Source organism: Anastrepha obliqua, chromosome 5 (assembly GCF_027943255.1).
Source record: "Anastrepha obliqua isolate idAnaObli1 chromosome 5, idAnaObli1_1.0, whole genome shotgun sequence".
NCBI lineage: Eukaryota > Metazoa > Arthropoda > Insecta > Diptera > Tephritidae > Anastrepha > Anastrepha obliqua.
Genome location: NC_072896.1, coordinates 82,671,204 through 82,735,013, shown reverse-complemented (window position 1 = coordinate 82,735,013; position 63,810 = coordinate 82,671,204). Strand labels below are relative to the sequence as shown.

Genomic DNA, 63,810 nt, shown 5'->3' with positions numbered 1-63,810 from the left:
CATTGACGTTTTTATTTTTCCCAGCTAAAATTGCTCTTTCGCTGAGTCAATCATGGTTTTTGTAATGTTGAACTATGTTTGGAAATACACTCTGTATCAATGCCTCTTTAGACTGTGCAAAAGTGCAGAAATTGTTAGGCAATGTTATCATTCCTGTTGTTTTTGAAAAAAGGTTTATTTTTTTTGGTTAAAAAGTGTTTTTGAAGTTTTGAAAAACACTTCGCTCTAACAAATTTCTTCTCAGTTAATTGCTGAAAATTAAATATTTTGAAAAAACTATTATATTTTTTTTTAATTTAACGTTTTTGAAAAAATGTCATACTTTTGTAAAAGTTTAAATTGATTTGTTAAAAAAGATTTTTTTCCGCTTTGAAAAACACCCCCTCGAAAAAATGTATTCTCTATTAATAGTGGAATATGAAATGCTTTGAAAACACCATTTTTTTTTAATTTTGTTTGGTTTTCAGAAAATTTTGTTTTGAAAAATTTTCATACCCTTGAAAAAGTTTTATTTTATTTTATTTGTTTAAAATTTTTGAAATTTTTTTTTTGTAATTTAAGAAAAACACCTCTTCGAAGAAATTTCTTTTATCTTTTTGAGGAAAATTTGGTTTTGAAAAAATTTCGTGCTTTCGAAATTTTTTTATTTTACTTTATTTCTTCAAAATTTTTGAAAACAATTTTTTTTATAATTTTCGAAAAACACCCCTTTGAAAAAATGTTTTCTATGTGTCATAGTGGTATTCCATTAACTTTTAGGATTATAGTCAAATACTTACAAATATCCACGCTTTCACAAATAGCAACAATAAACAAATTTCCTCAAAACCAAAAAATTTACTTTTTTTCTAAAAAAATTCTAAACAAACAACGTAATAAATTTAGAATTTTGTGTTCACGAAAAAATAGTATTGTTTTTATTGTATTAACTGAAAACCAAAATGTTGCAAAAAATCAAAACAAAACTAAATTATTTTTTTGTGTTCATTTGGTCCATATGTTCCATAAAAAGTTGATATGGTAAATAATATGCAGGGTCTGATACACGCAAATTTCCATTGACCATCACCAATTCCAACAGGATTTCAAAATCAGAGTTGGAATGAGTTGTTGTGTGGTGTACTTCTGAAAAAATGAGAAATAAACAAAATACATCTAAAAATTCGAATTCTAACTTTATCTTGTGTATGTTCTTATTACCTTTGAATTTTTCCAATGAAGCACCATTCATTTTAAATTTTCCAAGAATTTTTTTTATCATTTCGCGTTTCTTTCCTTTTTCATTCGATTCCAACATTTGTTCATAGCCGAAAACATCGTTTGCAAACGCATTCATTTCCATATAGAATTGGTCAAAGAAAGCATTGCTCAATTGAATTGAAACGTTATTTTCATAAATACTTAGGACCTTAACTAATGCACCTTGGTACATACCTAACGCAGATATTCATCGCGACCTTGACATCGATACTATTGATGAAACAATACAAAGCGCTAGCAGAAGACACATAAATAGACTGTTAAGGCATACAAATCCTATGATGAGAAGACTACCAAATAAAGAAAAATCTACCCAAAGTCGGCTTAACCGTCAAACACCAACAGATCTTGCAAAATCCTTGTAATCAATTGTCAACTAATCGTATATGTCATTGTTTGTTAACCACTTGTTTTTAAATAATATGTATATATTTCTTCTAAATGAGCTTGGGGGCATTGGCCCTTCAATATCACTCTCATTCCATCTTTTTGTAAATCAAATTACTTATTGTCTAACGACAGGTGTAATATTTTATGGAAGAAATAAAAAAAAAAAAAATTTTCATTCGAATCATTTGAAATTTCTGTATACAATAACGAAAAATTCAAAAAAAGTTGTACACATAAAATGAATGTCGATTCGAAACTTACTTTAATCTAAGAATCGAGCAAGTTTTGTTTTGTACAATATTTTGATTTTTTCTTTTTTTATATGCAGAAAATATTTAAAAGAAATTTTTTTTTGCTAAAAACCTTCCCCTAGTGGATCCCTATACAATGAAAAAAGAACGAATAAAATTGGCCTCGTATCGGCCCAAAAAAATGCGTACAAACGAACATCATTTCATTTTTATATATATAGATATAGCATACGTGATATGCATATATTTCAAGATTATTAGGTAATCCATATTAACTCAAATGCAATGTGTTTTATCTTTGCGATAAGCATTGCAAATTGAGTACCTGCAAAAGCTAATAAATTTTTAAAATGGTATGCAAGTTCACGCATAAGTATGTATATACTTATGTTAATATTCATACTTCAATAACAACGATTAGTTATGAGCCCCCCGTCAAAAACACTCAGATTCATATAATTATTGGGCATATGCATATGTATGCATGTATGTAAGCACGTACTCAAGTGCAAGTGACTCTTCTACGTAACAATAAAGAATTTTATTTATTCTATATTTACGATAGGTTGGAATGACCAATAAAATAATTATTTGGATGTCTTGACGTGGCTGCATTTACTAGATTTGTCTTTTGAAATAACGACTTCCATACACTTGTTTTACGTTTGTTGAAGCCATAAATTAATCTTTGGCAACGTGGAAGAAGATGCAGGAAAATGCCAATAAAATTTTTTACGAGTTTGAATTTAATTCAATCAATAAAAATTATTTGTATTTTAATTTCTAAAATCCGTGAATTTTAACGGTATGAAAAATATCTTTGCACTCACTTAATAATAAATTTTAGTAAAACTTTTTAGAGCTCTTTATTGCTGGATTTCTGGGAACGCTTCCAATTGGCAATCAGTTCAAATTTAATGAATTTAACTTAATTTCATAACCATCTTTATTACACTAACAAAATATTTAGTTGTATAAGGTCAAATGAGAAATGTGGAACAACATCAAGACGCACACCACAAATAGGAGGAGGAGCTCGGCCAAACATCCAAAAAGGGTGTACGCGCCAATTATAGTAATAATAATAATAAGCCCAAATGCTTATAAATTTTGTCCTTACATATAACGAATTTCAAAAAATAATTACATACATGAATATCTTTATTTGACAATTATCTTGATTTAAAATTTCTTATTACTTTATATGAAGCACCTGTGACTGTTAATATGTACAGATGTATGTATACAAATAATGTAAACAAATAACGTTTTTGCATTACGTTCGCGGTTTTAGGAAACTACCAAAGGCATAACAAATTACCGTTACTTAACTCTATCTTCCTACTAGAGAATTCCTACTTCCAGAGAACATTAACGTTCCTGCTACTTCTCTCATACCTGTAGTTAGCTGTTGCTGCAATTTGGTTAATAAAGACAACAAGGCAAATAGAGACAACAAGTAAGGAAGGCTAAATTCGGGCCGGACCGAATTAAATTACCTGTGCACATTTGATTAAATTTTTATTTAGGTTGTCTGTTAATTTTTGGAATCAAACAAATTCATTGGCAATGAGAGTAATGGCTCGTAACATCAGAGCTACGAACGGAAATATTTTGTTTTAACACATAAAAAGCGTAAAATATTTAAATTATAAAATATTTATGTATGTCGCAAGTTTGGTTAAGTCGTTTTCTAGATACTCGTACACGAATTCACCTAAAAGTGGGTGTGGCTTATCTCATTTTCCAAAATTTTCTTCCGTCGTACAATTTTTCCTTTGGTTTATTCCTTGCACCAAATTTAAGAAATTTTGCTTCACTAATACCCTCGTTTTCGCTTTTGAAACTACCGTCAGATGAGAGATGGATGTGGGTGGTTGTTGGCCGATTTCGTCCATTTTTAAGGCTAAACTACCGTGAATAAGGAGTAATTGGAATATTTTATTTTTTGCTCAAGTAATCGCCTCAGCAGACAAGCGGACATGGCCAAATCGACTCCTCCCATCATTTCGAGAATTTTGGTATATATGTATGTATAAATACAAGGTCCGGCACTCGAAGTGTAACCAACTTCAGGCCGCTCGCGCAGCTATTGCACGGGCATCAATAGACTGTTAGTTGGCGGTTTATACATATATGGTTTACAAGCGCGAGTTATGAGTTATGTTATTGTATTAATTATGGAGCTGGTCATCAAAAGAGTGCAACGTCACGTGAAATGGTTCAAAGAGAGAAGAAGCGACTTGAGCGCGAAATCCCCGACGATGTGCCAATCAAATGACGAAAAAACTGAAAATATCTGACCGTAGCATCCGCCGCATACTGAAAAATGATCTCAAAGTCAAGCCTTACAAGAACCAAAAGGCGCATGATTTCACACCAAAGCAGCAACAAGTCAGACTTGAGCGAGCGAAGGAGTTGGTTCGCTTGGCCGAAAGCGGTCAATTTCCGAACATTGGGTTTTCTAACGAGAAAATTCTTCAAATTGAGCAATTCGTAAATTCCCAAAACGATAGAGTTTATTTGACCAACCGTTCATACGAGAATTCGATTCATTGATTGGCCACTAGGAGACAGCACCCGCCACAGATAATGGTTTGGGCCGCTGTAACCGCAGATGGGCGCTCTCCAATTATTTTCATCGAGCCTGGTGTCAAAGTTAATGCGAAATATTATCAGGAAAGTATTCTGGAGGTTGCTTCGAAATCGTGGGCAGACAAATATTTCGATGGCAGATCATGGACATTTCAACAGGACTCGCCACCATCTCACAAAGCTCGAGTGAACCAGGAATGGCTAAAAAACAGCGTTCCGAACTTCATAACGTCCATACGATGGCTCTAAAATGTATCAGAGGCAAACCCGATGTATTATTCTCTTTGGGCTATTTTGGAGAGCAAGTTCCGAACTAAAAGATTCACCCGTCTCGACTTGCAAGACACATTCGGTCAGCTTGCGATTCGTTTCTGGACCATCTCAAGGCCTTAGTCAAGGCAAAAGGTGGGCATATCGAGCAAAAGTGAATTGATTCTTAATTTTGTATTATTTTCACACATTTTTTACTTTGAATTGAATAAAAGTAATTTTCCAAACTAAATGTATGGCCTTGTTAAATGGTTACACTTCGAATGCCGGATCCTGTACTAGTCCAGCCAAAACCAAATAATTTGCATTTGTTTACAAATTTCCAAAACATGGTAATTTATTCAAAAAAACTTATGAGGTTAGCACTAATTTAGATTTCCTTTTTTAATGTCTTGCACCCTCAGACGTACTTCTGCGTTCGCTCACCGGAACCATATAACTTATATTCAGTGTCTTTGGGTGATGGAGTTACAGGATCGTGCGTCAAACGATTGTGTATGTGCGCCGTGTTGAAGTCTATGGCACGTTTAATGGGCTCTATAAAGTTGGCACGCACTTCGGTTGTCATACCGGAGTTAGGCACGCGCTTTACTAAGCTCGGAAATTCACAATGCCGCTTCGGGCATTCAGTGGCCGGCTTCTCATTGCACATAGTATCGTCGCGATCGAGAAAGACCCGCTTGGTGGGAGCTCTTTTGTCACTCCAATTCCAGAATGTTATGTTGTCATTTCGTGCCACACTATTCTTCAAATCATCGGGTGTGTAATGGACAAAGGCCAGACGTGAAGTTGTCGCTGCTGGGTCGAGCAATTTCGCACAACCCGGTTTGGCACGATTGATGACTGTACGTGAAACGGCGACGGCAGCAGGTAGGGGTATGGGGGTTGGTGGATCCACAGCTGATTGAGGTTTCCAAAGGAAGTCCTGTTGCATCACGCTACTGGCTGGACGCATTGGACGACTTATGAAACGTAAACGGCGATCTTCAAAGTTTTTCATCAATTGCACTTTTGGGCCAAGTGAAGGATTTATTTTTTTATTCGGGTCATCGTACTGTGAATTAACAAGTTTATGTGCCATATTGAAATGTATAAATAAAAGGAGCACATAAATAAAGGAATAGACATATGAATTAGGTACTTACTTTCCATGTGTAGTTGGCCTTGTAATCGCTGGTGCGCAGTTTCTCTAGAGTTGGATCAACTCTATAGGCTTTCGATTCCTTGAATTTCGCATGCATATCTTTGCCCATCATTGTGTCAGTCATGTAAACGTGACTCCTATAGGTTGAGGTGCGCATATCGTCTTTGCACTCATCACTTGGCTTTTTATAATCGATGAATCCGAAGGCATTCATATTCAAAACGTTTCAGTTCCTTGTTCTTGCACAGTTACACAAATAACAAAAATTATACGAAATAGAATTAAAAACAAAAACAAATTTTGTGTTTTTTCCTGTCTGGTGATGGCAAATAGAAATTAAATATTTCACTTCGCATGCATACAGTGCCTCACAAAAGTATGCGGAAATATAATTTTCCTAATAGAAAACCCAAAAAATTTGTTTAACTCGGCTTCACATTCAAAAACAAATTTTTTAATACAGATAAACAATTTAGCTTTCTCTTGAAAGAAATAATTCAGCACTTAAGGGGTTAGGGGTAGTCAGAATTTTCAAAAAATCGATTTTTTTTTTTGCATTTTCTTAAAGTATAATGTTTTAAAAATATTGTGTAAAAATTTGAAGTGAATCCGACAAATACTTTTCAAGTTATTCAACAATTAACAAAGGGCGCTCGGCCGCTCCGGAGCCGATAGCAAAACTTTAAATGCGTTTTTCTCAAAACTATGTTTTTCAAACTGGTGAACACTGTAACTTAAAAACCGCTACGTAGATTTCAATAAAATTTATACAGCTTTTGAAAAACATAAAAAACTTGTGCCTGATCGAAGGATTTTTTTTTTTCAAAAATTTCGATTTTTTTTAACAATTAACTGTTGGTTTTTTTTCTAAAATCTGGAAAAAATTTTCTGAGGTCGCCATTTTGTTCATTTTGAAAAAAAAAAAAGCTTCGATCAGGCACAAGATTATCTATTAATAAAACTAATTTTTCTTGTCCGATTGGTTTTAGATGAATCTGCAAGGACTTGTGATGTTCACCGCAAGGGACTTCTGGAGAAACGGGCTTCACACAAACAGCGATAACTTTTGCAATTATTAATTTTTTTTTTTGAAATTTTGGTGAAGTCAAGTTAAAACATGATGTTTTTATGCTATGTTTTTATTTTTGTTAAATAAATTAATTAAGTAGCAAAAAAAATTCGTGAAAATCATCATTTTTTCGGGCCTCTGACTACCCCTAACCCCTTAAAAAATTATAAGTGTAAACCTTGTAAGCTTCTTGCTATGGACGTACTAATCAATTCTGTAAAGCAAAAATGGATTAGTTACCTGTGAAATTGCTAGGCAAACATGACCAAGGCTAAATTTACGTCTATCCAAGAATATTTAAAATTTAGTAGACTTCAAATTAGGACCTTAGTAGGGGCTCTCACAGGACATTGTCCCACAGGAAATCACGCAAGAAGATTAGGCGTTGACATGCATGATTTCTGTTGTAGCTGTAGGGAGGAGTTGGAAACAATTCAGCACCTTTTACAACATGCCTAGTCAGAAGCAGGAACATACGAATATTTAAGATCCTACTTCTTAATGAATATAAATAGTCTACACACTTTAGGTGTCCACAAACCTTTACGCTTTGTCCAAAGCTCAAGAAGATTCAATCTGGAATGGGGAATGTAGCCCAGCCCTTGTGGCTCACAACGGAACCATTTCGAGGTCTAAGTAGCATCGCTGTTCCTATGTGCAATGCGGCTGCCAAACCTTACCTAACCTAAACCGCTGTAAACATCAACTGACTTGGATACACATCGCATAACTATTCGAAATTTTATCTCGTAATAGGATTTGTAAAGGCACATTTAAAATAATCATTTCACTGCGCGATTAGGAAGGCCTGAAGTTGAAGTTCCGCAATAAGCCAGTTATTCTTAGAGAAATCAAGTCACTTCTGTCTCAAAAATTAGTAGGCATCGCGCTGAGATTAGCAGCATAAACGTTACTAATGAAACTGTGCGAATAATTCTTAGAGCAGCTGGGAGCTGCGGGATATAATGGGCGAACTCCACGCACTAAGCCGCTTAGAAGTGGAAGAAATCGAAAAAAGTGTTTAAAATTCCCAAAAAAGTGCATCAGCGAGACAAAGGTAATATTTACTGATGAGACTCAATTTAACATTTTTGGGCCAGATTGTGGTTTTTGTTGTAGCATACATACATATACGGAGAATGCGGCTGGAGTGACAGTCCTTGGCCGGATATAAATCCGGGTTGTTCCGGTTACGTACAAGCGACTGTCGTGGGAACGTCCAGATTGATTGTGGTAATAAAGTTTGGCGAAAAGTGAATTTCGAAAGGCACTGTAACAATGCTATTTGTCGGTTAAGCACGGTTGTGGGAATGTAATGGTGGGGGGATCCAATTTATTACTGATAAAACAGACCATCTGACCATTCCCCCGGACATGATTTTCAGCTTTCTAAGGGGATTTCTGTCAACTCCTTCTTGAACGGCTTTTATGGCTGTACTGGTTCGAACCTCGCGAGGACGACCACTTCTTTACTTACAGCGACCGTCGTCTACTACATCGTGTGCTGTGGCCACTAAAACGATCCCTCCTCTCCTTCTGGGGAGGCCCCCTTCTCGGAACTGCTTTCTATATTACTTCGGAACCAATTCTATTCACCCACATCTGGGTCCACCATATTTGTAGTCAGTTTCCATGCTACAGGCTCGTCTTTTTGTGTCTCTATCTGTGCGGCTTCGCTTTGTTGTACTGTGTCGAGGTCAATCTTTTTTATTCCGTAGTAATTTCTCGATGTATTTCTTAACCGCGTTTCAGCTGTCCTCGGGTTTGAGGATTTTGCTGATTATGTTGCTCGGTGCGATGTCGCTAATCTGCTCCTTCAGAGCACTTCTTTCCGCGAGCCATCTGTCACAACTAAAAAACGTGTGTTCAGCGTCATCGCTCAGGTTGGCTATAATATAAATAAGTTAAATTCGCGTCCAAAGTCGAAAAAGCCAGCCTGGTCAGACTCGCATGCCCAACGGTGGGTTAAATAAATGCTTAGACCACAATGAAATGACTGAATCACTTTTTTTTATCAATAAATAAAAAGTGAAAGCAGTTTCTGATATTTTATTACCGAGAAAAAATATTGTCGAATACTCTTGTAAGGCACTGTATGTATGTACATTTATTGATGAAAGTTGCTAAGGTAGCGAGAGTATTATCGTAGGTATGGACATAAATAAATAATTGGCTCGTACACTTCTCTTTGTTGTTTGACCGAGCTCCTCCTCCTTTTTGTGGCGGGCGTCTTGTATTTGGGATGTTGTTCCACAAATGGAGGGACCTACAGTTTCAAGCCGACTCCGAACAGTGGATGGGTTTTTATGAGGAGCTTTTTCATGCCAGAAATACACTCGGAGGTTTGCCATTACTTGCCGAGGGGACATACCAAAGCAAAGATAGCAAAGTTAACTAGTAATACAACAACAACAATCGACATACCATGTGTACTTAGCGCTGCCATAAGTTCTGTTATTTTATTATTCTATTATATTATTCTTTTTTAATGAAGTTAATTTTGTTTAATTATGTGAATATAAAAAAAAATTTAATTTTCATTCGAAATAGTCACCATTTGCTTTTACAGCCTTCAGACGTTTAGGCCATTCAGCTATTGCAGGACGCAGGGTTTCCATGGATATTGACGTCGCTGCTCGAACCAAAGATTGTTTGAGACTCCCCAAATTTCTGTGAGGTCTTCGACAGGCCGTGTTCTCCAATTCTGACCACAAACTGTAGTCCAATGGATTCAGATCTGGACTTCTAAACGGCCAATCTGCTGCGGCTATGAACCCAGGATTATTGTTTTTTAGCCACTGCTGAGTGATTTATGCTTTATGGGTTGAAGAGAATCCTGCTGGAAGATCCAACGCTCTCCATTGAAGAGAGCACTGCTCAGCTGATTCCCCACGCCTTCTAAGACATCGTCCTGGTACACTTTTGTCCCGGTCTTAATCACTTTTTCGCAGAAATGAAGAGATGTAACACCTTCCCCATTTCATCAAACGATTACGGAGGCTGGATGGTGGCCACGCTGAACCCTTGGAACAAAATTTTTTCCGTCTTAAGAAGATTTAGCATAGATTTTGTTGTTTTGCTTATTAAAAACTTTATCAACAGTGAAAATTTTCTCTTCTGCGAAAGGAATACTTTCATGGCCGTAGACCGCGTGCCACCGAAGAAGCTGCTTGTATCTGTCGAGTCTAATTTCCTTCAAGCGCTTTGTCAAAAGATGACCAGTTGAGTGACGGAAAGCTTTCCTGTAGACATCATCCCTAATTAGTCTTGATATGGATCTGGTCGATACATTCATTTCCCTGGACATGATTTTCTGCTTTCTAAGGGGATTTCTGTCAATTCTTTTTTAAACAGCTTTTATTGCTGCACTGGTTCGAACCACGGGAGGACGACCACTTCTTTTTCTGTCTGTCACTTCAGACGTTTGGAAAAAACGATTGATCGTGCGGTAAACAAACATTCTCGTAATATTAAGTTTCCAGCAATTCTTAGTTCTCACTTGCACTTTTACCCCACTTACGTAATGCAATCACTGTAATGCGTTTTTTCTTAGCTCCCCACTTCATTGTTGACAAGCGAAATTTACCACGAAACAAAGTATAATTTATGAGTAGAACAAAAGCAAACCTAACGGAACCTTTTTCTGCGAATTTGTTCTCGCCGTATGCATTGTAAAATTTGTTATAGAATTTATGGGAAGACTAAGTATATTCCATGGTGAAAAGTATCTTAGATGTGTATCCCCTAGCAGACCGTTATTCCGCTCACTAAGCTAAAGCTAAATTTTGTGAAACATAAAACGAATGACGTAGAATTCAAAGTTTCTCGGAAATTTTTTTTTTTCACCATACCTAACGAGCAAACCTAACATAGCATTGACATTCCCATGGCAGCCGGTTCTACGTTACCGGAATGACTCGGGTTTATCCCGACCAAGGGCTGCCGCCCCAGTAAACTAGCCCTGTCTAGTGTACCGCATCCCAGCAAACCTAACCCGTTTCCACGACAGTCGGTTCTACGTTACCGAAATGACTCGGATTTATATCCGGCCAAGGACTGTTACTCCAGCAGCATTCTGGTATGTTTATGCTGCTACAACAACAACAACAACAACAACAGCAAACCTGGTACTATCATCCTTAAGTATAATCTTGGGCTTTAAATGCTACTTGTGTGGAGTATGAATACTGCAATTTCTTCAAATTTATATCTAACGGATTCAAAAAAGCTATTTCCTAGTCAGCATTGAATTTATGATACGACAAACGCCCAAATTCACAATAAGGTAAATACTTTTATTTGAAATTAAATAAGCTAATCAGTTTGGAATGCTCCTCGATTACAATATAATAAATTTTGAAATTTTGTGAATAGTTGCATCTTAAGATTGTTTTTTCACGTTGCGTCGTTGTATAAAATCAATATGGATTTTATGCTTAGAGCTCATAAATACATTTTTTAGAAATACTTTAACTGTATACATAATTTATGTGTTCATATTGTATATATGTAATATTGATATTAGTGTGGCATTAATATATATTGAATATATGTATGTACGTAAAAATGAACGTAGATGTTGAGAAGATTGTAGCAATTACAAATCAGTAGTTCAGGCTATTTCTTTTAATGCCAAGAGCGATTGGCGAAGGTATTCATATTGAGTGCGTGCATGCTTGATTTCCAGCTCAGCAAGCTCGACCAACCTTTTAGAAAAAAATGTAAATTTTTGTATTGGACTTACACACATGTACATATATATATTTTACCCCTTCTTAAAGGCTGCTACACGGCGATTGCGAAATCCAACCAACTCCTCTTTTCCACATGCGGACATTGATTCGAATTTCTCACATGCTTCTGCTTGCGCTGTTTCAGCCTAATTTTTGACAGCATTGAAAAAGAAAAATGTTTAAATTGTATCAGTTTCATTTACAGAAAGCTTTTGCAAAGCAAAATTATTTGGACGTTTTCAAACTGCATGCTGAGTGTTAATTATTAATATCAACGAAAAAGACATTGGTAAATATTTTTGTGGTCTTTTTGTGCTATTTCAAGCGCTCGATTGGTGGACGGTGTGGGTAATAGGGAATGATAGTGCAACAGAAAAACGTTAAACGATAATTATGAATAAATTACATACATATGAGTAAACAAATATTACACCAAGTACCTCTTGAACATCCAAAGGCTGCATATGAATTCGTTGAAAGCAGTTTGTTTGGTTTTTGTATAGTTTGCATTTTAAAAAGTGTGAATAGAAAATTTTTAATTTAAAAATGTTTAACTAGTACAAAAACGGTATATTTTGAAACAGTGAGTGTTGAAAGAATAAATACAAAAAAGTACTGCACATAAAATACTGAATATAAAAATTCAGCTAAACAGTGAGGCCGACTAAAACAAATTTTGCACACTATAACATAATTGCAATACGATAGCATTTGAATAGACCAATGAATAGAAAAAATTGGTTGAATTTTAATGTTAATAGTTCTTACAGCATGTACGTCCTTGTTTTTGGCACGAGCTTTCTCTAAATTTCGATTGGCTGCTTCATACGCTGCCAAGCAACGTAAGCGGCGTATTAGAAGTGCTTTGGCCGCATCGCTATCACGCTGGTAGTAACGCAGTGTATCACCAAGCTTCAAGTCCTGATCACTAGCGACGCGAGCTTCCAAATTCTGAAACCAAAAAAAAAAAATAAATAAAATCCGTTTGGTGATTCCAACGTTGCTATAAGCAATATGCTTAAGCAGCAAAACTATAGTTACTACCTTAATCTTTTCAAATATTTCCGCAGATTTGGCACAAAATGTCTCCATGCTCCCCTTCTCTGCTGTCGACAGTTGCATTAGCGCATTCGAGATTTTCTGATGACATTCACTCACTTCTTTATGGCGTTGTGTCATTTTCTCTGTACGCACTGCAGCATCACGTAAATGCCCATGATATTCAATGAGGAATTGTAGTTCGTTTTCGAAGAAGTCGTTTACGTCCCGCACTGTAGCGCTCATCAATATTTCGTCTGTGGTCTTACCCAACGATTTAACAAATCCACCGAGTATAGCCATTTTCTTACGCGGCTTTGCGCAGAGATCCTGATCGTATTCGAGAAACACTTTCAAATGTTGATCCAAACGAAATACTGGGTGATTTGCGAGTCGGCGTAAGAAAACTTCATGCATAGCAACGGTTTTTTTGAAGGTGGCCAAGTACTCACTAAAGTATAAATAAATACACAGATATATAATATTTTTTAGAAGATAACTTCATATTTTCGGCTTTAATTTTAAATATAACTTACGCTTCGAGTTCGGATTTCATTTTTTTAAACTCTTCTTTCGTCATATTGCCTTCGCCTTCACCAAGTCTCTGCAATTTTTCTCGAGAGGCATCAAAATCTGGGCGTGGCGGACATGGTGGTATCTGACAAGCAAAATTAGACGCAGTTCAAAGCTTATTAATTTATACGAACTTACAATATAGCCAGCATATTCTTCATTCTCTTCGAAGCGATCGTGCAGCCAAACGAATTCTTCATGTTGACGTACTACATTATTATCTTGTTTAGCAAAGCCGGGCAGAGTGGTACGCGTATGCACTGTGAATTTAACCTTGTCTTTTTCACTTAATGCGTCGGAAATTTCGACATGCAGCGTGTTTTCCGCTAAAGCAGCAGGAGTAATTGCTGATGAAGATGATTCAGAGGTGGCTGTACCACTGCCGTTATTTGTGCTAGTTGTTAACGGATTAGCACCGTCACTTTCTCGATGCAGCGTAGGAGAAGCTATCTCCATTGTTGTGAGATTGCTGGCTGTAGTCGGCGTCTCGACACCCAAAGGAGCAGATATACTTTTTCGCATATTTTCAATTGCAGTTGTGTCGTCCGTGCCGTCCTGTGAGCGGTGTAGAGTAAGAATAATTTTTTTAAACTAAGTGAATATTCACAAATTTGCTGAGAGCTTTCGCTAACTTCCGTTATTATTGTGGCATTGACGCCTATTTTTATTTACATTTATTGTACAACTCAAAGTCAAAAAGAACTGATAAATATCGATAGGCAAAACGAGCGTGAAAAAAGGGAGGAACTGTGCCGTCTATTGGCTTTGACTCATGCAATTCACTGATATCAGAAAATGTGGAGAATCAAATTGAAATCAGCAAGTAATTCAGCGATTTCACTCAAAGTTTAGCCACTTAATGCGTTCGAATCTTAAACATTATAATTACGGAGTAGTAATTGCCTTACCATCATTTTTCGCAAGTTAGTTTACTTATATTTACGTATTGTCAAATTAATACACCAGCAACTACAACAACCTCAACGACAACTTTTCTGACAATTCCTTCACGTTGCAACTTTCTGTATTCTTTTGTTAGATTTTTTTTTTTATTATTATAAAATACTGCCAAAAGAGATGAACGAAATTGTAATTGTTCTGTTGCTGCTCCCTCTTACTTTCGAAGATTCAAAATCAGCTGTTACCGGTACAGACGTGCTAGTTTCGTAACAACATAAAACCGGGTACTTAGTTTTATGGGTTATTCATTTAACCTTCGGGTGTTACGTACGTATGTGCAAGTTAACGCGAGTACTGTCAAAAAAAGTTTTTTTTGCAATGCCGAGTTTTTTATTGTTACAAGTACAATAATGATCGAAAGGTTCTTGCTTGAAGTAGTTAGAATTGTAGAATTTGTAGTAGAGTTGTCATGTGTTATTAAACGCTATTACAAAAAAAAAAAAAAATTAAAGTTCTTATTTCAAAGATTAACTATTTTTAACATATATTGTGGCAGTTTTTTTCTTTATGTAAATTCTTCATAATCAAAATTCTTACGTTGACGTTGAGTATGTTGTGAAATTTACTTAACAGCGATAATTTGCTATTTGCAAATGTTTGAAAAATATTAAAAAAAATAAAACTTTCACTTACATTTTCTAAAGATTGGGTATTAGTAAATACTAAGTATCCCCCTAACTGAACATTCGACGATTTAAGCAGAATATTATAACAAAATTTAAACATAACTTTGCGCGTCTTTGAAATAAATTTGTGCAGTAGTAATGAAATGCGCTGAAGTGAAAGTAAAATTTTAGAATACCTATTTAATAAATAACTGAAAAATGTGTGAGGTGTAATAGGCTACGAATGTATGTATATTTATATACACATAAACACACATAAGTATACTTGAACGTAAGTCTACCGCAGCACATATTTCTATATATGTATACATATATAAATACTTTGTAGATACTAAAAATACGGCGGCCGTCGTAACCGAATGGATTGGTGCGTGACTACTATTCGGAATTCAGAGAGAACGTATGTAGGTTCGAACCTCGGTGAAACACCAGATGAAGAAGAAGTTTGTTCCAATAGCGGTCGCCCCTCGGCAGGCAATGGCAAACCTCCGAGTGTATTTCTGGCATGAAAAAGCTCCTCATAAAAAAATATCTTCCGATCGGAGTCGGTAGAAACTGCAGCATTATTATTTATCAGTATTTACAATTCTTAACACTATATTGTGTTATTCTTCTTATTCCTAATATATACTGTCCTAAAGGTATTTATTTTGAATTGTTCTTTTAAGTTGTATAAGTATATGATTAGTGGTAGTAAATTGAAACTGTCACCAAGACAAATTTGAAATGGTTTTTAACGTATTATAAAACTGTTATAACTATGGCATCAAAGAAAAAGTCTGGCATCATCGTTGCTTCAGAAATCTCTCAATTGCATGGTGGTATTTTTTAATATTCGCTTGTTCGGTTTTCTCAAGGCGAATTGAGTACTACCATCCTTGGGTTTTCTTCACTTCAATTATTTGCTTATTTCGTAAACAATTTATAAGTGAAATCCTAATATTCGTTTAATCTTTCCGGTGTGAGAAAATCAAGTTGTGCTATTCCGGGGTATTTGTTCAAATATTCCACAGCCGAACAAAACCGACACAGAAATCAGCTAACTGCTTCTAGCTTTTCGCTTCGTTTTTGTGAGCCTATTTCTGGTATTATTTTTCTCTGCATTGATTGTGAAAGTTGTTAAAAAAGTGTGAGACTTATTTAATTGCTTTAAAATGGCGGATGAATGGCCCTCGCAAAAGTTTCGCCAAACTATGATAGCGAAAATGTAAACAGAGTTATTTACAACCAAGGTAAAAATTATTATTAATGATAATTGTTTTCATAGAAATCAAGCACTACAAACGACGGATCCTACGAAGAATGCTGGCGTTATGGAGAATCATATTTTTAAGAAATCACGCGGCAAAGAAGAGTATATGGGATTGGTGGCGAAGCTGTTTATGCATTTTCAAGATTTAGCACAAAGTGAGTATTTTTACTAAGTTTCATAACACACAATACACTTGAGCTCACACTTACACACCTCCCGTGTTAAGTGATTTTTGCCTAATTTGTTCAATTTTAAAACAATTGGCTACGCAGGAAAGCCGGCGCAAGCGCCGCCCCAACAGAATTCCGAAATGAACCAGCAGGGTATGATGCCAGATCCGTTAAATGCGCTCCAAACACTCGCCAGTCAAGGTAATCGCAATGCTCAAATGGCCGGCGGTCCCAATCCCAACCAAATGGGTCCGGGTGGTCCTGTTGCGGCATCCAACTTGCTGCAAACTCTTAATCAACAACGGCCTGGACAGCAGATGCAGCAAATGCAGGGCATACGTGGTCAAATGCCAATGGGCGCTGGTCCTAGTCAACAGATGATGCAGCAAATGGGTGGCAATATGGGTGGTGGCATGCAAATGAATGTTATTGGGGGTGGTGGTGGTATAGGTAATACAGGTGGAGGACAGCAGCCGCATATGGTTGGCAATGCCCAGCAAATGGGTGGAATGCCGAGCCAAATGAATCAAATGGGCAGCGGTGGGCCTGGCGGTCCGGGTGGACCTGGTGGCGGAACCCAGCAAATCCAGCTGGGCCCAGGACAGATGCAAGGCGGACCTATGAATGTAAATGCAATGAATGTGCAGCAGATGCAACAAATGGGACAACAACAAATGGCTGTATGTATAGATGATAGTTCATACATATGTATTTTGCATTCATATATTTCTATTCGTTCAGCAAATGGGCATGAACCATCAGCAGTTAAATCAAATGATGAACGCGCGTTTGAACGCGACCGGTCCCATGGGTCCTAATGCCGGGCCACAAGGCATGCAAGGCATGGCACCCAATATGCAACAGAATCAAGGTGGCCCAATGCATGCGGGTACTGTAGTGGGCGGACCGCAAGGTCAGCAAGGTGGTGGCATGCCGCAAAATGCTGGACAGCAAGGTAACAAATTCTACTAATCTAATTTATAACAAAATCTGTCATTTAATTTTAATTTTACATTCTTTTGTATAGGTGGCATGGGCCAAATGATTGGCATGGCTCCAAATATGCAACAGAAAGCAAACATTCCTATGGGGCAAAGTGGACAGATGTTTCAGGTGAATCGTGGTGTTCCGGGCCAACAGCAACAGTTCTTGCGACAAAGTCCTTCCCCGAGCACTGTGCCCTCGCCTGCTGGAATGGCCGCTGCACAACAGCAATTGCAACAGCAGCAGCAGCAACAACAACAACAGCAGCAAACGGCACAAAATCAGCAGCAACAGCAACAACAACCCCAAATGTCCAATGCGCAGATGATTCCAAGTCCAGCACTAGTGCCAACATCAAGTCCACAAATGTCAAACCTAATGCAGAACACCCAGCGGCAAATGCGCCAATCGCCTAGCGCGCCGCTGAATACACCCGGTCAGGTGGCAAGCAACAGTCCATTTAATCCGCAGGAAGATCACTTATATCGTGAAAAATACAAACAGCTAACAAAGTACATAGAACCGCTAAAACGCATGATGGCAAAAATCGGGACTGATGGAGCGAGTAATTTAAGCAGCAAAAAATAACACTGAACACGCTTTTGTAAAAATTTTATTTTATATCTACTCTTAGATACCGAAAAATTCACAAAAATGAGCAAACTATTTGAGATTTTGAGTAATCCAAATCAGCGTGTACCACTAGAAACCTTATTGAAGTGCGAGAAGGCGTTGGAAAAATTGGACATCGTCAACTTCACAGGACAGCAATTTGGCGTAAGTAGTATTTAAACATTTTTACACGCTACTTGAAAGATTAGTAACATAAATTCTGTTGACCTACTGCAGAAATCATCCAACCCACTAATGGAAGTCGTAAATACAACGCTTCAAAGTCCCATTGCCAATCATACGCTTTATCGCACTTATCGTCCTAGTTTGGAGTTACTTTTCGGAACTGATATATGGTAATTATTTAAAAGAAAAAAGTTCAATTGTGTAATAAATATTAAAGAATTTAAATTTATATCGATTAGTGCGCCTGCACCACCGAAAATACAGCGCTTGGCTGAGAAATCGTCTCAGTACGAGTGCGAGATACCTCACATACTGCAGGGCGAAATAGCACGATTAGATCAGAAATTTAAACTGACGCTCGATAGTACCGCTCAAAACAACCCGAAATCGATTAAAGTGATATGCTGTCTCGATGACAAACGCTTGCCATGTGTTCCACCGATCACTGTTACTATTCCAGGTTCGTATTTGTTTTTTTTTTTTTTATTTCATAGTAATCCAAAAATATTTTTCATATACGGCCTTGTTTAAATATTTTGTTTTAATTCTTTTCAGAGGAATATCCTGCTGTGTCGCCTTCTTGCGCTTTGGCTCAACATGAATATGGTACTACTCCATTTTTGAAAGCAGTGCAGGAGGCACTGAAGGCACGCATTGCCAAGTTGCCGAAATTGTATTCGTTGTCCCACTTACTGGATACTTGGGAGATGTCAGTGCGGCAGGCTTGTTCACCAACCACGAAAAATGTCTTGGATTTAGCTGCTGTATTTGGCGCTTAAGAATGCTCGAGAATTTTTTCCTTTTTTTGTGTTTTTTTTTTGTACTGAAAAACCTTGCTTTATTTTATTGTGTTGGTTTAGTATGCAGAATCATAATTATTGTTTTTTCTTTTTACCGTTTTTTGTATGTCATATATTCATTTTTTTAATATATTATATATACATATATGCATCAAATATTCAAAAATAATGGTTTTTAGTTGCTTAAACTTATGAAAAATGATAAAGTAAATGCCATCTTAGTGACAGTCCTTGACCGGATATAAATTCGGTTCTCACCATCACCTACCTAAAAGCGCCTTCTGCTTCCTCAACCTTCCATATCTTCCAATTAGTCGTAAGAAGGTTCGGGTTGCAAGATAAATGCTTCATCGGCTGGGTTGCGCGGGCTCATGGCTGAGACGGGATGCTTACAAAATCAGCCTAACCTTTTGCGCCAGGATAAACTACACCATGTATAATTTGGAGAATCTTTCGCCGTCACATACGACTAATTTGATCACGTTTCCTCGACAGTCGGTTCTACGTTACCGAAACGTACCGGATTTATATCCGGCCAAGGACTGCCCCTCCAGCAGCATTCCCCGTATGTAGGTATGGGAAATGTTTATGTTGCTACAACAACAACAACAATTTGATTAAGGCTGCGTCACCAGTCCAGTCCGCGCCACGACAGAACGGAGGAGTGTCAGGATGCTCCAGAACGCCGAAGAGAATGTTGGCCAAAGTAATCTTAATCCACCTCCAATGATCTTTAGAAACACCACAGTCCTTCCTTGCCCTATACACGGCAGCTAACATCTTGTCGCTATCTTTGACCACAGAGCTATAAGATGGCCTTGGACCAGCCCGACCAAGGGCTGCCACCCCAGTAAACTAGCCCTGTCTAGTGCACCGTACCTCATGGCTTTGGAAGCTCTACCGTAAAATTGATGGACTTTGCCTAAGTGATGGAGGTCTTATCCTTCTCGGCTAAAGAATCCTCATCTACAGCCGCAAATATATGCAGAATGCGACCAGCTACCCGCTTCTTAATGTAGGCCAGCATAAAAGTACGAATGTGTTTAACAAAACGTGCCTCTCCTGTCGCTGCTGTAATGGCAGAAGTGGCAGCTGGCCTGTTAAAACTACGATCAGAAGGAGTCGAGCCTCACATTTTTGACGGGTTGGGTACAATATGATTTTGGTTCAAAATTCTGTATTTAAAATTCTGTATTTAATATTCTGTATTCAAAAATCTGTAATGCAAAATTCTGTAATGTTAAAATTCTGTATTGCGGAACACTGTAATTTTAAATTTTGTAAATCAAAATTATGTATTGTCAAAATTCTGCATTGCAAAATTCTGTATTGAAAAATCGGAAGAGCATATGGAAAAATAAAAAAAGTGCGCACTTTTTTTATTTATCCATATGCTCTTCCGATTTTTCAATATAGAGTTTTGCAAAACAAAATACTGCCAATACATGACTTGCAATGAATTTGCTCGAGGATATGGCATACAATTAAATCCAAAACGAATCTTTAGTGACTTTGAGATAGGTATTATATCGGCTGCCAAAAAATATTTTCCCGATACGAGATTGCAAGGATGCTTCTTTCATTTTAGTCAATATATTGATATACTGAACAATTTCATCCCAACTACCATAAAGTACTGAATATTTAATTTTTTTTGTTTGCAGATTGGTTCAGAAATATGGAAATGATTCATATTTTTCCTTACATATTAGAATGTTAAAAGCTCTGGCTTTTTTGACTCACGACGAAGTCTCTGAGTACTATAATCAATTTTATAGTACTCTTGAAGAGGAAGATACAAAACAGTTTTGCTCGTGGTTTGAAAAAAATTACATAGCTAGAGACAACTCCCAGCCAAAATACCCACCAAAATTTTGGTCAGTGCCCGATGAGTCCAATATCGCTTTCCCCAGAACGCAAAACAGTATTGAGGCTTGCATCGTCGGCTAAAAGTTATTGTTGGGAAACGAAACTCAGGGTTGTACAAACTAATTAATGATCTAAAAGGCTTTCGCACAAACCAGCTAAAATTCAAAATGGTCACAAAATTAGTCAAACGAAAAAGGCTGTAAAAGCAAACAACAGAATTAAAAGAATAACAAAAAAAGGCTTATATTAAGGCATGTTTCTTTTCTAAAGCGAATTGCAAAAAACTTAATAATATAATAATTGTTTCGCCATTATAATGTAATAACTTTTGTTTTGAATGAATTTTTGAATTTTTCTTTAATTGACGTATGTATATATACCATTGTTTCTATAAAATCAGAATTCCATTATTCATAAAATAAATGCGCTATTCAGGTAAGCGTACTTATCAGGTTATCTGCTTATTTCGTTATATTTTTACAGCATTTTGATCGAAAATAATTTTGATTCCAGAATTTTAATATACAGAATTTCAGTTCTCCATCATTTTGATCATACAGAATTTTAAATACAGAATATTGAACCAAAAGAATTTAGGCTGGACAGAATTTTTTTTTTTATTTTTACAGAATTTTCATCCAAAAGAATTTTGAAAAGCAGAATTTAGTACCTCTCCCATTTTTGACTGCTCAGGAGTGTCAAGACTAGGCCCTCATAAAGCCTTAGCAGCGCTACAGCTCAGACATTGAGCATTGGCGTTATGTTAAAGTATATTATGTTATGTGAATGTTAACTCATTCTCTATATCCATACAAAATATCTATCAAACAAATAAAATTAAAATTTTCTTTTGAAAAATGCAACCATTCAATCAATATTTTCTTATGACGTTGTCACGTTAAACTATCGTCAGTAAACCTACTTTACAGACAACCTCTTTTTTTTATAAAGGTTTACATAACAATAAAATTATTATACAAACTAAAAGTAGTTCAGCGCTAGCATCGGAGGCTTTCGGCTGAAATGTCCTTTTAAAATACAGAAGTACAGGCAAACAACGAAATCTAAATTTTTCTCTCGCCGATGATTCAATCGTTTTGAACCTTTTTCCATTTTCACGAATTTTAGCAGGTAGGCGAGTGATAATGCGACAACGACAAAGGTGTGTAAATTTTGAAAACATATGCCAACGAAGCACTGGAAAAACCTAGGGAAATGCTTAATTTTTACAAATAATCAGGTAATTAGTGCGGCTGTTCCCTGCTCCAAATATGTAAAAATACTTTTGGTTTTATGTGAGATTGGTGCCTGTTCAAGTTCACAGTAGTAGCAAGAGTAAAATTGAAAACGAGGAAGTAGCGGAGCAATTTCAATCCCTAATTTGATGGGCTGGGCTTGCAGTGAGGTTGAGTCTCGGCATCGGTCGTATGACACCTTACTTCAGCCCAGGGGAGAAGGAAAGGGAAAGGAAGAGTAAGGATAGGGAAAGGAAAGTTGGAAAGGGATGACTACATCTTAGCTTTGGGACTCAATGAATCGACAGTCTTAGACCTTATTAGTGCTCTATGAACTTCGCAAACATACTTATTTTTCACAGTAAATTTCCACAATCTGGAAGCACTGTACTGGCGTTAAACGATTCATGAAAACAAACACCCCGAAGAGTTTTAAGAGTCATTATTCCACCAAAAATCTATTCATAATGGGGCTGTTTCCATGCCAATCTATTGCTGACTTTTGCTAAATATTCCTTAATTTGCAAAATACTAAAGAAATATATTTTATTAGTATTGCGTTTTGATAACACTGAAAAATTAAAAAGACTTATCAGTTTGAAGAGATGATGATGAATAATCGGAACTCTTTTATTGATCAAATTAGATTGTTCCCTAAGTCGATTTTTTATAAACCCTGCATTTGATTCATCATTCTATCAGCCTACGATACTCGCCGTCCCCACGTGCAAAGGTCCAAAAATCTTCCGCAGAGTCTTTCACTCAAACATTCCAAGGGACGCTTCATGACTTTACTAAAGGGTTTTCCAATAACAGGTGTTATTGGTGAATGGATTGCGTTATCGAGAGATGATTAACGATCATTGGATGGTAACGCAATTGGATGGTATTGATCTGGATAACGTTTAGACGGCGCTACATGTCACACAAGCAACGAAACCGTTGATCTTTTACGCAGGGTGTACGAATAAATTGTGTGACCACTGTACGAACGAATCGCTTGTTTCTCTCATTTTTCATGCTCACATTGAGTTCCGAGTCCGGGAACTACCCCAATGGTAATCATATATAAACCTAATTGGCCTAATAACTTTTCTGCTAGACAAAAAAGAAGAAAAATGATTTTGAGTGGTGGAAATCTTTATATCGACCTCCAATCGCTCCATTACTTCGCTCTTTGCACACCGCAGCTGTCTAGTTGACAAGTGTCAAATGTGATTGGCGTACGACGCGATTTGCAAAAGCTTATAAATCTTCGTATAGGATGATTAATTTTGCGCCACCTAGTACGAGTAAGAGTTTTTTGTGAGTACATCACCTCAGCTGCTTTCAAAAGTATTGCAAATAAAACACAGAAGTATTATATTTTAATAGACACTTGGGAAATTGTGTTTATTTTGTATTTAAGTTGAGTTTTTAATGCATAAGTTTGTCTTCTTCTTTTTTAATGCCTTCAATTACATATCTTCTTTGTTGTTTTTTTTTTCTTTGTTTCTTGCTTTGTTCTTTAGGCTTTGCATTAAATATTTTTCTTTGCATTTTTTCCAAATCACACATTTTTAACTGTCATACTTAATTACATAGTTGCATTTATTTACATGCCAGTAAGAAAGTTTAGTAAGTAAATTTATGTACATTTATGATATAATAAATTAGCTGTAGTTCTTAGTTACATATACATATTCATACATATGTTATCAGTTTAAGAAAACTTAAATATCACAGATTTTAATTTTTACTATTTTTACATATTTGTTGTAAAGGATTTTTAAAAATTATTGGCTAGCAGTAAAAATTAACAAACAAATATAAACTTAACTCTTAAATGATAATTAGATAATTAGAGAATAATAAACATACACATTACTATGCCGCTAATTATAACTAAAACGGAATTACAGACAGTAATAAATACAGTATTTGAAAAGATAGGGAAATTTAGCAGATTTTGAGAAAGTGAAACTACACGCACACGTGCACACAGCTAAGGTCGCTATGAGATTTAATACTCTAGCTGCTAATAACATACGCCTAAATGTATACTACATCTAATGGTTCAATGCTTCTAAGGAATTCTTCACTTCTCCTTTATACATAATTTCTACTTTTCATAAATAAAAAGTAATGGTAGATGATAATTGAAATTCTATGTATATAAATTATTTTAAGTGCATGAAAATCTAAAATATAATTTAAAATTTCTAATTGGAGAGCGAAGAAACACAAGGGGTATGATGCGTTTACAAATGTTGCAGGTGTGTTTGTAAGGAGAGATGCTTAAACGCTAATCCACGTATTATCTTTTCAGTTGACTGAAAAATTACTGTATTTTTTCAATATTTTTTCTTTGCTTGTTCTTGGAATGATGGACGCATATCTGTAAATTCCCAATTTCCGGCTATTTGCACTACAGGGTTTTCTTCTTCTTCTTTTTGCTGCTTTTTCGCCGCTTTAGCGCTGCTGCTGTGCCTGCAACTGCTGTTGATCGGCAATGAGTGTGGCAAATGTCGCTGGCAATGCGCCGACTTGCTGTAAACGCAACAAGTCGCCTGCATTGCAGATTTGCAGTTGTAGTCCAGCGGGTGTTGCTGTTGCGGCAACTGGCGCGTGCTTCGCCGTCACTGGCGCGCTACTCGCTGGCGCAATGGCACGCAAATGTGTTATATTATTGTTGTGCACTGCAACACTGTTAGCGACTGATTGCTGTGGTCCGCTTGCAGCTGCTGCCGCGGCTGCTGACGCTACTGCTGCGGCCATGGTTGCCGCTGCCACATTACGATTCACACCATTCGCCTTGTCCTTGCCATGACGCTTGACGTGCTTCGATAAGTGATCGCTGCGCATAAACTTCTTCTGGCACACGCTGCACACGAACTTTTTCTCGCCGGTGTGTGTGCGCTTGTGACGCGACAATTCGTCGGAGCGCGAAAAGCGCTTATCGCAATTTTCCCACTTGCAGATGAACGGCCGCTCGCCGGTGTGCACGCGCTGATGTGCCTTCAAGTGGCTGGATTTGAAGTAATTTTTGCCACAGTTTGGATATTCGCAGACATAGATGCGTCGTCGTTCGGCGGCAATTTGCGCGGCGGTCATTTTGTGTGTGGATGATGAGGCGGGTGTAGAGCTTGCGCTGTTGGCTGAATTGCCTGTGACGTTCTGTAATAGATTGCTGCTGGCATTTAACACTAACAATTGAGCTGGAATTACTGTGGTGGCGTCTGCGCCGTTGACATTTGTTGAGGCGGAGATCGCTGCCACTGCGGGTGTAACGTAAATACTTTTTGGTGCAATTACTTGATACTGTGGCGGTGAGGTGTTGAATAATTGCTGTTGCTGCTGCTGTGTTGACGTGGCTGTTGTTGTAACAGCTGGCAAAGTGAAACGGAATTGTGGTTGATCCAAATGCTGTTGAGATTTTAACTCTGTTTCTGGTTGCTCTTGCTGTTGCTGCTGCTGATGCATGGAAGTTGGCGCAGAAAAATTGCCGTTACGCGCATGTGTGCGATTCATTTTGAATTTCAAGCTACGCCACACATTTGTTTGACTACAATCATCATCGGACGTTAGCAGTGGTGCCGGTGAGGCGGAAATGCCGCTGGTGGTGGTTGTGGTGGACACTGTTGAAGCGCTGGAAATGGTCGAAGAGCACGAACTATCGTCAATGGCGGAGCAAATGCCAGAGCTGTTCACATGCATGATAACACTAACGCGTTGTGATTGTTGTTGCTCTGGAGGTTGCACGTGCTTCTGTGTTTCTGGTGGTGGTGTGAGTGCGGCAATAGGCTGTGGCAACTCTAGGCGCTGCTTCTTGCAAGGCGGCGTTTCAGCATCGTCTTCTGTGTCCGATGGATTTGGTGTGATTATTTGCTGTTGTTTCTTTTGTTGTTGTTGGCCGAGCTGTAACTGCAGCTTCGCTTTGAGCATCTCCTCACGCAAATCCTGGGCTGATGGTTTTTCATCCTGCAAAGAAGAAGAAATAATGAATTAGTAAATATGTTAAGAGTGTATAACAGCGCCTATATGTAGGCAATGAATATTGAATCAAGTGTAGCGAAAGATAAGCAATTTGACCGCATCTTTGAATTTTGAACAAACAAAAATTGGATCGCACAACAGTTTTTCCTTAATAAATAAATATTAACAACAACAATTTATAAAAAGGAGTGCTTTAAAAATTACCTATTTTAAATAAATAGCTTTTATATTCACGCCGTAATATCTATTGACGCTTTGTTGGGATTTTTTTTAGTTTTAACAGGGTCACTAACATTTGTTAATTTTAAGTAACCAATAATGCAGTGGAAAAAGTCAATGAACGCGCACACTTGCCGTGTCGCAATCGCCTTTTTTGAACCTTTGGAGTTTGTGAACTTGAAATTTTCTAAAAACAATTAATGGAAAAAATTAGAATCAGGGCATTCTCACTCATACATACGTCGTCTCATTGTGAGGTCACCACCGGATGTTTCAAGAAGCGAATAACCTCAAATTCGAAATTAAAAACAATGTAATTTTATATGACAACTACAAAATCCCTCCCGCCCTGAGTAGAGAGCGTCAAAGCCATAAAAGCTCGAGACATACAGAATGCCTACCTTCGGAACGTACGTAAGCGCGTAATAGGCGCACAGAAATGGCTGCAATGCTCAAACGCCCAAACGCGCGCATTAAGTGCTTTGGCCCTCATTGTACGAGTACTACGTAAGTGTAGATACACAGGCTTTTGGGGGCAGCGTCATTGAGCAAAGCGAAATAGTAGAAAGAGAGAGCAAACAAGCGCGCACCAGATGGTGAGCGTAATTATCTACAAATTTATAGTAAGTGAGCGTGTGCTAAAAATAATCCATAGGCTAATGAACACAACACAAGTACGAGTACATAAATACTTAGAAACTATTCACTCACATGAGTACATAGTCCAAAGCGTGGCACGCACTCGATGCATGACAGCGCTAATAGAAACAGCAAGAACGTACATGGCTGCACTACGTCATTGCTATTGTTTATTTCTTGAAGTGGGCAAGTGAAAATATGCGCGCGCATGAGTGTTAGTATGCGGCGTGTTTGTGTGCAAAGCTAGGCAGGTGAATGGATGTTGGTTGACGTTAAGGCAGATATGTTGGCGTTGGAATTTGCCAATATCAATCAGGATAGCAATTTTAATAATGATATTGCCCCTGCAATTAATTATCTACTACCTTTTTTCAATATGTGGGTGTATTTACTTTTCCCCCATTATGAAGGTAATCCAACAATTATACGAAAACGATAAGGTTTTATTTTATAAAATACTATAAATAAACATGTAATTGTTGTCGCTGTCTTCATATGATTGTATGTATGTACATATGTACGTGTGAAAGGCTTGGCTTATATTAGCGAGATTAGCTGGTCTTGTGATTGTTTTTTATTCCCTCGCTGATTAGATAGTGAAATGCCAATAAATCTCGTGTTTAAACTTTAAACAAATTACCTTAATTATTGTTTATAATTTGACAAAATAAAATCGTATTTTGTTGATAGTCATATACTTTATCGCTTAAAAACACTAATAAACGGAACAAGTTAGCGACGTCAGCAACCTCGCTTAATACCACCATGAAAATTTCACGTAGTCATATCGTGTTCACTTAGCCATACAAACACTGTGTGAACACCGCCCCACTTTTTCGCCCATTCACTCTCAGAGTCAGAGAGCAGTCATTATATGGCTGGCTTGGTGGCTGGCTCTCTCAAACATAGCGCAACAGTCCAACGTTTCACCAACCCTCCACTTGACTAGGCAATCGGTATACCAACAATATTTAAGTGCTGAATAAGTAGGGGAAGGCAGACGAGCAAGCAGGCAAGCAGCAAAGGGGTCATACGCTTATTACGAGCTACTCAAACGTACTTGGGAGTTTATGTATGTATGTATGGCTGTATGAATGCTATTTGTATGTATGCACGTAGTTACACATATAGATAGACATTTGGAGGCATGACGGCCATGCACTGTTCACGTGAACACCAGCTGACGGCCGAGTGAACACGGCGTGATCGCTATACCGGCACTGAGTGCGAATGCGATGGTGAAGGTTTGTTTTCACAAAATGTGTGCGCATGAAAGCGATGGGCGAGGCAAACACATTGCTTGTGTTATTTGTTTTTTTTTTTGCTAGCACGGGTGTAGATAAGTGAATCCAAACATATACATATGTATTTGTATGTATATACTCGCATATGTAAATGAATGTAGGTGGTTTAGGTAGACTGGCGTACAAAATACAGACGCTTTGTCATACTTTAATGGGAATTGTTGTTGCTTCTTCTTCTGCGATTTCCTCTTTATGCTTAGCGTGGTCGTAAAAAGCCATTTTTTATAGCGTTTCTTACACTTTTTGCACTCAATTCATTGAATAAAGAAATATTGGTGAAATTAAGCACAGTTTTGTTTTTTTGTCAACATAAAATAGCTACATAAGTTGTACAAGCAATTGTTTTTATTGAAATTGTAAGTGATTTTTGCCATGCGCTTCAGTTCTTAAAATACTAAAAACCTCGAAATCAACAAAAAAAGTGCATGTAGTATGAAATCATTGAAAAGCGAAAAATGCAATAATAAAAAAAAATGTCAATGGTGCAATAAAAAAGTGGGAGTGTGCATCCGCTTTTGCCAGCATCGCATTTATTATATTTCGTATTGTTGGCGTTGTTGCTGCGTTAACCGATAATAACAAATTTAATGTGTCACTCATCGAGAGCGTGCAACACAAATCAAGCACACAAACACACATACGCATATGTATGCCTGCTAAAAGAGTATTACATGTGTATGTATGTATGTGCGCGGCTGCCTAGCAAATAAATAAAATAAATGTATTTTTAATTAATTTTGTTTTTTAGCTTTTATCGGCTTAATGTAGCGCAAATATGTGTTTTTATAAAGGTTTTGCAAAAAATATACAAATTTGAAAATAAATGCTTATGTACATATGTATGTACATATATAAAAAAATGTTTGCAAAAAATTTGTAAAATATTATATGAAAGTGAAAATTTTTTATTAATTTTAGAGTGCTAATATATTTTCAACTGCAATATTTACAAAATAATAAATATTTTCCTAACTTCAAATATTTAAAGAAAATAAAAAAACGAATGGAAATTAATTTTTAAACTTAGATAATAAAATTTAGCAAATCAAGGTTTTTTTAGGCCGGAAAAGTATTATTCTAAACTATCATTACACACTCGTACATACATACATATTTATATTTTGCTAAAAGCCCGTACATTCTGCCTGAAAAAGAAAATCCAAATCATACTTATTTATATTTCAGTCAAAATGTAAGGGCTTTTAGCAAATTTAAGTTGTAATTGAAATTTTTTTCCTTCAAAATTTTACGAAGGCAATTACATATTAAACAAAATGATTTGGTCAAATATAGAATATTTAATAATTTTCTTTAAAAAAATTTTTCGCATACAACAGTCTCTCATCAGCATATTTACGACAACATTATGCGCCACTCCCACCTTTCTTTGTGCTATGAAACTCTCGTCTTTACACTACACTTTTCTTCGCACTCCGATTCTGTACTTTACTTTTGGGTTTTTTTTGTAAAATATTCGCATACTTACAGCTTCAATTTGTTTTTCGCAGAGCGGCGGTGTTGCTGGCGGTGAAGGCAATAATGCGATATCCATTTTGTTTGTGTATTTGTTCTCCACCAAAAATTGTTGTGCTTATTAATAGAGCTATATCCAAATGCTGATGGTTCAGTAATCCAAATAAAATGCTTTAAAATTCACTGTTTTCTTTTTTTGGTAATGCTTTAACCAACCACTTTATTTGTGGAAAATTTTTATGCACTTTTCTCAATTTTCTTTACTTGCAAAACTCACTTTGCACTTGCACTTTTTCTGAAAAGTATTTGTTGATGATAATTATTTCTTTAGTCACTTTTTTGCTTTGGAATTTGCAATAAATTCTATGTTTTTCTTTGCTATATTTTTTAATACAGTTTTGTTTAATATTTTCTTTGATTTTGATTTTCCTTAGCTTAGCGGAGCTGAGCAAAGAATATGGAACCGTTGTGTTCGATATTCAACAAACGAATGAAAACATTTTGATGCCTCGCTATAGGAAGCCAAGTCGGTCTGGTGTGGTGCGCGTCGCCGCGCAACCGAGACGTCGACAGCGCAACGCCACTCTGCTGGGTAGAGTCAGCCACATGCACAGTGAGTGACTGTGTTGACAATGTTGTTATTGTTGTTGCGTTATTGTTGGTATTACTTATTCGGGGAGTTCACGTTTGCGAGTTTGTTCGACATTGTTGTCGCTGGCGCTGGAAAGTGGGGGTAGGGAGTTTCGGTGACGGAGTCGTTTGGTACCCGCATTGTTTAGCGGCAAAGTTGGCAATAATATTACTACTTATTGTTGTTGTTGGCTTTTGTTGCGGTATACATATAAGTATGCACGTATGTTCTCATACGTACTGGAGCTATGTGAAACCCCTGTTGAAGTCAAACTGCAATCGCAACCATCCAACGTCAAGTGAGGGGCTTTCATGTAGGAAGGAGTGTCCAGCCTGCGCTTGCAATCGTCATCAATGTAAAAAACAAATCTGGCTCGTTATCGCCTCTGTGTTTGATTGTGTTGGTAGTGCGCGCGTCTATGTTGATACCAACAATGAGTACTACTTGACGTTGCAGCCGTCACTGCTGCCTACACAAAAGCGCCCTTCTGTCACCCACATTTTGAACTCAATGAATACATATGCCCGTACATACATACACACTTAAGTGCACGCATACATACATATGTATGTTGAGAGTTGTGTGCGTTGTACATATCCACTGTGGCAGGTGAAGGTAACTTGAAGTCAAAGTGTGGCCAACTAAATGTGGGAGCCAAAGAGCGCTCGGTGTAGATGTTTGCAGATGCGCGTGGTAAAACAAAAGTTGCGTAGGTTGGTTAAAAAGATGGAATAATCAGGAAATTTCTACACATATGCATATTTAGCTTAACCTTAACTTAAAATTAATGTTTATAAATAACCCAAAGCCACAAAGTATCAACAAATTTAAGCAAAATAAAAAAAAAGAATTATAAAAAAATAGTGCAAAAGTGACAGGTTTTATAATATTATATGACATTTACATACATTTTTGTGCAAATAAATTTATTTCAAGTTATTTGAGTTCGTAGTTACACTAGCACGTAGTTGTATGTACAGTTTTGTGCATAATTTAAGTAACCGCACATGAGCAAAGTATATAAACATCTTGTGGAACCTCAGCAACTTTTCATAATTCGGCTACATGAGGGTCAGTAGTGCTTGAATATCTGAAGGAGGTCAATAAGAGTCTTATATGCGTTTTCGGAGTGTCAGATTAAGCACTTAAACAGAACCGGTAGAAGGCTAAAAATGTGATTTCTCAATGTATGGTTAGGGGACATCCGGCAGTTAACTTTTGATAAAGTTAATCGAAAGAAGAACTGCTAACCAAAACAAAAAAAGTTGATAGCTGACAGCAGTGAAAATAATTAATAAATTTTTTTTTTCAATAAATATCCAAGCTTACAAAGATTTTCCTTTTTAATAATGAATCATTGGTATTGAGTATTTCTCGCGCACTTAGAGACTATTATTCATTATCCAATACCAGCCTGCTCCCTTTATCTAGATCGAATTTTGCAAAAATTTTAAATGTATTTACTTAATATTGAATTTTTATTGATTGCTAACATTTTAGTTACCAAATTTGGCTTGTTTTTCTTTACATTTTTGTCTAGTCCGTAAGGTAATTTGTACTGTAGATTATTAAAATAAAATAAATTCTCCTTCTTCTTATGTTAAGAGAGAGTATTTTTATTTAATTTATCTAATTTTTGTGGGATAACGGTGACTACATAATTAATGAAGTATGATATTCAATGTCATTTGAAGCATTTCTAAAGATTTTATTATAACGCCCTTTCGCTCTTGCTTACGGGAAGCCGCCTTCGTTCTCTTATTTCCCACAACATTGGGAATGCAATCAATAAATTACAAATTTGGTAACCGATTTTTGTTTTACGTACTAATAATATTAAATTGGTTTATTTGGACTAAGGAAAGGAATAACACCGATGATGGGGTTTTCAGACTTTTTTTATAACGTTTTCATAATCATAAATTGGATTTGAAATCATTTCCATTGTGAATTTTGCGAAAATTGTGGATTGGTGAAATTAAATTTAAAGCCATCATTCGGTTTAATTAGCACGGGCTAAAAACCATATTAAACAAATATTAAAAAAAAATTACTCTCCATCTTGACAAGACTCTAAGTAAAATTACATGTGCTCGAGGAGCCGGCAGAATTTTCTTTGATCAAAATTCCTTACCAATAAGCAGATAAAATCAAAGTCAAAATTTTCGATAGAGAAAGTTGAATAAATGGATTACTATGTAACGATATCAGATACATAGCCTGGTAATCGAAGTTGGTTGAAAACCGCTACCACCGGGCATTCAATTTTTCATGACAGCGGGTTATTTGCGCTCCATGTTTTAGGCAGAAATGCTAGTAATATCAACTTGTGCCAAACCTCGATAAAGGTTTATCTCGAGATTACGATTAATTACATTATTTCATATTTTCAGTTAGCCAAGGACCAACATACTTAACGTAAAAATTCGAAATTTCGTGCATATAAAGCAAGGAAAGTTGGTAAAACGCACTCTTAAAAGTATTTTAATTTAGTTGTGTTATGCAGTACAGGACTAGAAATTACAATTCTTATATTCTAATCTATTGGCATTACTCTTAGGTTACCATTACGCGGACAGATACCTGTAAAATTTCGAAAAAAATAATTTTTTTACAAAACGTTAATATAATCATTTCAGAATATGTCAAACAATTTTTAGAACGTAAATTTAAGTATTTCTTATATTATAGATCGTCAAACGTGGCGACTCTATTCTTTGCGTTCGAGCGCTGGGAAAGGTATAGTTACGTTGTATTCAAACTTTAGACACGTCTTTCTCAAAACTGTATTTTTCGAATCGCGATGTTTTTAATTCATATAGAAACTTTGACATTAATAAACAAAAAAATTTTTGGTTTTTTGTATTCAGGTCACTGACGCCGATGCTACAATGCTTGCCGATTGAGAAGCCCCGCTGCGACCTTCCTGGAAGAATTGAGTGTACGTCCGCCATTTTAAATGATTAAAATAAAAAAAAAAATTTTGTATTATTTTAATGCATAAATAAACTGTATGCCTATTTTGAAAAAAAATATATTGTCTTCTTCATTTTAAATAATTTTAATGAAAATCAGGGAAAATATGGCCGTTTACAAGTATCTGTCCCCTTAAGGTGAAGCTTAGGAGTGAAGAGCTTAGGATGAGAGATGTTAGCTGGCGGGGAATGCTGCTGGAGTGACAGTCCTTGGCCGGATATAAATACGGGTCATTTCGGTAACGTAGAACCGACTGTCGTGGAAACGAACTTTATCTTGTCGTTTCTGGCACCAATCCCCGGATACTCCAGAGGGCATAAATGGCTATGAGGTCGAAGTGAAAACGTCAAATTGTCCAGACCGGGCTAATATTCAAATGTTCATGTATTTCCAGTCTGACTACAATAAATCATAAGAAGATACGTGTAGCACGAGAAATTTTTTAACAAAAAAATTGCTTAAGTCTTTTACAGACATTTTTAATTTTTTGTTGTTTTTTTTCCTTTGAGCAATTTCCAAGCAAAATCACTCAATTTTATTTATATTTATAATATATTTTCAGTCAATAATTAAAACAACGTAGATATAGTGCAAAAAGCTGCTTAAGTTTTGCACCAGAATGTATATTTGACATACGTTGTAGAAGGTTGTACATGAGTTTTACTCGCTTGCTAACTTCATTTTTGCTGTACCCACATTTACTACTACTCTACTCGTAAGCTCATATGAGTGTATGCCTGTATGAAGGTAAATAATTTTCAAAAAATTGTCATATGGTATGCTTGCTTTTTTATGTGCGAAACTCTGTCGTTGCCGTGCCCCTATTCCCAAGCAGTTTCATACTTTTATTATAATTCGGACGGTTTTGTTACTCTTTCACTGCCGCACTTCACTGCTTTTCATTTGGCTTTACGTTGAATATTTTGAATGATTTTTTTGCTATTATAATGTGGCGTAGATACAAAGAAATTGTTTAGTGTCTGTGACATGCACAAAGCACATAAGCGCAAATATGTAAAGTTGCCCAATGAACATTATGGACAGATTTTCGTTAAATAGGTCCGGATTTTCTTGTACCCAAGAAAATCATGTTTGCTATGCCTTATAAGCGAACTCATTAGGTTCAAAAGCTATCAACTAGTTTAGTTTGCGAGCCATTTATGTAGATATGTATATACATAAATATGCTACCTCCGTGCTGTATAGTTTAGAGTAAACTACTACCAATCGGTTGGTTCCGGGTTCTATGCCAATTACGGCTGTTAAACATCAAAGAAACGATATTTTTCTAAAAGCAATGCCAATGATATTACATACAAATATTATTACGTACATATAAGTACTATACTCACATCATGGGTTCTTCCTGGTACACTGACTGGCCGAAGAGTTAGACAATGCATGAAACATTTACTCTTAAAAGAGAATAAAATGACTAAAGTGTTGCAAAAAAACAAAAAAGAAAATACTCTCAATTTTTGATTATTAAAATAATTTGTCAGTTAAAAACAAAAAGCGCAAACAAACAGCTGATTTTTTTTAAGTTTTAAAAGAGCAAATATTTTGCAAGTACTCACATTTGTCGCATATTGCGATGCAATGTATTCCAATTCTCGTTCTCAATTACCCCGTTTTGAGTGCAAGAATAAGACGTTTTTTTCGCTGAAAGGGGAAAAGTACTTTATTTGTGAGGTGCTTCCATTTTTTTTTCGTAGTATAAATTTTAACCCTTAAAGGCAGACAGCTTTTTTTGTAACCCATAAGACGACGGAAAATTAGGTGAAATTCCAAAACGTTTGCAAGGATGAAAACTTAAACTAAACATTTAAACTGTTTATTCAGATATGAATTCAATATATTGTCAATGTATGATCAACAACCCATGGATGCACAAAGTTGCAATATTTGTTAAAGAAAACTACTCCGATGATTACAATAAATCTTAAGAAGATAAATCAAATTAAAACTGAATTCTTTTCATGTCTCGTAGCGAGCCCTTTCGGCCGTTAAGGGTTAATACATTTCAAAGCATACAAATTTTAAATTCTTATGGTTTCTTTTTCATTAAAAAAAGTAAATAATTGGCGCGTACACTTCTGTTACGTGTTTGGTCGAGCTCCTCTTCCTATTTGTGGTGTGCGTCTTGATGTTGTTCCATAAATGAAGGGATCTATAATTTTAAGCCGACTCCGAACGGCAAGTGGTAGGTAGGTAGGTTAGATGGCAAGAGTACTCCAGGTACACTACAAGTAGCACTTACGTGCCGTTTTGATAGCATAATGTGGACCACTACCTGCGAAAAAAAAATTTATGGAACAGAAAACCGTATACAGCCATCCAGTGCTGTTGATGTAGTGGAGGAGAGAAAAGGGATCTAAGCTGGAGAATTTCTTCAAGCCATCCTCAAAGGGCACGTGGTTTTTATGAGAAACTTTTACGTGGCAGAAATACACTCGGAGGTTTTGCTATTGCCTGCCGAGGGGCGACTGCTATGAGGAAACACTTTTTCTGTAATTTGGTGTTCGTGCACGGAGATTCAAACCTACGCATTGTCGAATAGTAGTCACACACCAACCAGTCGGTTACGGTGGCCGTCATTATAAAATTTGATGTAAATATTGAAGCATTTTGGGGTCAAATAAGCTCAAAGAAAATGATTGTAATGTAAGCCTAAAGAAGTGAATGCAAAGTAGATCGACTTTTTTTTGCATTTTCAACAATAATAAAAACACGATAGTATCATTGAAAAGACCCAAATAGCATATTTTTGTCAATTTTATTATAATAGTTTTCTTCTAAATTAATATTTTTATTTTTATTTCGTATTTTATATTTATTTATTTTATTAATGCTTTTTTGTTCTTGTTTTTCTTTATTGAAAATAAAAATAATATACTATAAGCTCACATTTTTAAGAAAAACTAAAGAACTACAATAAAAACACCTCTCTGCACCTGGGTGATGAGGCTATACACAGAGTTACTTATTGCGGAAAGCTCTGTGATTGCCATCCACTTGGGTCAGGCCAGAAACGAAGCCGACGTCTTTGTTGAATAGTTCAAGCAGCTTATAACTCCATCTTCGGCAGGGATTTCCTGGAATAGCTTCTTGATAACTACCATGAAGTGAACTAATGTGTGAAGACGACAACCATAGGCATGCTGGGCAGCAAAAAAATTACTTTGGTACTGAACAAAAATTAAGTGATATATTTAATAAATTTTTCGTTTTTTACGATACATTTTTTCTTGATGGCGCGGCAACACTATTTCTGGGCTATTTTGGAATTTTCCTCCTTCACTTTATAAGACTTTCGAACTAAGTTTTTTCTCCAATCGATAGACTAACTTATCTTGTTCGTAGCTTAAGGGGGCATCCTCAGCTGCCAAATCGCGTATTGAGTTTTTGAATTTTTTTAGAACATGTCTTTTCAGAAAAGTGTATAAATGTAAATTTTTGTGAGATGTCGAAAATGTTTCTTCTAATTTGGAATTTTCAACACTTTTTTCATAGAGACATTTTAGAAGATTTTAAACTATACTTGAAGCAGATTTTTTTCAATTTGATTATGCTTTTTTAATATATATACGATAATCTTAAAATTAATGATTACTCGAAGCACTTATTTTATGTAAACATTTTTTTAAAAAGCAGAAAAATCACCTTTCTATGATGAAAACCCAACTTTTAACTTTGATAGGCCACTAAATCCTTTTACTACTAATAACTAGACAATTTTTTAATAAAGGTAAATCCATTTAATTTTTGGATTTAGGACGAATCTGATTTGCAAAATATCTTTATCCGACGGAGGTCACTTTGATCGCTCATATTTAAAATTTTTTCAATGTAACTTCAAATTACGCACTTTTCGAAAATAAATCATTTTTATAAAAATATTTAATGATTCATGAAATTTTTTTTTTCAAGAAAACCTCTTTTTGTAATACAACTGGGGATAATCCCTTAACAGAAGGAATTCAATCAAAACATAATTTTCCATTCTTTTTTAAAAATGCTTTTGTTGTTTTTTCATGTACAACTCTGTTAAAGTTCCCCATTCAAGCGAATATTTGCTTTTAGTTTGTTGGCTATTGGGCAACTCTCACATTCGCCGACTACGCAGCATGAACCCAAAAAGCGACCGGACTTCAGGTACATATGTACAAAAGTATGTCAGAACACGTAGCTTGTGTGATCATTCACCGCTTCGATGAGGTAAGTTGAGAGAAGGTCATATAAAAATGAATGTTTGCATCAGCTTACATATATATATATACATACATTTGCAATTTTTCTATGTATGTGTGTGCATATGTGTGAGGTATGTGTAGCTATACATAAGTATGTATGCACTACATATCTTCCATCACAACGCTTGAGATCATCGGCGCATGAGGGCAACAGAGTAAGTACATATGTACATACATATGAGTACATACTAAAAAATGTACTACATTGTTGGTAAATTAAGAAAATCACGTATTATACACATAAATTGTGCTTATGATCGTTGTTTGTTACAAAAAATATTTACATATAATAATTTAATGAGATTTGTAAGTAATAGCGGAGTTATATCTATGTATGTACATATGTATGCCCCTCCATTTTGCTTGGAATATTAAACTGTTCAGGCAGAAGGTGAGTAGTTGTTGCTTGTAGGCGCTTTTATATTTGTTTAGTTTTTGGGGTCTGGTGCTTGGGGGCAGGTAAAACATTTCACCATTTTTATATTACTTGCAGGAAATTTTTTTTAAACAATTTACCGCACACATATGTACGTTTCATTATATATATGTATATATGTGCATGTATGTACATACAAGTTTATGCAGCTCATCCTCTAAGACAATTTCCCTTCTCCAGACTTCATATTCGCGATCTTTCGTTGCTAAGGCCAATAACATAACCAGCTTGCAGTTAACCATTAATTATATATAGTACATACATACATATGTATGTGCATACCTATGGGCAGCACACTCCAACAACGTGGTCAGCATCATCAGCCGCGTCAAATCACCAACACAAACATCAACCTAACACATGTCAGCAGTAACATCTGTGCCTTCTTGCTACTGCTGTTTTTTTGTTTTGTTTTTAACATACTGCTAATGTTGTCAGTGTTGACGTTTTTGGTAGATTTTCCCCTCTTGCTACATATGTTAGCATGAGTTTTGGTAGGTTTTAGTAGTGTTTGGAAATAAAAATACTTTGCATTGTTTTATAATACGCAGGTCTTTTATATTACGAAAGTTTTATATTATGCAATATAAACTTTTAGAAATAGTATATTTACTAAAATAATGTATGAATCAAAATGCTGTTGAATTTCCTAAATCTAATATTCCGCTTTACCCATCTGCTTCAGCGTGAGACCGACCAAAAAACAGAAAATTGATTTCGCAATCGTTAGAGTTCTGTTTATTTAGGCACAACATTTTAACAAGTTTTGACTCTTTTTCTAGTTCTCGTTTTTTTTTTGAATTTTCATTATTTTTACATAAAAGTATAACTCATTGCCTAACAAAAACCATATACATAATTTCAATTATCGAATTTTATACAAAAATTGAAAAAGTCCACAAACTTTACATCCCAATTCCAACTTTTAATTATAATTTCTAGAATAATAATTGACATCCTTTTTATAGCCTATTAAATTTTAGTTCAATAAAATGCAAATTATAAGTTGCTACAAAATCCCGTAGATTTTTTAACTTGACAGTGATGTACATTTTTTTCATATAACAAATACACGACATTTTTTTCCATGGGAAAATAAAGAAAAAATAGTCAAAACTGATCCAAATATTAACGTGCTAGCAGCTGTCGCGGCCTGTAGGAAAAAATAATTGTAGTGACAACACTGATAATAATCACGCGTCAATCGCTTCTTTGGCACATTCACAGCATCACCATTTCATTAGGCCAAACAACAACAGTAACATCCACAGTCTCAGCAAAAGTAATAGTAACAACAGCATCAGCTGTTTTTCCCCCAATTCCAATACGTACACACATACATCCACACATACCTGTCGGCATACATTTATGCATTTACTGTACATATCTACTTACTACGGCGCGCATGGACTTCGACAATGAAATCACGCCGCTAGTGCGTGATAACCGAAACACATACCAAATGTATGCATATACGTAGGCACGGAGTTGTGCTCGTAGATGTTTGGTCGGACAACTCACAGATAAAACACTTTACAATGGTATTGAGCGCGCCAAATGTGCCCTCTTTGCGTATACCCAGCAGGAAAGTTCCAAAGTAGAGAAACTAAATTTTACTACACAACTTGTTTTCTTATATAAAATTGGAAAATCTGATTTCTAAAGAATTGCTATGTGAATGCAAAGAAACAAATTAAGCTGATGGTTGACTGGTTGGTTGAAGTGATGATTCATCCAGAATCTAACTAGCGCTTAGGCTGAGAGTCCATGCCATTTTTTCCGGGCATTTTGACGTTCTGAAATTCACCATTATAGGATTTGTTGGCTGAGTAAAACGCTGAAAGCCATAGCATCTGGTATGAATCGTATATAATTCTGGCTTAAACAACTAGAATTTAGTAAGACGGTGAATTCGTCGATATGTCATTCAATGGATTTACGAAAAATAAAAAACGTTTTTTAGGGATCTCAGCAAAAGCGTTATAAATTGAAACCGTTAATTTCGCAAGTATTCAAATAAATTCAGAGTATTTGAGTAAGTTTTTTGCATCTAACAATAGCATTTTATTAAAGTAGTGATAAGAAAAATTGTGAAATATTTTAATTGCGCGATAAGAATGCATTCTAGTGAAGAGAATTAGGAATGATAGTGGCAATTGAATTGGTAATTTAAATAGTACAACCACTGACTGCAGAAAATCGTTATAATCTACAAACTGGCTTTAGGTTTTCAATTTAACGTGGAGATGATAAATACTTTCTTTTAGGAAGAGAGATAGGGCAAATAGATACCGCTATACGTTTTTTAAATGGCATAAAAGAAAAGCTGCATGCTTATAAAGGAATTAGACGTTTTTTATAATTAATTATATTTTTTATTTAAAGGATCAATAGCACAGAATAACATGGCTCAGTCATATAGCATACACAAATAAAACAGTCAATAAAATCGAAGGATATTGGACGTCCGAGATTAATACTTACGAATGATCCTCGCGGCTGCATCATTTTTATAAATCAGATTTTTACAGCTAGCGTTTCATTTCATCGTAAAAACAAGGAAGTTGCGGTTAATTAATAAATTCCACACAGTCGGCATTTAGAGTTCCCCATTGTATGAAATCAAGTGCGAAAATTTGGGCTTGTTTCGAACCAAAAAATTACGCTGCAGGGTTCGTAAATATTAACAGATGTACATGTTTTTTCTCTTGCTATGTTGATGGCTCTGTATGTATGTATGTAAAAGTATGATATTAGCGATTTCAAGTGAAGCCGTCTCGAAGTTTGCGCCAACGTCCTATTTGGAGAGTGAGAGCGAAATGGTAACTGGTGTAGCTGCGCGGAGTGGGCCATGCCCTTTAGGAGACAAAGGTGTGTGTGAGCGTCGAAATGGAATGTTATTATTCTTGTTGTTGGCATACAGAAGGTTTTCGTCATGATTAAGCACTTAAAAGTGGGTTCGAACCGATATACTCGCACATACAAGATTACTATGAATATGAATTTCAATAGTAAAAAATATATATTTTTGCTAACTTTGACAAATAGCAGAAGATCTAATATACATATGTATTTATGTATATATTCACGTGATTTGTATAATCAATTAATCAATTATTGAAAGTTAACATAGTGATAGATGCATTCGTTTTGAATTTTGCAAGACAATAAAAAATAACACAAAAGCGAAAAATTAAAAATAAAAAAGAGACAGAAACCAGTTTAGGAAACAAGTACTTTAAAAATTCTGCGAATAGTGCTGAGGTAGATGAGCTTAAAAATAAGTTTGTGCTGAGGAAATGTTTATGAAATTAGCAATTCAAACACGAATAAATTATTTGGAAATTGAAAATTTGTTTTTTAGTAGGAAGATCTTTTCACTAATACTTCGGCTAGTTATATGAAAAAATGTATGTTCATACAATTAAAATAGTTTTTAAATGCTATATGTACATAGAAAATGGAACGGGCTAAAATTCTATTAATAACACAATTAAAATGTATTTATTTTTAAATAATTTTTAGTCTATTTATGCTTTTTATAAGATGTGAAAGTTATATATTTTATTCTACAATAAATATTAAGTTTTGTTATATGGTTAAGCAGTTTTTGCTATTCTTTAGCCTCATCATTCTAATATCATTGAAAAAAATATCCCGTTGTCAAACTATACAAATAATAAAAATATACCTTTCTGACCTTGTACTTTTCATTTCTTGTGTAAATGTTGTTCTTCTTCTTACTATTCTGTGCTTCCTCACTACGTAAGTACGTATGGATGCACACATATCATTATATATACATACATAAATATACTTATATGATCCTACTCATCCACTATCTGTATAATATAACCTGTCTCAACTGTTGATTTCTCCTATGACGAAATGAGAGCGCGCTGGCGCAAACGCCTTGCATTTGGTTAGGAAGAGCGGCATGAATGTATCAAATGAATGTAATACGTATGTAGGTACATGTGTGAATAGCATTGCCAATGGAAAATTTTTATAACGGTTCGCTGCTACAGTACTCATCTGCTATAGAAATTTTCCATACCGACACTTCAAGTTTATACTACACTTATACTAGCCAATGGGGGGAATTTTGTGTTTAAAAAGTTTTAATTGATTACGTTCTGATTGGAGGAATGAGTTGGAGAAAAGAAAAATGTGACTCATTACTTTTGTATTGGTCTTGACAAAAGTTAGATAAATATTACGTTTGTTCTAAAATAATGCTTTATAAGCTTAATAAGTACTCGATTGAGAGGTCACAAAATGAGTTCAATACAAAGGGTGAAACCCATTTTACGATTTGTTATGGTGAATCATCTTTCAAGCGATAATTTCACTATATAAAACAGTTAAGGTCAAAGGGCAAAGATTTATCATTAATCGTGCCCAGATAATTTACTTTACTTTGTTAGTATAGACAAATTCATAGCCTTCGTAGATTTAATAATATAAATTATCCGTTCTTTGAATATTCGTGCCAAGTTTTCGACAGACGGTGTGAGAAAAAGTTTAATAACAACATTGATTTTTGCCGAATAGAGCGTACCTTATTTAAATTTTGAAGTAGATATGAATTCATACTTTCATACTTTTCTACTTACATATGAGTATACCTAAATATCTACTATATGGACTTTTCAGCGCTTGGTCATGACGGAAAATTCGTTGTGTTCATTTTTTGTAACACTAAGAGAAAATGTATTTTATGATTTCAGTGCAGCAACTAGTAGCAAAAAACATATGTGTGTATAAAGGCAAGAAGCTGCAATCTCCACCCGTTCCTCTAACAAAACTCGACTAGGAAATTTCACTAGACTAGAAGCAAATTCCTCTGCGTTGAAAAGATCAGGTGCAGAAGGACTTGGCTTCACTTGGTGTGTTCAATTGGCGCCGGTTAGCATAAGAAAGAAAAGACTGGCGCGCTTTGTTAAACTCGGCCAAAATCACGTAAGCGGTTATCGCGCCAATTAAGAAGAAGAAGAAGAGAAGCAAATTCCAACTAATTTCTAATAATTTAGAACCAATTAGTTATTGTGTGATGCAAATTTTTACTGAGTTTTGTTAGCAGAATGGCCGGGAATGGCACAATCTATTCTTTATACTTTCATTGCTAATAGTCAGGCATAGCATCTTCCTCGAAGTAGCCTAACAACCAAACTGAGTTTTCTCTTCTATAACACGTTTTACTTTTTCCCTGTTATTAATATTTAGGAAGCAGTCTCCGTTTCAATAAGGATAAGAAAACACCCATAGTGAACAGAATTAGTATTGCTGCTACAACAACAACAAAAAACCAGAATATGGAAACCCCCTTCGTAATTAAACCCAAGACGCATTTAAAAATAAAGAGTTTTCCTATAAGAGGTGTTACTTTGAAAAGAAAAATGCTATTTTTTAATATAAATGATCGGATGTTTATTTCATTATAAAGAGGAAGGTATGCCGTTAATAGTGGAAAATAACATCAGGGAAATGACCACCACGACCACGCTTACAGGACAATATTCTTTTCATGAAATTTTCCATAACCGAATAGCAGAGTGGCTGATGCCCTATGTCCTCGATAGCCTCACAAATTCCATCTTTGGGGTTTTGAATCGATCCTGGGCTGTTGGCATAGACCTTCTCTTTCACGTGGCCTCAAAGAAAAAAAGTCACAACGTGTTAAGTCACAAGATCTCGGTGGCCAATTGTGATCACTTCTTCGAGAGATAAGACGGTCCGGACAATTTTCCCGTAAAAGATCAATCGTTTCGTTGCTTGTGTGGCACGTAGCGCCGTCTTGTTGAAAATAAACGTTGTCATATTAATAAAATTATCTGAGCGTTGGGTTGCGTTTAATAGAGAAAATTCGCCAAAAAAGTATAGATTTGTGGAAAAATCGTGCGTTTTACACCGAGATAATCTATCATTTCATAAGGCTATAATTTTTCTGCTACTGAGTCAGTAAATATCATCGAAAAATCGCCATAATCACCTGAATGGTTCCAGTTAATAATAATCTTGTTCTAAAAAATACACACTTCGATCTACTCGTTTTCAGTCGATGGATGTCAAGAGAAACAAAAAAATTGCGATGAAAACTGAAGTCGATTACGAAACATATATTTCAAACTAGCAAACCCGGCCCGCTTCGCTGGGCAAAGACATGGTGGGTCCACGTTTTGGCATATATTTCGAGACCCTAGTCATCAATAGGTATGAAAATTACCCCACATTAAAGCACTTATCGACAGCTTTCATTTGATGCCCATATTGCACATCCACAACCAAAGGTTACCCGGGCCCACGTTTTGACCTATATCTCGAGACCCCAGTCACGGAGCGGCATGAGAAATACTCTGTACTAAGCATTCACCAACAGCTTTCAATTGATATCCATATTGTACAAACACATTCTAGGGTCCACGTGTTGGTCTCTATCTCGGGACCCTAGTCACGGAGCGGCATGAAAAATACTCTGAACTAAAGCATTCACCAACAGCTTCCATTTGATACCCATATTGTACAAACACATTCTAGGGTCCACGTGTTGGTCTCTATCTCGGGACCCTAGTCACGGAGCGGCATGAAAAATACTCTGAACTAAAGCATTCACCAACAGCTACCATTTGATACCCATATTGTATATACACATCCGAAGGTTACCCGGGCCCACATTTTGACCTATATCTCGAGACCCCAGTCACGGAGCGGCATGAAAAATACTCTGTACTAAAGCATTCACCAACAGCTTCCAATTGATATCCATATTGTACAAACACATTCTAGGGTCCACGTGTTGGTCTCTATCTCGGGACCCTAGTCACGGAGTGGCATGAAAAATACTCTGAACTAAAGCATTCACCAACAGCTTCCATTTGATACCCATATTGTATATACACATCCGAAGGTTACCCGGGCCCACGTTTTGACCTATATCTCGAGATCCCAGTCTCGGAGCGGCATGAAAAATACTCTGTACTAAAGCATTCACCAACAGTTTCAATTTGACATTCATGTTGTACAAACACATTCTAGGGTCCACGTTTTGGTCTCTATCTCGAGACCCTAGTCACGGAGCGGCATGAAAAATACTCTGAACTAAAGCATTCACCAACAGCTTTCATTTGATAACCATATTGTATATACACATCCGAAGGTTACCCGGGCCCACGTTTTGACCTATATCTCGAGACCCCAGTCACGGAGCGGCATGAGAAATACTCTGTACTAAAGCATTCACCAACAGCTTCCAATTGATATCCATATTGTACAAACACATTCTAGGGTCCACGTGTTGGTCTCTATCTCGGGACCCCAGTCACGGAGCCGCATGAAAAATACTCTGAACTAAAGCATTCACCAACAGCTTCCATTTGATACCCATATTGTATATACACATCCGAAGGTTACCCGGGCCCACATTTTGACCTATATCTCGAGACCCCAGTCACGGAGCGGCATGAGAAATACTCTGTACTAAAGCATTCACCAACAGCTTCCAATTGATATCCATATTGTACAAACACATTCTAGGGTCCACGTGTTGGTCTCTATCTCGGGACCCTAGTCACGGAGCGGCATGAAAAATACTCTGAACTAAAGCATTCACCAACAGCTTCCATTTGATACCCATATTGTATATCACATCCGAAGGTTAACCGGGCCCACGTTTTGACCTATATCTCGAGACCCCAGTCTCGGAGCGGCATGAAAAATACTCTATACTAAAGCATTCACCAACAGCTTCAATTTGATATTCATATTCTACAAACACATTCTAGGGTCCACGTTTTGGTCTCTATCTCGAGACCCTAGTCACGGAGCGGCATGAAAAATACTCTGAACTAAAGCATTCACCAACAGCTTTCATTTGATACCCATATTGTATATTCACATCCGAAGGTTACCCGGGTCCACGTTTTGACCATTTTCCCGGCAATTATTCGAAATTTTCTCACCTTTAAAACCTTCCCTAGACCTCCACGAATAATTCAAGACCAAGATAAGATAAATCCGTTCAGCCATTCTCGAGTTATAAGCGAACATAGGGACAGATTTTCACATTTATATATATAGATATGTTTTGGTGATGAAATTGGTGCATTATTTCGGCGGAGCCCTACTTTGAATGAATAATAAATATTTTGTGTTTTATTGATCTCTACTAGACACCTTTCTGACAGAATGTATACATTACGAACTCGGCAATTGATACTCCAGCTTTGCCTACTTTATGTTTTCCAATCTGAAGAGCAGACAGCAATAACAGATATGTTTAAAACACTTTTTATAAGTAATAACATATAAAATTTTAACTTTATAAGTATTTCTATTGACAATGTTTTTTATTTTTTTCCACACCCGTTAGGTGCAGCCATCTCTATATACATATGTAAGTTATAGTTCTCTCAGTTTCGAATAGTTGAGATCATCGAGCCCGTAGTGTATTTTAATGAATACTTTTTGATGATTTTTCCTATTTATACGCAATAAAAATATTAGTTTTCAAAGTATTTAATGACTAATTTGGAAGTTTAGCGCTAAGAGTAATTACGTATTTTGCGGGGTGAAAATTAACGTACTCAGAATGTGTTAATGAACGTACATATTCAAATACATACATACATACGTACGACAATCTAAATATGCAAATTCCACTACTTCCGGTATATTTTGCGGTGTTTTCGGTGACTTTGGAAAATGATTAGGTTCAAAAAATTGAAAAAAACCTTACTACTTGTATTGCCAATTTTGCTTAGTTAATGTTTATAAAATTAAAAAAGTCCCATTTAACTTTCACACCTTTTTGCAAATAAAATTCACTCAGACAATCAGCTAAATGTGTTTAAAGCAGCACGTCATTTACACGCCTTAAAGTTTACTTATATATATACATTTGTACATACAGCTGAATATAAATACAATAGAAATATGGGTACTTGAATATAATAAGTGTACTTGAAGTTATCTTGTTGTACGTATAAGCGAATGCAATTACTTTCGGAATTTTATTAACGTCAATGCGTAATTTTCAAACTGGCAATAATGTGACAAAGCATTCGAGTCATAAAGCCACAACAACTAATCAACTCAAAGCTCTTACGTATATGCTCGTACAAATATGTGTGTAAGTATGTACTAACTATGTACATTGTAGCGTGTGGAGCGCCAAAAACTGTGCAATGTGCACAAAAAGGGGCTCGCTTGCTTGGCTCTCAACCAATCAACGTAAAGGTATTTCATACGAAAAATACCCCAGATGCCTGCAATCAGCCTGCAAAATGACGAGAGTATCAGAGAGTAAAAATGGCTCTAGGTTTTTTTCGACCTTAGGAGAGAGCACTACTCAAGTGAAAACAATAATAATACCAGCCGAATGCAACAGCAAAACAACAGCAATAAGTAACGAGCACTATAAATGAGTACGAGTGAACTAACACGCCTCACGGAATGCGAAATTCCAACCCAAACCGACAACTCGTGGGCACAACTTGTATTGTATCTATCGTGGACGTAGCCAATGTTGTTGTTATTGCAAATGCTGATTGCTGTGCACGCATTGACCCCGTGATATTCGACGAATGTTCACGTGAACAGCCCAACATAGGCATACTTATATGGAAGCAACAACAATGACGACAACACGATTATTAGCAACTGCTTGGCATGGCTGGTTGACTAGTTGACGGTGTGGATGGGCGAACGGCCTAGCGTGCTTGGCATAGAGTAGGTAGAGAGTAGAGCGTAGGTATGTAGTGTGATTAGGCTTGGCTGCAGATGAGTTGGCTGGCTGGCTGGTTGACCGACTATTATTGTAACTAGTTGCCGCTGTTTGAGTGAAGCGAAGTGAGTTGAAAAGAGGTGTTGCAAACGTGCCTGCTTCATGAAATATTTGTATTTTTGTTGAATGTGTGTATGTATGCATGCTTTTGCACATTTTTCATGTGAATGCTGTTAATAGAGTATTAGGTGGGTTTCTTTCGTGTACTTCTATAAGCATTCAAACATATTTATGCGGACTCCGCACGACTTTGAGCTCTTGTTATTGTTTGTAGCTTTGTTTCATACCTTTCCTCATGCATTCCAAACTGTTGCCGGGTATAAAACGTGCGTATTAGTGCACTAACTTTTTTCATATAACGGTTCTTTGTAAACACCGTAACTGAATCGAGGTATACAAACATACCTATGAATGCATATATACATACAGGTATATAATATTGTACAAACGTTTATACTTATACACCAAAAGATACAGAATGATGAGAATTACGCTCATCAGCCTGTCGCTCCCGTCTGTCCGCGGGAAAGTTGAGATATGATGACAAAGATCGGTATTCAAAATGGGATAAAAAGCACGCGCATCTTCCACATAACGGCAATTTTCAAAATTGGTAAATTAGGTTAGGCCTGCTCAACAATGAGCTCACATAGACCAGAACTGGTCCCTAGTGTTGCCAAGATAGGGTATGGATTATTTTAGTATCGAATTCAAAATCATTCATCTATGAAGTTGTCATTTTGAAAATGTGAAGAATTTAAATAGGGACATTATAATTTTGTATTTAAATACTTAGATTTTCTTGAATTGTTCCAATCTAAGGTTTAAGCTCACGAACGAGGAAACGATTAACTGCAGCGAGCAGAGAGGCTGCAAGGTGGTTGCCTAAAAGTGGACTCTTACATGAGCAGCGATTTACTCTAACCTAACCAATACATCCATATGTATTTACAATAATCTTGTAAGACACCCCCAAGCGAGTACATAACACATAGCGACTAGTCCCCATTACTTTCTACATATACTTCCATGTGGGAGCTTACTTGCATACTCTATTTTGCATTGGAGGGAAAGTAAAAACAAAAATTTACCTCCTAAGCAAGCAATGACGAAGTAAACAACAGACTTCGCTTTACTTCCTAAGCGAGCAGTGAAGGAGTAAACAAAAACTCCATTTTGCCCCTTAAATCAGCAATGAAGGGGTATCCGTAGAAAAATCGTTCTCTGATCTCTCTATGGGAGATCTGGTCTTATTAACTTCGTTTCGAAGTAATAAGGAACTATGTATATGTAGGTTAAAAGACCACATTTTTTTAAACTACTTATTTATCTAATTTAGGCTTTAAAATTAATAAATTTTCGTATAAAACCAAGACTTTTGATGGTCAAGCTTTTTTAAGCATTTTCATGATCTTCAAAAGAATTGTCGTCTTGCTAAATTGACATCTGTAAAAATATATATTTTTATTAAACAAAAATTAATGAAAAATGTTCAGCAATATTAATTACTAAAAATAAATAAGCGAACTTTTTTAGGATATTTTTTGCTTGGCCCCAACTATGTTTTCCTTGAGCAGAAGTCGTTTTCCAGAAATTTCACTTACAAATATTTAAATCAGTTGTTTGTCGTTATTATTATATTTATTATTAGCAAATTAAAATTAGAAATAATTCTTATAATATAGTAAATAATGCTTTCATTTCTCTCACCTCTCTTGCTCTAAAGCAAACAAGAATAGAATTGAATGCATATGACGCAGAACAAATAAAAAATTTACTCTTATCTATTTTCTAGATATTATTTGTGCTTACCTTTTATCACCTTTCCCCTTACAGAAGGATTAGTAACGGAATACAAAATCAACAAATATTTTTAATTGCTCCGAAATACTCTTTTATTCCCCACATTGGAAGCTCTCATTACGGTGCTACTCACGATGCACAGAATGCAGAGGTGTAGCCAACATCAGACCGTTAACTTATGTCATGAGGGATGTAATAATGAAAAATTATGAGCACACTCTCCTCTCATATTGCTTCGTTACTACGACTTATTGGAAGAGCGTAAGAATACGTGTGAGATGAGCGGGTACAATTCGTCTGCCGCGTCCCCTATGACAGAAACGAAGGTACTCCCACAATTTCGCTTCCGATGGACAAACATGGTAATCTATTACCATCTTTCGGTGCCATTCAGGGTATTTATGATATAAAAACTGCATACAATCATAAATACCCACATGAGAGTAAGTTTTCGGCAGCCTCGCATTCAATTTTCCGCACATCAAGAAAAATTATATTTTGCTGCACTTATAATGTAAAATAGACTATTGCTAATGGGATCGGTAGCGTCATTTGGATATGCAAAATTGTATCCTTAAAATATTCGACACGAGAAGCGATATACATATTTGCATCCATATAAATATAAGAAAATATTTGTCATCGATAATTATTTTGAGATGACGCAAAAATACTTCGTATTCAAATCATTCTACTGTGCATCTATTTTTACAGGCCTTAAAACTCAAGCTAAATTAACTTTACGCTGCATTTTTGCGACATTTAAAAGATGTTATAAAATGTATGATTAAGAAAACTGAATAACTGTATATTAAATAAGCTTTGACAGAGTTGAACATCAGTCTGGAGCATTAATTTCCAGACTACTTTTTCGAGGAAACAAGCCACTATGGGCATGAAATATAAAATGCTAGAAAAGATTCTCCTAATAGCGATTGCCTCACGGCTGGCAATGGCAATCCGCCGATTGTATTTTTGCCATGAAAAAGTTCTTCATAAAACCATCTGCCGTTCTCTGTTGGCATAAAGTACAGGTCGCACTACAACTTAACTCAAGAAAAGAAGAGAGATGCAGCTATTGTCGCTATATATGCAAATCACACCGATTCAGAAATATCTAATTTTTTAGGTGCACTGGTTCATGCGTTGGGGGAAGCATTCATAAGTTGGAAGCCGTGTATCGGAAGTATCAGGCGGCGATGCCGACTCTGTTGCAAAACGCAAAAAAAAAAAAAAACAATAGAAAGGTTCGTACACTGTCCGATCTTCAGAATTTATTCGACAAGTGCGAGCGATCATTGACGAGAAGCCCTTAAGATCAATGTGGACCATTGCGAGGGAGCTTTATGTTTCTGAGGGTCTTTTCTGTTAAGTTGTCTCTGAAGATCTCCGGTACAAGCACTACGCTATGCACAGAAGACAGTTTACGTCCGAGCCAACACGAGAACAGCGAACTATCCGATTAAAAAACCTTCTAAAGAAAATTAAGAACCTTGAACCACCTGAGATGCTATGGGTTTTTTGACCAAGACCAAAAGACTAACCACAGATGACTATATTTTTATCCCACGGAGGTTCCTGTTGTCATGCGCACGAAGTTTCTAGCCACTGTTATGGCTTTAGGTGTTGTGTGCAACGAAGGAAATGTTATGCCACCACACTTCTGCACTCAATGATTTCGAGTGAATTTTGCTTCATATATCGGGGTTCTAGAGACAGTAGTGAAACCCTGGATTGGTAGTGTACGCGACTAAAATGGACTGCCACATTCACCTTTGACTCTGCTCCTTCATACGAAGCGATTGGATGACTGAAAATTTCCATCACCACATAACACCGAGCTTATGGTCGCCTAACTCCCCAGACCTTAATCACCTGAATTACTACGTAGTTGTATGCGTAGTTGAGCGTGAAACCAGTAAGCATCTTCCAAACACCATCTCTTTTCTGAAGGCTGCAATTAATACCGTTATCCTCAATATGAATAAGGGACATTTGATGCGGGCCTGCTCGGCAAGCTTTTTTCCAGACCCGGATCGAGAAAGTTATTGCATGAAAATTTTACTGAATGATTTTAAAAATATTTAGTAATTTAAAGTTGTAGTTATAAAAAATTCGTTAGTTTCCATTAAATTTTGTTCAAAATAAAAACTAATTAGTTTTGATGTGAATTTATCCGTAAGTACCGTATGCACCCTGTATAAGTGGCCAAGAGGCATTCAATCCTAGGATCCCAATGCCCCTGCTGAATAGGGCATTTCTACCAGATTAGGTTTACGCATTTTTGCTTGCTAAAAAGTTTGCCTTCAAAGAATCTCAATATCATATAATAACGGAATGAAGTGAATCGCTTTACGCTTGAACAACGTTGGAAAACGATGAAAACTTATTTCCAAAGTCAAAGTTATGTAGCCCAAAATCATTTTTCTAATGAAGCAAACTTGCAATGGCAAAACTAATTGATTTTTATTCTGATACTTGTAGTAAGACCCTGTTCTTGTAGCTCAATAAAGGGCGTATACCCTATGAACTGAAAGCACCGGGAAGGTGACGTTGACTATTTTCTTCGATTGCCAAGTCGTAGTGCACCATGAGTACCTTCCATCGGGCCAGACTGTCAATAAAGAATATTATTTATCCGTTCTGAAGCGTTTGAAAGATGCTGTACGTCGCAAACGGCCGGAAATGTGGGCAAACAATTGTTGGATTTTGCATGATGATAACGCACCATGGCACCGAGCCCTAATTGTGCTGAATTATTTGACCAAACACCAAGCAAAAAACATCGTGCAAGCACCGAATTCACCTGATATGGCCCCGTGTGATTTCTTTTTGTAATCCCAAGTTCAAGTTACCACTTCGTGGAAGGAGATTTCTGTCGATAGAGGAGATCAAAGAGAATGCGATGAAGGAGCTGGAGGACTAGGTTAAGCGTTGGCACATGTGTGTTGCTTCAGACCACTTAAATTTTGAAGGAGATAAAATAAATTTGCCTGAACTTTAACTCTGTTTTTTTTTTATTTAAACATTCCCGGTACTTTCTGATCATAGAGTTCAATCTCTCTCAAATCAATTATTTCGCAAGTCAATTTTCAGTTCTTGTTATAAGAAAATTATTTGTCATAATGCCAGAGTTACCCCCTATGCAAAGATGATTTTTAAAAAATCACGCCTTACCAAAGCCGGTCTTTTCTTATGGACCCATAAACTTGACTCAGTGTTTCACTCACAATTTCGGGCTGTTGCTTGACAAAAAAGCCAAATGAGCAAACGCAACGCATTTCAAATTCTGATATGGAAATTCATTCATACGCATACATACATACATACAGAAGTACATATATACGTGCGCAAGTATGCATGTATGTATGTTAGAACGTAAGGCAGTTGAAATTGACGTGTGCGTTTAGGGAGTGCTGGGCGAATAACGGTTTTCAAAGCGGTGCATATCAACATATGTAAGTGCGTATGTATGGGTAAATGTATTTTGCGATTTGCCAATATGGCTGTCTGCGGCACTTGTCGACGCCAAGCTTCAATAGCTGAGTAAATTCATGACGTATTTACTTAAACTCGTAACACAAAAAGGAAAAAAATCACTCAATATCCTGGCACTCCCGTTGACTTTGTGTGTGGGCACAGGATATTCTTGTGAACACAAGAATTTTCATTTGCAGCATTGGCCAAGGACAAAGCACTCGCAAAATTTGATGAAAAAGGTGAGTAAAGTATATTCCAAACCCTACCATGAGCGAGATGTAGGCAACTTGAAGAATTTTATTTATAAGTACAGGCAGCTGCAGCAAATTGTATGCGCAATCTTAATTCATTACTTGTACCTGTTCACCTTGACATTTATTCTGGCGTGCGTTGTTGAAGCTAGTTTCCGTGAGGCCATCTGGTAGTAAGCTTTTACAAAAACTACTCAAACGCACTCATACATAGGTAACTTATTCGTCATTCAGTAGGTGAATGCGCATTTCAGGGCCATGTGCGCTACACCGGCTGCGCCACAAAATGTTATCCTGTTTTGTTTTTATTTTGCTTTATACTTCATTCACCAACTAAGCAATAATCGAGAAACAGAGCACAAAACGGAGAAATTACAAAAATAACTGGTAGATTTATAAGTAAATATGTATTTGTAAATATGTAAATATGTATTTTATATTCTATATCTGCATATGTGCATTTATATGTTTGCATGCGGGTATATGTATATGCTTGTATGTATGTACATATATGTATGCATGCGGGTTGGCTGAAAGGCGTATGTATATGTGCTCTGCAAGTAATTATTATTTTTAGATAGCAACGATGGGCGTAAGCCAGTTGCCACCATTGACAGTGACGTCATACTGCTGCTGTTGAAGCCGCTGGTTTTGCTCTTGCTGCGTTTGACTGACATTGCACATTTACCTGCCTGCTGCTGCTATTGCTTATAATAAGCTATCAAATACACTCAGATTTATTTTGAAAAGCCTAAATTAGAAACATAAATTTATACTTTGAGTTGGACTTTTATATAAGGATTTATGGGAATTTTAAAAATAAAAAATGTTTAATAAAAAAAAAAAACTGAACGCCTTTAACTACTTCCCCCTCCACAAGTGGTAAGTAGCACATCGCAAAGAAGTTATAAATTTAAACATTTTACTTCGTCAGCAGTAACTTCTGGTAGATTCTTCAGTCCAATATTTACTAATCTGTTAATAATTGGCGTTTTGTCGTTTGATAGTTGTGATATGTACAAATTTTTATAGAACTGTTAGACTACTTTTAGTATCAGTTTTTGGTTAGTTGTTTCTTGTCTTTCATCTTTTAATTTGACGTTCTCCGTCTGATAGATTTTTTCTCACGATTTTTATACTTCAGTTTTCTTCAATAATTTGCTGGATCTGTAATACTTCTTATGTCTCGTCCAATTCCTTTACAAAGCGTTTCATGTTACTTTGCTGCTTTCGAGTTAATTTATAGAATTATCCAAAATGATGCAGAAAGTAGAGGAAGAATAATAACTGTAAAATTTCAGTCTTAAATTCGTCTATCTCAGTACACATTTTGAAAATGGGTGTGGTTAGAAACCATTCAAAAAATGTAGGGCGCATACATCACCTCAAAATAAGTACATATATGCCCCACGAAATTTATTTATTGCGCATACTGTAAGAGTAAATAACAAAAATATTTACATCAATAAATTATAGAAATTTAGTCTTCTAACTGTAAATGTTTTTTGAAATAAAAGCAAGATAATCTAAACACAATGGATATTCTTGTTTGCCTCTTGGAATAGCAAATTTTTATATGAATGCACGATACCTTAAAATGTGAACAATTTTTCGTGTGTTCCGTTTATGCTAAGGTACCAGAATTGGGGACGGCTACCTACCTATTTATTATCGAAATTTCATATTAGTATCGAAGGGCGGGAGGTACCAATATTTGTAAGAGTGACGCTATGAACTGAGTTGAGGGAAAGAGAAATAAAAATAGACGTTAGAGCATAGCAATAAATTTAATTGAAGACCTAAATGGCTTATGATGCAATAATTTAAGAAAACTTTGAATTTTGTATAGTATTTTACTGCGAAGAAGTGTTAAATAAAAAAAAAAACAAAATACAATTTTTTCGGCTTTGTTGACTGGGTCATGTCGTCCGATTGGATACAAACGCTCCGGGTCTGATAAGGTGGTAGTAGCGTTGGAAAGATCAGGTGGAGAAGGACTGGCGCCGGTTAATACGCGAAAGAAACGACTGGCGTGCTTTGTTAAACTCGCCCAAAATCGCTTAAGCGGTTATCGCGCCAAGCAAGAAGAAGAAGAAGAAGAATATTTCGTTAGTTTAACTAAAATTGTATAAAAATAATTATTAAAGTGGCAATTGTTATTGATCGCATTTTCGACCACGGGTGATGGTAAAATTTATAATTTAGTGGAAGTTAAATTCGTGCAAAAAATGAAGTCTTTGGAAGAAATATTGGGAGGTTGAATTAGTTTTAAAGGTGACACACAGATGGCGCTATTTATCACTTTATCGCGTTGGCAATACTGAATATATATTCATGACAAAGCCTCATCCTTAGGCTTTGTTTATCAGTATCTGTCATTTCGCTGAAGTATAAACAACGCAGTGTTTTCGTGCTCCGAGTATGTCAACTTTCGTGCCGTCGAAACGCAATTTGCGGGAAGCTTTGCTTTTCTGCTTCAATTTGAAAAAAAAAATACAGCCCAAGCCCGTGAATTGCTGCAGGAGGCCTACCCAGACCATACTCCGTCGATTTCAACATGTGAGTACTGGTTTCGACGATTCAAAAGTGGTGATTTTCACACCGAAGACAAGGAGCGTCTTGGCCAGCCCAAAAAGTTCGAGGACGCGGAATTGGGGGAATTGGTAAACGAGGACTCGTGCCAAACCCAAGAAGAGCTTGCTGAATCATTGGGCGTTGATAAATCAACCGTTTGCAAGCGTCTAAAAGCGATGGGAATGATCCAAAAGCAAGGACATTGGGTCCCGTACGAGTTGAAGCTGCGCGAGGTCGAACGGCGATTTTTTACGTGCGAATTGCTGATCGAGCGACAAAATCGGAAGGGTTTTTTGCATCGGGTGGTGACTGGCGGCGAAAAATGGACCCACTACGATAACCCAAAACGCAAAAAATCATGGGGTTGAGTCATGGATAGCCAAGCAGCGGCCAGAATTTTGGAGAAACGGCATCCGGAAATTGCCCGAAAGATGGGCGAAAGTTGTAGCTAGCGATGGCCAATACTTCGAATAAAATATTTTGTACCGTTTTTTCACAATAAAGCCCCAAATCTTCGAAAAAAACCTTTAAAACTAATTCAACCTCCCAATATATAATTTTTCCCTTACACACAACTCCGTATGAAATATCATATAATAGGCTGGTTTTTACGCTGATCTTCTTCTTTCGCTTTTAATAACGTCAAACTGTTAAAGAGGCAAAACAGGCAACTTGCCAAGGCATACGTACAATGACATAAGTTACCAAATAACAATCCACTAAAAATATTCACTCTTTACGCAAATGTTATGCTCGAACTATTTACATTTAAAATTTATTCAATTTTTTTTACTCATAAATTAGGGAGTGCCGTTGAGAGTTGATTTGAGCGTAAAGGAGTGTGGCAGGAAGAATAAATACTGTTTTGTTCAAATATGAGTAGATATAAATTTCGGAAAGTTAAAATGAGGCAGGCGAAGTTAATAATCTCATTTACTAGCCAAAGTAGACGCTGTGCTAATTTCTGAATATTAAAATGTGATAATGTTGCCGAGGTATCAATAGAATAGTTTACAAAAATGTGCAAATGGCCTGGCATTATGGCATTTGTGAATTATGATGGTAAATATATACAGGGTCCGGCACTCGAAGTGTAATCAATCAAAAAGGCCATAAATTTAGTTTGGAAAATTACTTTTATTCAATTCAAAGTAAAAAATGTGTGAAAATAATACAAAATTAAGAATCGATTTACTTTTGCTCGATATGACCACCTTTTGCCTTGACTATGGCCTTGAGACGGACCAGAAACGAATCGCAAGCTGCCCGAATGTGACTTGCCGGTATTTTTCCCCACTTGCGGACAATGGCTTTTTTCAACGCCTCGAGACTGGTGAATCTTTTAGATCGGACCTTCACCTACAAAATGACCCAAAGATAATAATACATCAGCTTCGCGTCTGGTCGCAGCCAAATATAATGCAATCACACTATTACGTTTGAAATCCATTACTGATTTTCTCTCGGCAAAATGCTTTCGTGCGCTTGTAAACAATACTTTGGACTGGCATTGAGCCAACTAACAGACAGCTGATGCACGGGCCGTCTGAAGTTGGTTACATTTCGAGTGCCGGACCCTGTACATAAATTTTGTTATTGTGTTGCCATGGTAATTTGGAAACGCCAGATGCTAACTGTTTGCACTTAATTCTGAACTGGCCTAATGTAATTAATTTTTTTCTAAATATACTGGCACATACATTTAAGGTGGCGCAAAATTAATCATCCAATTCTGTTTTTGAATAACTTTTTTACTACATACATTTCTTTACTGATGGATTCAAACAGATGGAAGGAGTAAGAGTGGTTATCTTCTGCGCACAGTTTGATCTCCAAACACCTTTCAAGCTTCCTAACTACTCTATTATAGTTCAAGCTAAGATCTATATTGTAATCAAAGCAGCTGAATTAACGTTGGAATTTACTCCACTCGACACTATCACAAACATCTTCATCGATAGTCTAGTGGCTACTAAAGCCTGGCCAACTTGGCTTGCATATCGTGTGTCAAAATGCAATATCGATATTTGTTTTTCTTATAATGTCATCAAGTACAGTGATAAACAGCAGCGGCGACAACACACAACCTTGACGCACACCATTGTGAATACTGAATAGCTCGCTCTTTTTGCCTTTGAACAGTACACTGCGGTTTGGGGACGCACAAGGCTTGATCATATCAGAAACGAAGAGATCCGTTAATTATGCGACGTTCAAGACATCTGCAAATGGAGCCGAAGACGTCGGAAAGAATGGCAAAAACATGTAAGGAGAATGGGACCTGGCCGCATAGCCAGAATCGCAATGGAGAATAAAACAATAGCCAATGGACTACCAGGAAGACCACCGAAACGATGGCATGAGTGCTAGACGTCTGAATCGCAAAATGATTGAATTGTGTATATGTATTAAATTGTTTACCATAAAATTGTTTGTATAATTATAAGAATTGATTTTGAAAAATAAGCAAGATTTTGAAAGGTTATTTATCTGCTAACATTTTGGTTATACTGACTTATGTTTGGCTAAATATTTTGGAAGCTGCATTCAATAAGACAAAGGTACTTTTTTCGATATTTTCAAAATCGGGGGGCACGATAGGTCACTATATGTGAGGGGAGTACATGGCTTGGAAATTAACGTTTTAACTTTTATTTATAGAGTATGAACACTGCACATGTTATAAAATTAGGAATTTTTCTTTAATTCAGCACGCGAGCACGTAATGTTTCGAACGGAATTTTAAATTGTTTAGAGGCTGATCGAACACTAGCGCCATCTCGGACTGCCGCGATTGCATTTTTTACGTCCTCTTCACTTCGTTTCGGCGTTTTTCGCACATAATTACGCACCATTTTGCTGCAAAAACAATTAAAATTTATTTTATTCAATTAAAAGTAGTGACCTATAATGCCCCCAGAAGGCTGACCTATAGTGCCCCCAAGCACATGTTTTATGTTAGTGTCGATATTTTTTTTAAAAACAAAAATATCAAAAACCTAACACATTATTCGTGTTCAGCATTATTTTCTACGTAAAATAAAATTCACCTGACAAATATTTACATACATTAAATGCACTGCACCGTAGAATAAAAAAAATGCTATGTCGGAGAAAAGCTCACAAAAAACTAAACGACGCCAAAACTAGGATAACTAATCAATGGTGACGGCCGAAATGACAGTCGCAAACGTTGTTCCCCACCACGTGTTCAATTCACATAAGACGAGTGACCTCTGCAAAAACAGTGCGACGAAAACCCCACCTACCTATTGTGCCCCCATACCTATCTTACCCCATTCTACTCTAATGAATAAATTTCTAACATTAAGAGAAATTTCGTTGTAAATAATAAGATATAAACTTAAATAAAACGGAAGAAGGAGAAGAAGGCTGAAATTGACTGTTCCTCTTTTTTTGAAAGAAATTAATTCTCGGCCTCTACCAGCTCTTCATCCTAATAAGTATCCGTTCCTTTTGAATAAGTTCAGAACAAATTAGGCCTGCAATGCTCCTATTGCTCGCGCTCTTCTTGAACTCAATGAGATCTCGAATTTTATTGAACTTGATTTCACAGAATCTAAGCTAAGCTTTACTTTTTAATTAAACTTTATCTTTTGTAAACTTTTTAATAACGATATTTTTGTAGTAATTAGTTGCCAGAACAATTGGTTATTGATTTCGGAATAAATAAATGAATATTTTTTCCAGCTTTTCAGCTTTCAGCTTTCTATGTCGCAGTATGCGTACTGTAGTAGATCTTATATACACCAACAAACTCTTGAACCACCCAGAAGGGGTGTGGCAAATATATAAGTACAAGAAGATCTAGAAAATGCTCTACGAACTTAATAAGCGTTTTACGGTATTTTTTGTCAATCGTGGGATAACCATTAACATTAATTTTATTTCAAACATGAATAAGTGTGAGGCTTGGCCCCACATCTACTACATCTCTCAGTATCGCTCCATCAGCAAGTGTGCTTGCTGCTATAAATAAGTAAATGAAAAAATTTCCATAATTTCGTGCACCAATACTTTTTCAATCCCCCTATAAATCATTTCAATATTTTTTTTAATTTTTTCAATTCACACTTTCCACTTAGGATTACTTTATTATTGAGGCATTGCGAACACGTTCCGAGAGTATGATTTTGTTGTGTATTGCCATTCGCGTACGTTGGCGTCGTTTGGTCGGCCTTTTTTCAATTTCAAATAAAATTAATGCCAAATTTATAATTCTTCACTAAACTAGAATATCTGAAATGGGAGAGCAAAATTTTAGTTTATTCATATTTATATATTTTTTTACATATATACTTATGTATGGTATTTATGTATGTGCGCTAGTACGAAGGTGTGATAAATTATTACGAGATACTTTAAATTGATTTTGCCCCTGAGCTATAAAAAAAAGTGTAACAGATATTGAAATTTTTTCATATGAATTGCTTAATTTTGTTCGTATACAAAGCAAAATTAAAACTGATAATTTACTAGCTGGCGCCCGCAACTCCGCTTGCACATAAAATGGAATTCTTAATGTATTTAGCACTTAATAGCAATACATTTTTAAAAGAGGAGGCTGAAGGTTTGAGGTTTTTTTATTTTTAAAATTAAAAAAAAAAAAAATTAAATTTAAAATTGTAAATAAGGTGGCAACGCCATTTAAATATGTTATTGAGTTAAAGCTAGCTTTAACTTTGCTTTGATATAGATGCAATATACAATATTTTAGAAATCAATACAGTTTACAGCACTCTACCTCGAATGCGGAGCATCGATAGTTTTTCAGAGTCATTTTTTCAAACGCGTCTTTCCCGAAACGACTTCTTAAAAGTCGGTGCCAATCACAACTCCGAAACTATCCAACCGATTCTTTTCAAATTTGGCACACGTTTTCTAAATCAAAAATACCTCCCCCCCACTGTTTTTTTTTATTTTTTTTTTTTAAGGTTGATTTTCACTTACAAATATGGCGAAATTTTTCGCCAAAAATGCTCGTTTTACGTTTTTTTGCCACCAAAACTACAAAAATGAAAAAAAAAAAATTTATTAATGGGGGGGGGGGAGCATTACGTCATACTTTAACTGAAAAATTCGACTTTTTTAGTTTCAGATGATTCTACGACGAATGCCGATTGGCACCGCAGAGTACCTCTCGAAAAACATATCTCCAAAAAAACTCTGTCATGGGCTTATTTGTCAATATTTTATTATTAATATTTTTTAAAAACTTATTGAAAAGATGTACAATAACATGTAACTGATTTTATTAAAGTATCTTGAGCCATATTTCTGTAAAAAATTCAAAAAAAAAAGTGTTTGTTTTTTAGCGCTAAACCCTACCACCCCCTAAATCGAATTTTGTTTTTTTATCTCATTAAATAGTACAGTATGTTTAAAATACTCTCCTAAAATTTTAAGTCAATCCGAGTAAAATTCTAAGAGATAGACCCTTCAGAAGTTCCGCCCATTAGGCCACGTCAGTTGAGCGCTTCGCTCGTATACGTGTTTATCTCAAAACTCCATTTTTTAAGTCGGTGGACACGATACCTCGAAAAGTTATGAAGCGATTTAGTTCAAATTTTGTACAAATCTTTGAAATAACATTATCTAGTTATTGAACGAAGGATTTTTTTTTTGTTAATTACAACAATTTTTTTTTAGCCAATGTATGTCGAAAATTTCACTAAAAAATGTGTTTTTTGGTTCAAAGCCTGTCATAAATTCAAATTTTGATTTTTTTTTCCTTCGTACAACAACGAGATTTACCCATGTACTAACGAAACCCGTTTGGTTTTCTGATTTTAGATGAACCAATAATGAGTTATGCTGTCCACGGCAAGAGCATTTTTTTTTTGAGACGTCAACGAAGATGAGGTACCAACGGCTGAGTTTTCGAAATTTTTAAATAAAAATTTCACAAAATACTGTTTATATATGTATCTTAGATACAGTGAATTGCTTAAATAAAATATATGATTTTATATAATATACTAAAAAAAAATAGTCAAAATCTTCTTTTTTTCAACCTCTGAAACCCACCTACCCCGTTAATACCCAACTCTTACCTTTAGTTAACTTTCGTTATTAATTTTTTTAACCAGGTGGGAACGCGATTATTGGGTTAAAGCTACATTTGCCCTTACATTGTTAAAGGATCAATATATAATATACTACTTTACAAATCAATAAAACTTTGTAATCAATATCTTAATTTCCAAAAACAAAAATAGGAGGCAAGACCAGGTAAATCTTTTTTTAAACTTGCTTAAAAGCACTTCTTAGCTTCATCCTAATATTCAATGGAAATTTGTGGTAAATTGCTACTTCTGCAGTCAAATTCAGGTGGCAACGCTATCAAAAACAATAGTTTAGGAATAAATATTTCTTAAAAATACTTATGTCAATATTGTAATAATTATGCCTATTTTTTATAAATTGTTATTATTTTTAATAATAAACGTTCGGCATTTCTTTTTATATGGAGAAAATGCGCATCGCCGTCAAGAAAAAAAAACAATCCACAGAATTATTTAGCAACTTCAAATTTCATACTAAAAATTTAATAAGCTTTAACGCCTCTTGTTAACTTTTTATGAGGCTATGTGAAGTCATTGGCTTATGACGACAAACCATACACCCTTGAATTTGGAAGCTAATATTGAAAGCACCATTGATGCCAGAGGAAGAAGAAGAGGAAGACCTCCTCTGCGTTCTGAAGATTAGGTGAAGAAAGACTTGCCTTCACTTGGTGTTTCCAACTGGCGCCGGTTAGCATGAGAAAGAAATGATTGGCGCGCTTTGTTAAACTCGGCCAAAATCGCATTAGCGGTTATCATGCCAATTAAGAAGAAGAAGAAGATCGAACAAAAGCAGTAAATAGCAATTTAAGAGTGTAAGGGTCTGCAAAGTTCGAGCTATTTCTTCTTATAAAGCCAAGCACAGAGTGAGCTTAAGAATTAAAAAAGTCTATTTGATTCAGAAATGTAAAACTTGTGTCAAAAAAAATCCTTAGATCTTTGATATCTTTCACAGATGAAAGTAAATACGAGTACATTATCAGCGACGCTGTAGTGTGTAGGAATGATGTTAGTTATTTTTGAATACGTGAGTTTGAAATATTTATTAATATTAAACGATAATGGAGAGAGGCTCTACCAAATAACTAAATTGTTGACATCGGCTTGAAGGTAATAAAATTCGCTGAGTTGGAAATAATAGAATATGCTTTTAAATCATCTGCCAGCAGAAGGAAGTCGACAAAAGGAAAATAGCTACTTATACATGTTATTTATAAATAAAACATAAATCAAATATTGGGGTCCCATATTTGTTCTTCCTTGAGGTACACCAGAGGACGCAGAAAAAGGTGTAGATGAGGCGCCATCAACAGAAACTGTACAATGTCTATTACTTAAGTAAGATCGCAGCCAATCTATAGAAATACTGGTTGAAAACCAAGACATATGTACTTACAAATTTATAGAAGTTTAGCTAATAAAATTGTATGAGATATTTTATCGAACGCTTTTGAAAAGTTAGTACAGATACAGGCGACTTACTGCACTGCTGAGAAAGCTGCAATACAGTCTCATAGAAAATGTGAACCTACATACTTGTAATAAAGTCATGCTGGTATGCTGATATGCTGATCTGATACTTTGATATGACATTTTGAAATCATTACCTTGATTCCACTGAGCAAATAAGAAATTTTGCAATTTAAATAAATGAAAAGAAGTATTTTCGTGCGAATGTTTTTGGGCCGTGTCGCTCTTTAATGAATGGAGATATGCTCGGCAATATCGAACAACTACATACACGTACTTGCATACATACATACATATACGTGTACTTACAAATTCATTTAGTTTTGCTTCGCTGATCATACACTCAATTGCCACTCGTCGTTGGCTTTGCGCAAAGTGAACCACCAATGCGCTAAACAGCAAGGAAAATAATTTAATATTTTTTCAATAGCTTTTTTTTCCT

At 36.0% G+C, this 63,810-nt stretch overlaps 4 protein-coding genes across 5 annotated transcripts; 1 reads left to right on the top strand and 3 right to left on the bottom strand.

Moving 5' to 3' along the window:
• Positions 1-5,079: 5,079 nt before the first annotated feature.
• Positions 5,080-6,245, bottom strand: LOC129247846 (uncharacterized). Its single transcript, XM_054887193.1, has 2 exons — positions 5,912-6,245; positions 5,080-5,820 (listed from the first exon to the last, which is right to left on the bottom strand). Exons 1-2 carry the CDS (start codon positions 6,122-6,124, stop codon positions 5,167-5,169), a joined length of 867 nt encoding a protein of 288 aa, XP_054743168.1. The 5' UTR covers positions 6,125-6,245; the 3' UTR covers positions 5,080-5,166.
• A 5,008-nt stretch (positions 6,246-11,253) lies between these two features.
• Positions 11,254-14,421, bottom strand: LOC129248371 (sorting nexin-32). 2 transcript variants are annotated; one of them, XM_054887895.1, is made up of 8 exons: positions 14,232-14,421; positions 13,462-13,878; positions 13,287-13,408; positions 12,757-13,201; positions 12,481-12,663; positions 12,153-12,170; positions 11,749-11,858; positions 11,254-11,685 (listed from the first exon to the last, which is right to left on the bottom strand). In XM_054887895.1, the coding sequence occupies exons 1-8, from the start codon at positions 14,235-14,237 to the stop codon at positions 11,592-11,594; spliced, it is 1,395 nt and encodes a 464-aa protein (XP_054743870.1). In that variant the 5' UTR covers positions 14,238-14,421; the 3' UTR covers positions 11,254-11,591. The 2 variants fall into 2 exon arrangements, with proteins under 2 accessions (XP_054743870.1, XP_054743871.1); XM_054887896.1 differs by lacking the exon at positions 12,153-12,170 and having other exon boundaries at positions 14,232-14,420.
• Positions 14,422-15,761: 1,340 nt separating this feature from the next.
• LOC129248339 (mediator of RNA polymerase II transcription subunit 15) lies at positions 15,762-19,037 on the top strand. Its single transcript, XM_054887843.1, has 9 exons — positions 15,762-16,116; positions 16,177-16,316; positions 16,434-17,011; positions 17,073-17,286; positions 17,359-17,880; positions 17,950-18,092; positions 18,165-18,283; positions 18,353-18,573; positions 18,669-19,037. The coding sequence occupies exons 1-9, from the start codon at positions 16,064-16,066 to the stop codon at positions 18,890-18,892; spliced, it is 2,214 nt and encodes a 737-aa protein (XP_054743818.1). The 5' UTR covers positions 15,762-16,063; the 3' UTR covers positions 18,893-19,037.
• Positions 19,038-24,003: 4,966 nt separating this feature from the next.
• LOC129247780 (specificity protein transcription factor 3) lies at positions 24,004-30,105 on the bottom strand. The gene is made up of 2 exons (XM_054887080.1): positions 29,641-30,105; positions 24,004-25,977 (listed from the first exon to the last, which is right to left on the bottom strand). Exons 1-2 carry the CDS (start codon positions 29,704-29,706, stop codon positions 24,469-24,471), a joined length of 1,575 nt encoding a protein of 524 aa, XP_054743055.1. The 5' UTR covers positions 29,707-30,105; the 3' UTR covers positions 24,004-24,468.
• Between the last annotated feature and the right edge of the window lie 33,705 nt (positions 30,106-63,810).

What these genes read in the sequence shown, in the direction of transcription:
- LOC129248339 (XM_054887843.1), top strand. Translation starts at nt 16,064, where the DNA reads ATGGCGGATGAATGGCCCTCGCAAAAGTTTCGCCAAACTATGATAGCG. An exon ending in TCACAGGACAGCAATTTGGC is followed by an intron (nt 18,093 to 18,164) that starts GTAAGTAGTATT and finishes GACCTACTGCAG; the next exon opens with AAATCATCCAACCCACTAAT. An exon ending in GATCACTGTTACTATTCCAG is followed by an intron (nt 18,574 to 18,668) that starts GTTCGTATTTGT and finishes AATTCTTTTCAG; the next exon opens with AGGAATATCCTGCTGTGTCG.
- LOC129247780 (XM_054887080.1), bottom strand. Translation starts at nt 29,706, where the DNA reads ATGGATATCGCATTATTGCCTTCACCGCCAGCAACACCGCCGCTCTGC. An exon ending in GCGAAAAACAAATTGAAGCT is followed by an intron (nt 25,978 to 29,640) that starts GTAAGTATGCGA and finishes TCTTCTTTGCAG; the next exon opens with GATGAAAAACCATCAGCCCA.
- LOC129248371 (XM_054887895.1), bottom strand. An exon ending in ATGAAATCCGAACTCGAAGC is followed by an intron (nt 13,202 to 13,286) that starts GTAAGTTATATT and finishes TTTATACTTTAG; the next exon opens with TGAGTACTTGGCCACCTTCA. An exon ending in AAATATTTGAAAAGATTAAG is followed by an intron (nt 12,664 to 12,756) that starts GTAGTAACTATA and finishes TTTTGGTTTCAG; the next exon opens with AATTTGGAAGCTCGCGTCGC.
- LOC129247846 (XM_054887193.1), bottom strand. Translation starts at nt 6,124, where the DNA reads ATGAATGCCTTCGGATTCATCGATTATAAAAAGCCAAGTGATGAGTGC. An exon ending in AGGCCAACTACACATGGAAA is followed by an intron (nt 5,821 to 5,911) that starts GTAAGTACCTAA and finishes GTTAATTCACAG; the next exon opens with TACGATGACCCGAATAAAAA.